Source organism: Pelobates fuscus, chromosome 5 (genome assembly GCF_036172605.1).
Source record: "Pelobates fuscus isolate aPelFus1 chromosome 5, aPelFus1.pri, whole genome shotgun sequence".
Lineage (NCBI taxonomy): Eukaryota > Metazoa > Chordata > Amphibia > Anura > Pelobatidae > Pelobates > Pelobates fuscus.
Window position 1 is genome coordinate 6,661,331 of NC_086321.1, and position 60,948 is coordinate 6,722,278.

Sequence of the window (60,948 nt, forward strand, 5' to 3'; positions counted from 1 at the left end):
GCAAGAGTCTCCCCACGTCCAAACTAAGGTGCTGCAGTGGCTGCCGCAGCTGCACTAGACGCCCACATCCGTTGCAATCTTGATACGCTGACATCACTGCTGTCAGCGCTCTTGCAGCCACACCATCTCTATGCTCCTTGCAGCCACCCGAATTCTGGCCAGCATCTCATCTACTGACCACACAGCCATCCTGAAAGACAAAGAAAAGCTTACCAGGCCCAATCAGTGTACAACAAGCGTGCACCAACTCTGCAAGGTAAGGAATTAGAATGAGAGATTAAAGATTGGGCGACCATATACATCGGCCAACTCCAAATCACTAACCCACCAATCCCACCAATCCCACTATTGCTCCCGCCCCTAGCCCATCTCCGAGCCCTGTCAGGGCCTTATTTCCTAAGTTGCGCTTTCTCCATGTGCTTCATGTCTATTGCTTTGCATTAAGCCATCAGGTCCTGGACGCCCTAACACAGACCTGCTTTTTGTGCAGTCAGAGATTACCATAATCACAAGTTGGAATCAGAACTCCCAAATAATATATTTCTTGGTTTATGGTGTGGAGCTGGTCATGCTGTCTCATTGGGTGAAGGGCTGAGTACCAAGAGGTAAATGGACAGAGACAAATTTCAGAAGAGGTCCAGCACTCCACCATCTTTAAACTTCACGGGGGCGCCACTAGCTTTTCAAACTCGTTACAGTGATTAACACAGACAGGAGTGTAGGCTACTGACACCAACAACAATATAGGTTCACAAGCTTTTATTAAACCCAAAATGGAACATGTCTAATTTGATGTAGTTAATATTGATTTTCTTAAAGACTAAAATGTCTAGTGGCACATACGTAAATCCCATTTAATGGTTGCATGCTTAGTAGTTCTTTTATTTTAATAGCACCACTTTAAGGATATTTCTAGACTTTACAACAGAGTGAGAAAGTGCTGCTTTTCAAACAACTAGAAACTTGCAAATTAAACTATAAAACAAAGCCAGGAAATGTACTATTGGTCTTGTACTATATTTCTGCTACAACAGACCTTCACAAAGATATACAGATTATAATAAAAATCCACTATAGTATGTATAAGGTTATACCAATTTCAGCCTAGATTTAGCCATTTCCAGTGATCTAGCCCCAAATCAGAAATCTTCAAAGTTCTCACAGGCGAACCTGGTTAATTACTGAAATGTGAAGTGGGTTTTTGATTTAGGATGAACGCTCAACCCCTCCCACCCCCCTTTTCTTAATTAAATAAGGCTCCAGTGTTTCTCAATTATAATTTAACTTTTACCTTTGATTCATCCCTAGTTTTCTCAAGCCATTTGGAGCACTTAAAGGGACACTATAATCACCAGAACAACTACAACTTATTGTACAGTATACAACTTATTGTATTTGTTCTGGTGAGTATAATCATTCCCTGTAGGCTTTTTTGCAGTAAACACTGTTTTTTTCAAAGGAAAAGCAGTGTTTAAATTACAGCCTAGGGAAAATTCCACTGGCCACTCATCAGATAACTGCTAGAGGAGCTTTTTGGGGCAGTGCTGCACAGTGCGACTGACATTCAGTGCCTCTGCATGGAGATACTGAACTTTCCTCACAGAGATGCATTCATTCAATGTATCTCTGTGAGAAGATGCTGATTGACCAGGACAGTGTTTCACCCCCACCCTGTCATTGGATTGGCTGAGATCATCAATTTTGATAATGTCAGCCAAAGAGGCTGATCTAAGGCGGAGCCAGTTTTTTAACCTTACCTAAGGGGAGGGGGAGAGGTTTTAATACTACAGAGGAGAATAATGGTTTCATTACTGGATATGTAAAGTAGAGGTTTGATTTGAGATGAATGCTTAGACCACAGATTATGTTTATTGTATGTTTTATTATAAAACAGGTGTCTCTATTCAGGTCCTGTGTAATATTTTCCCTGGTTTTGTCAATCTATTTGGGGCAGTTAATAATCGAAGCAAATGTTATTGTAGCGGAGTGGCAACATTGCGACTCTATATTGGAACCTTTCTGAATCATGGACAGTCCTAATGTTCCTGCTCCCTCCTGTAAAAGTCTGCTTTGGATTAGTAGTGTGAACCCAGACATCTTTTTCCTGTTGAATAGCTGGGAGCCACGAGGAATAGTCCTATTATATTGGCGTGTGCAGTCCTCCATTTAATGTTCCCATGTGGAGCAGTTAGACCGGGGTTCTCCCAGCACTGATACATTACACTACCACATTATCCAGTGAGATTAATTCCAACCTGACTGCAGGGAAAGGCTGAGAGTGCTGGGAATGGCCGTAGATTTAATCATTCATTCAACCACTAGAATGAGGTGTGGTGGTTATGGTGCTTATTGTGCCCTTTAATAGTATAACTCGTACTAACCATGCAGGGACCGGCTTATAATCACACTAAAAGCTGTAGACGGGGGCATGAGCCCAAACAATTCTATTTATGAGTTTTATGAAACAAATGTACCCATTAGATGATATGTAGTATATGTGTTAAACAAGCAAGTCGTCTATAATTTGCATGTTCACTGCTTATTGTATGTTAAAACCTGGACTCTGACCTCTGTCTGTTCATATAACATTTCAAATATCAATCACAAACCATATTTTAAACAATTACTAATAAATTGTGCGGCCAAAGTGGAACAGACTCACAGCCTGCATGAAAAAATGGTTTCATTTTCCAACAGCTGTTAACTTGATTTAACGATTTTTATCTCCTGCTCTGTTAATTGTACTTTAATCCCACACAGGAGGCTCGTGCAGGGTTTAGCAAGCTATTTACAGAGCAGGATATGAAAAATTCTACATTAAACAGACTGTGCAATAAAGGAAGTGTAAACATTAGATCTCACTTTACAGAAGGTGTTTAGGAAGGCTGTGTAAGTCACATGCAGGGAGGTGTGGCTATGGCTGTATAAACAAAACATATTTAACTCCTAAATGGCAGAGAATTTTATAACATGACATAACATGACAGGAGGCTTTGTATTTGCTTAAGTCTCTCTTTACTAGAACTCCATAGCAGCACAGAAAAACAACCAATCAGAAAAAAGTTAGGTACTATAAAACTCCCCTCCCCATACATCATTTCCTCTTTCTTTGCTGCTCCGCAGACAGTACAGGTCAGAGTACCACTGCCTCCTGCTATTAGTTGGTGGCTTTGGGATTTAATAGGATTTATTTAGAATATATATATTTATTTAATTTAGATGTTATACTTATATCTATATATTATATATTTTTTATGTATATATTTTTATGTTTATAGTATTTAGGTATATCTATATTATGTATATTGTATTTAGTCATAATTATTATTTTGATATCATATTATATTGATTATATATATATTGTTTGTATATATTTTATGCTATGATTTTTAGTTATAGCGTTTATCCTTTTCATATGTTTATTTTCAGATTATTTATATTATTTTTCGTTATTTATTTATTATTTTTGCTTCGGGATAATAAATTGGGGATGTTTGGGGATGTTTTTCCGGACATGTGGTGGTTTTCGGGGGTCCCTTGGGATTCCCTTCTGTTTGCTTACTCCCCCCCCCCCCCATACCAATACCTAACGCCCTTCTATTAGCCCCCCGCGGGCTACAGGCGCACATTCGGGTGTCAGGAGACAAGCCGTTTGGCTGCCTCCTCGGACTACCCGAGCTCCAGCGTGAGCCTGCCGGCGACCGGGGTTTCTCGCTTACGCACGTGGCCGCCTCGCCGCGGCCGGTTTTTTCAGCCACGTGCATCCGACCGGCTAGAGAAGGGGCACCTGCTCGCGGCCCCTCCTCCTTCCACGGTCGGCGTTTGTTGCCCTGCTGGGATTCCCCGCCGGATCTCAGCAGGTTTACCACGGTTTTCTACAAATATGACTATAGTTTTATATCAGTGTATATCTCACAGCTTGCTGTGAGCTTTATGGCATTTTTATATCAGATTTATTTTCATGTCAGACTTCTGAGTTTCTATGACAGTTTTTATTTAGCTTGCTGTGTGTTTTACTGTCAGTGTATATCACAGTTTGCTGACAGTGTATATCACAGTTTGCTGACAGTGTATGTCACAGTTTGCTGACAGTGTATGTCACAGTTTGCTGACAGTGTGTATCACAGTTTGCTGACAGTGTATATCACAGTTTGCTGACAGTGTATATCACAGTTTGCTATGAGTTTTACTGTCAGTGTATATCACAGATTGCTGTGAGTTTGCTGACAGTGTATATCACAGTTTGCTGACGGTGTATATCAAAGATTGCTGTGTGTTTTACTGACAGTGTATATCACAGATTGCTGTGAGTTTGCTGATGGTGTATATCACAGATTGCTGTGTGTTTTACTGTCAGTGTATATCACAGATTGCTGTGAGTTTGCTGACGGTGTATATCAAAGATTGCTGTGTGTTTTACTGACAGTGTATATCACAGATTGCTGTGAGTTTGCTGACGGTGTATATCGCAGATTGCTGTGTGTTTTACTGACATTGTATATCACAGATTGATGTGAGTTTGCTGACGGTGTATATCACAGATTGCTGTGTGTTTTACTGACAGTGTATATCACAGATTGCTATGAGTTTGCTGACGGTATATATCACAGATTGCTGTGTGTTTTACTGTCAGTGTATATCACAGATTGCTGTGAGTTTTACTGACAGGGTATATCACAGTTTGCTGTGAGTTTTACTGACAGTGTATATCACAGATTTCTATGAGTTTTACTGACAGTGTATATCACATGTATGTACGTAGTGGGGAATCGCGATGCAGCCTAGAACAAAATCTAACCCCATTCAACCCTCAGTAATGACAGACCACTTAGTATGGATGAAACAGGCCACAGCATTTATTATCACAAACTAAATTACTGCATAACACATCCATAACTTTATTTATTAAATCTCTTCTTTTCTGTAACCAAAACGTTAGACATAAATAAGCATTAATTAACATATATACATATATAACTCCACACATAGTGTTATACAGTAACCCAACCGTCCTTGTAACATGTCCAGATCGAAGAACACCCAAGTCCGAAACCGTCACCGACCCATGACATTCCACCCAGGGATGACAAAACCCCTGGTACCCCCATGAGGCGGGACAGCTGACCCCGTATGAGGAGGAGCCACACCCTCTGCACGTATCCGGTGCCAGACTACCGAACCCCCGCTCCCGAAGGTGGAAGATCCAACCACTCGCCCCTGCCCCCTGGCCCAAATTACACACGAAAATCCCACCCTCCCCAGTCCGGGGTGGGGGGGGACCGTAACCGCGGAGATAAATCCAGTCAGAGACCAGCAAGGCGAACCTAAGGAACTCACCACCCTGACTCCCACCATTCGAGCCCTCTGAACCATTGGCGCAGGCATGCCCAGCCTGGCAGTGTCCATAGCTGCCCCCAACCAAAATAAATGCCCCTTGAATTTCCCACCATCCTTATCCAGGATTTCGAGCCCCCAAGAGGAACACCCTAACTAAATGGACGCGGGGGTGAAAACCCATCTCTGAGAACCAAACAGGGTGAGGAGGCCGAATAATCCAGGGGACGGAACAGCACTCCCAATGAAAACAGGCAAATGACGGAACCCTGCACCGCCCCCAGTATATTTCAGACTATCCTGGAAACCCATTACAGCATGGTAGGAGCCCAACCATTACCCCGTGCATTCCACCTACCTCAGGAGGAAGCAGAAAGTCAAGCCCGCAACATCCAAGAATTGCACAGATTCTATCGACGAATCAGCCAACCGCAACCGACTTACCCTTCCCAACGTCAACAGCCGTCGAGCGTCGAAACCTGAAGGAAGTCCGTCCCCATGCTTACCCAACTCCAACAAAACACCCACCCACGTGCCGACGACCGTAACAGGAACGGGAAGCCGAACCCAGCTAATCGCAGAAATCACTCCCAACGCCCGTAATAGACGGAACCAAACATGTAGATGAGTAAATAACCCACAAGGAAACGTTCCCATCCGTCCCGATCACTCCCACCTTACTGGAGCAGGCCCACGCCGCCTCAGAGATCGACCCACGGACCAGCCTGATAAGACCGGTGGACCAAGCGACCACACCTCCACTGCCTTATAAATCGACCCCGCGACACCTCTGCCCGAAGTACGCCCTATAATGAACAAGACAGAGCATCGGCCAACACAATGGGAATAACCGGACAAAAACCCTGGACCAGCCGCCCTTAGACCCAAACCACGCCGATCCAGGTGCCGCAACCAGAGTACCATAGTACCACCGGGGTAGAGGTTACTGACACATGATAAAGACAGCCAGCACCACCCCACGATGGTCCCCAAGGAAAACCCACCCACTCGTTCGCGAGCTGGGTACCCCATGCCTACCATGCTACCAGGAAGGGGAAGCTCCGAGAACACCAGAGTCCACCAGAGCCAGCGCAATGGGCAAGAGTCAGCACACCACCGAGAGCCCAAATGGCCCAAAACCCCCAAACCTGCTGCAGCGGCAAACAGTTGGAAGCCAGCGGAAATGACTCAGAGGGCCAGGTTGCACAAAGCCACCAGAAAAGGAGGCCCCGAAGGAACCCCATACAGTCCCAAGGGCAACCCCAACCGGCAAAGCCCAGCGTACCCAGGAGAGCCCACGGGCAGCGCAACCGAAACCCACAATGCCCCTCAAAACCACCGACGCCTCCTACCTGATGTCCCAAACCGCAGTCAGGGGCAACGGACGTCCCCTTTGCAGGAATCGATCCCACTATCCAGGAGACTAAAGCACGTAACCCGACCCACGGATAAGGCCTGGGCCACGGAACTCCGAAACTCCAAAACACTACTCCAAGAAAACACTGCGGCAGCAGAGTGCAGAAACGCAACACTGATGGCAGAAGCGACGTCAAGAGCACTCACGCGGAACGCCTGGAAACAATAACCCGACGGGCGTACCGGCAGCAGCCGGAAAAACCGATCCCACAGCCGCCTTAATCAGCAAGGCCCCAGGGCCCCGCAGCCCCACCATCTCAAACCCAGCCCCTGGACGGAAACGACAACTGAGTAAATAATAATCTGGCGATATCTACCCCGCTCCCCCATGGGCACCATATCACAAAGGGGGGACCCGCAGAGCGGACTTCAGGGGCACACTAGACGATCGGGAAGTAAGCCTATCAAGTGTTCTCGGTAAACTGGCCCCACACCGCCTGATGGAGCTACAAATGGACTGAGGGTCTTGCACCGAGAGCCCACGTCCCCCACCCCGACAGATAGCAGAGATCAAAACGCACCGTGCTGAGGCGCCAGGTGAGCCCCAAGTAAAACCAGAGGCCGAAGCCCATCCGGTCCCAGGCCAAGAAGGGTCGCACTGCCAATCGTGGACGACAGTGCAAAACGTACCTCCACCAATCAAGCTCCTCCCAGGGAAGATATGCGTCCCAAGAGCATCCTGATCGCAGAACCACGCATCACATTTTTGGGGAGCCCCCTCCCCGACCATGCCAACCAGAACACGCGGTGCATCCGAATATGCGCCATGTGATGTACCCCACGACCCTCCCGGAGCCCCTAATGTCCCTCTTAGACAAGGGACCCCCGTGGCAGGAGGGAACATACCTGCAATAAAAAAAAAAACTTCCCCCATCTGCTCCCTATTATTGCGCGCAAGCCAAGCGGGCCATATTAGCCCAGCAACACCAAGAGTCACGTGAACCTGGGAGGCACCGCCGGCACCAACGGCTGCGCCAGACGCTGCAGGAAAGCGTACTTAAACATATGATACATACTGAAAATTAAAAAGGGGCGGGGGGAAGCGCCATCCATCTCCCAAATAATCTTTGTTTATAATCTTTCCTCTGGTTTTTTTTGTTTTTTTTTGTTTTTGTTTTTCTTTCTTGTTTTCTTTTTTTTTTTTGCTTTGAGTAGTCATCACCATGTACTCGACATAGTATTTACTTTAATTTTTATAATTTTTTTGAATTGATTATATTTTCTGTGCTAAGAGGACTAGACTGAATAAGGAAGGAACAACATAAGCACGTGAAGCGCTAAAAAAGAAGGGGGAAAAGTACTCACCGTTTGCAGCATGGCGATCCAAGCCCGGCACTGCGCTCACAGAAGGCTGAGGCAAAGAAACATCAGTACCAGCATCCACAGAAGACATCAGCTGTGATCCAGGCGCCACCTGCTGGACGGGTCCAGGAACTGCAGCAGAGTCCTGAGAAGAGAGCAGTGGAGAAGAGGAGAGCCCACGCCCCAGAGGAGACGGCCGAGGTAAGTGACCTTGAGGGGGGGGGGGGTTGAGGGGGTCCTAGCTAGGTAGAGGGGGGAGGGGGAGACATAGGGGTTCAGACAGAAAGGGATGGAAACCCGGGGGGGGGGAAGAAAAACAGGAGGGGGAAAGAGAAGGGGAGAGGGGGGCGGCCCACAGAGGGGGAGTCGGAGGGGGGGCAGAAACCAGGCAGGAGGAGGTGGGGACCAGGGGGCCCAGGAAAGGGAAAGCTGGGCCCCCAGGAAAGAAAAGGAAGAACAAACAGGGGATGGAGCGGGGACAGTAAGTATGGAGCCCTGGGAGCCTTCCTCACTGGCAGAGGAGGCTCCCGCCAGGCAAGGGACCCCACCAGAATCCCAATGGCGGTACCAAGGTACCCCACGCTGCCCGCGGGGGCCTACTTACCACCCTACCTCCCTGCCGGCCGCGGGGGCTACCTGGACTGAATAGCAGCATCCGCCGCCCCTGGCCTGCAATACACCGCTGGCGGCCGGGGCGGATGGTGATTCACGGGTAGGCCGCGTGGCAGCCACACCAGGAGGCCGCGCGGTGGTACCAGGCCGCATCCCTGGCCTGGGAGCAACCTGCCGCGTGGCTGTGGAACCAGCAGGCCGCGGTAGTAGGCCGGACCAGGCCGGGCGGCAAAGAAGGCGGCAGGCCGCGCGGCAGGCCTTGTGGCAGAAGGTCGTGCCACGCGCGCGGCCGCGGAAGGCCGCAAACCACGTCCACTAGTGGCAGGCTGCGTGTCTGGAGCCCCAGACATGAGGTCCTGAGGATGCCTCGGGCCCGGGCTCCCAGACCTCAACCGGGCCGAGGAGTAGGAGCTGGGAAGAGCCTGGAGCTAGGGGATAGGGGCCGCAGGGGATAGGGGCCGCAGGGGAGGCAGCAGGGAAGACCGCAGGGGGTGCTCCAGGGGGAGGTAGGCCGCGGGGGGGGGGACCACACCGGTAGCCATACCTCCCTTAATGCTTGCAGATTGCTCCCACAGGTGCCGGCCACCATCCACGCTGCTGCATTTGCGTTTTTACTCTTATCTACGTTATTGTTGTTTTTTTTTTGTTTTCGTGACTTCCTTTTCCTTTTGCTCGGGTCATTGAGAGGCCTGACTTGACCTCCTCCGACCTCCCGGGCGCTCGTGGATTGCGGAGAATGTCTCCAGCTTTCCTCAGACTACCAACGGTACGCCTGGACCCCGCGTGCGCGCACGGGATCCGGACGGTCAGTTGATAGTTTTTCTATCGTTATTCCGAAGATTGCCCTCAGCCTTATGCTGATACTAGTATTTGGTGTACTCTGCAGTTGGTCACCCTGAGTCTCTAGGGACTCTAGTTTGGATCACAGGAGGGTGCGGCCCTCCATCACTTCGATACGAGAATATTTTATCTTCAGGAACAGATAGCGAACCCCTCTCAGATATGGAACCGGACACTGATTTGTTATTAGAGGGCACAGCCCTCCCTCAACCTCAGCCAGAGACTGAGCTGGATACAGGGGACATGTTTGGAGGACACTTTCTCATAGAGAGGACCGGTCACAGATGTAGACTCTACTGTTTGGTTATTCACGGTTGCGGCCCGCTCAGGCTATCAGCCGGACGCTATCACGATATTCGATCACATTAGTAGAGAGCGTGGCTCTCTCATACACTCGACGTTCTACAGTGCCGACCATTTCTTCATCACACAGGCTTGTACCTGTGCAAGACATCGATGACTACATGGAGGGGCGTCCCTCCTGCATTCAATTAGATCTGACATCCGTGCTACTGATTTCGTTATAGAGGACTGCCTGGTCATTCAAGATATACATATTTAGACTGGATCCCTCTATTCTATCTCCTGTAATGGATCTACTGGATCCGGACCGCTCTAACACACGCGAGACATTCTCACAGAGGTATAACGGGGGAGACTCCCACTTATTTACACACACTCCTGGAGATGGTACGGCTAACGGATGGACCTCAGGTATTACGTGAGTGCAGGTTTTGGTATATTCTGCACCATATAAAACAGGGGATTGCTTTCTGTTTTTGGATATCCAGACCATTGCGAACAACTGCGCAGACATTTTCTCCTATATTTAGGTGACAGGAGATACAGAGACCTTCATGGAGCAAACGGGCACTGCCTTGCTCAAGTAACAAGATTAAGGAAGGCCTATTACCCGGTCTGAAGGTAAATCGTTCGCATGGATCACATGGTAAGACCGGTAACCCCGGTTGTATTGAGTTCCCCGGTCATTACGGTCTTGGGATAAGATGGCAGGACTGCCCCATCTCCTCGGAATGCATACCTGGTGAACAGGGTTCGGAGATGGGAGTCCTCCATCTATACTCTATTTATCCCTCACGGGAGCCGTTTTGTTCTGGATTCGCGCTAACCTACTTTTCAACTACCGTCATGGAGACCTACAAGACTTTGTGGGGGTACCTGGTGTGCCCCGACTCCTACGCAGACATCTTTCACTCTTAGACGAGGACATATCTGGATGGAAATCTGCACTCCGGTTGGCACTTCCCATCCCTTTGAATACTCCTGTGATTCGCTACTCCCAGAATAGTCGACCACCGTTCCTCCACACAAGTTCAGTTCGGAACCCTGAATGGACGTCCTTTTGGAGTCTTTCCTCTACCGCGTCCAAGGATTACACAGTTCACTTGGAATATTGGAATCACTTAGGATACGGCTAGTTTGACCACACTCTTGCCTGCATTATAAATGTATTCTCGGAGGAGACATCTCACCGGGTAGGCCAGGAGGGAACGAAAGATCCTTCTCGGTTCTATTGCGATTTGGTGGTGGACTTAGACGCATTCCTTGAGATTGAAGATCTGCCTGCAAGGCCACATTGCCGGGTGACCCTGGCACGATCGGTGGAGCAACCTTATACATCAAGAGTTCAGACATGGTGGCAGTGTCTTATCGCGGTCCTAAGTCCGCAAATGACCTTCGACATTTTATAACTGCAGGGAAATGGCTAATAGGTCAGTTTGCCAGCTCATGGACCAACTGGTAGGTAACAGGTCGCGACCACACGTACATTGGATCTATCAGCGGAGGATGTTTTTTCCGTTTTTGGGATACTTCATCAACTGGCATCTCAATCGGTCAGTGCATTGTCATCTATCGCAGTTGGAAAGTCCATTTAGGATTGCTCGGGTAGCTCCGAGAATAGGTACCAGCGAAACAAACAGCGTTGGATTTGTTGATTAAGCGTTAAAACAGCAAATACGAAGCCTCCTGTCATGTTATAAAATTATAGATTATGCTAGCTTTAGTGTACCTATAATCTTAATTGTATTAATAACAGGAGGCGAGTATTTCCCACCCATTCTTATCCCTCCCTTGTTTTATGTTAATAGTTTGGATTAATCAGGTACGTATGCAACTCTGCTTGTTGTCTCTGCTACCTGTCGCCTGTTCTTATGTCTATTTTTAGGGTTGGGATATCTGCATATTAGGTAATTTTGGTTGCTACATTGGGAGCACACATGTTTATTCAGAGTACTTTTCATTGGATAATCAACCTGTTCGATTCTGTTTTTTCTCTCGTTTCAGTTTACAGTCCATCAACGCTATCTGGTTTGACAGTTCTTCTCGGATGGTGGACATCGTTGTATTCATCGTATCTAGGACTTTGTTTCTTCCCCATTATGTTTTCCGCCTTTTGTTCTGTTTTGTCGCAGCTTGAAAGAGGAAATGATGCATGGGGAGGGGAGTTTTATAGTACCTAACTTTTTTCTGATTGGTTGTTTTTCTGTGCTGCTGTGGAGTTCTAGTAAATACTCGCCTCCTGTCATTAATAAAATTAAGATTATAGGTACACTAAAGCTAGCATAATCTACAATTAAGCAGTAAGACTGCAGGGGCATGATATATAAACCAAGGCTGCTTCATTAAGATAGAGTTGTTTTGGTGCTTAGAGTGTCTCCAGCAAAAATAAAAGCAAAGATCCTTTAGTGTAGTGACTAATGTCAGTCAATACAAAAGAAAACTTGTATGCAAGTCGGAAGCATTCTCCTATCACAGCCTCCCTTTTCAGTAATGTTTGGAGGTTTATTTTTACCAATATTTATAATGTGAATCATGTAAAGCTGTTACCGTAAATCACCGGCTTGTTTTATTATTGGTTCCATTCTATTCCATCACAGTGACATCACACATGATGCAGAGTTCCAGTTTAGAACACCACTAAAGGAGCTGCATGGAGAAACACCGGGGCCTCTGCCTAATGCCACAGCACGCGGTTATAATACCATTCTGCCAAGCTCCCAGTAAGATCTGCACTTAACATGAAGACTATCCTACCACATAATTATACACCATCTGTGAGCACTTATACAACTGCCTTCAGAAACCCTGCACTCCTTCTAAAGCCCAAGTTAAAGGATTTCACACACCTGGACAAACTCCGCAGGCAGGTGAATATAGATGTATTTCATTCCAATTCATACAATGCCGTGATGGATTGGTCACAGGATGCTTGATGGCTGTGGGATACAGGCTGCAATCACCTGCAGTATATTCATGGGATGTTTTGCCATCTCAGACCTCGATTACCTTTATAATGGGAGACGTCAAGTTCGCCTGTGGCTCTAGTGTGACTAAAATGATAGATTTTAAAAATATGTGGAATATAATAATTAGTTTAATGAGTTCCATTAATACATCTAAAACAATTATTCAAATGTTTACATGTTACTGTTTATATAAGATTTGATGTAAAATAGCAGATGACCGAAAACAAGTAAATAGGTCGAGTAAACAGATAGCAATAACAAACATAGGAGCAGTAATTTGTTATGTACAAAACATAGACAATCTGCTATATGACATCTATCAATGTTCCAGGGAGGTAGCGAGAAGGAGTAACTGAGGGTTTAGGAAGTCCCACTGGAATACAAACTAGGAGAGGTGTCCTATGTTAGAATTCTCCTGTAATTTTATGGGAGTTGGGTGGATCTTTTCCTTTTTTAGAAATTAACATTATCAGGGTAATTTACTAAACTTAGAATTGTCTGGAATTAAAAGTGAATTCATGTGAATTTTACATTCAAGCCCAAAGTAGTCAAAATGAAAGCATAGCTCGCTTTGCAAATTTTCCATTTTGCCTACTTTGACCATAACTTTCGCTACTAATGTCCATTTTTACAACTACCAGCTGTGTCCAGCCAACCTCTAGGCCCATAATTTGTACCTAACGTCTGTCCCTACAACTACCAGCTGTGTCTAACCAACCTCTAGGCCCATAGTTTGTACCCCATGTCTGTCCCTACAACTACCAGCTGTGTCTAACCAACCTCTAGGCCCATAGTTTGTACCTAACGTTTGTCCCTACAACTACCAGCTGTGTCTAACCAACCTCTAGGCCCATAGTTTGTACCCCATGTCTGTCCCTACAACTACCAGCTGTGTCTAAGCAACCTCTAGGCCCATAGTTTGTACCTAATATCTGTCCCTACAACTACCAGCTGTGTCTAACCAAACTCTAGGTCCATAGTTTGTGCCTAATATCTGTCCCTACAACTACCAGCTGTGTCTAACCAAACTCTAAGCCCATAGTTTGTACCTCATGTCTGTCCCTACAACTACCAGCTGTGTCTAACCAACCTCTAGGACCATAGTTTGTACCTAACGTCTGTCCCTACAACTACCAGCTGTGTCTAACCAACCTCTAGGCCCATAGTTTGTACCTCATGTCTGTCCCTAAAACTATCAGCTTTGTCATATGGGGCCTGTTTACTAAATGCTAATTGGCAAGCGAACGGCAGCCAAATGTAACTTAGTTTTCACAATTTGCTTGTTTTAACCATGTGATTATTACCAAAAAGCAAATTGTACAGAATTTGCATTATTTTTGCCTGCAGTTAGGTTGTTTCTTTGAAACCCGATGAATCTCCATATGACCTTGCCCATTCAAATATTCACAAAGTCGAATTGCAACTACAACTCGGACAGGGTTATTTAATACAGTTAGAATTGTACAGAATTCAAAGCGGAATTCAAATTTAGGGTCAGAGAAGCCAAAGTCGAAAAATTCTCAAAGTCAAACATGCTTCTATGTCCCTAACTTTGGCCTTAAATCTGAAATCCCTTTTGAATACACTTTGATGTCCTGACAATCCTCACTGTTTACTGATGTTTGCTCTGCTTTAATATGACATTTACATCACATGTATTCTTTCCCAATATTAGTCAGACAGCAGCAGCAAATCAGTTTTTATCAATATTTGGCAGATGATACGTGATTATTTATACCATGGTGCTTTGCCAGCCTCATGTGTGCTAAAGGATCATGGGTATTGTAGTTATGCAACAGCTGGGGTTCTAACTTTTTGCCAACCTTTGATTTGATGTTTATTACTAAAAACAAATAATACGACATTCAACCAATCACCCCTTCGGTTCACTTACATAATAATAACGTATTTGCAGATTTTTGAAAAATCTTTTGAACCTAAATGGAGGCTGTGGGTAATGTATGCATTGCAAAACTGCTAGAGAGCTTCCCCTTGTTCTATACAAAATGTCGGTTTTTTTTTAAAGCATATTATAGCACTGAATTGCAGTGTTTTTATGATACAAGTTGAAATAAACTATTACATTTTAATGCATTTCATACATTATCATTAACAAAGTGTGCATTGCCAAAATGTTTGCAAAAAGAAGAATTTGTCGCAATACAAACAATACACATTATCACAAAAGATCTTCAAGCCTAACATGTTGTGCACACTGTTCTGAAGGATTGAGGGCCTGCGCAGTGAGTTTACATGTTAGAGGGAGTGGGGTATAGTGACACAGTAACAGAGGGATTGAGGGCCCTGCTCAGTGAGGTTACATGTTAGAGGGAGTGCGGTATAGTGACACAGTAACAGAGGGATTGGGGGCCTGCTCAGTGAGTTTACATGTTAGAGGGAGTGGGGTATAGTGACACAGTAACAGAGGGATTGAGGGCCTGCTCAGTGAGTTTACATGTTAGAGGGAGTGGGGTATAGTGACACAGTAACAGAGGGATTGAGGGCCCTGCTCAGTGAGTTTACATGTTAGAGGGAGTGGGGTATAGTGACACAGTAACAGAGGGATTGAGGGCCCTGCTCAGTGAGTTTACATGTTAGAGGGAGTGGGGTATAGTGACACAGTAACAGAGGGATTGAGGGCCCTGCTCAGTGAGTTTACATGTTAGAGGGAGTGGGGTATAGTGACACAGTAACAGAGGGATTGAGGGCCCTGCTCAGTGAGTTTACATGTTAGAGGGAGTGGAGTATAGTGACAGTAACAGAGGGATTGAGGGCCCTGCTCAGTGAGTTTACATGTTAGAGGGAGTGGGGTATAGTGACACAGTAACAGAGGATTGAGGGCCCTGCTCAGTGAGTTTACATGTTAGAGGGAGTGCGGTATAGTGACACAGTAACAGAGGGATTGAGGGCCTGCTCAGTGAGTTTACATGTTAGAGGGAGTGGGGTATAGTGACACAGTAACAGAGGGATTGAGGGCCTGCTCAGTGAGTTTACATGTTAGAGGGAGTGCGGTATAGTGACACAGTAACAGAGGGATTGAGGCCCTGCTCAGTGAGTTTACATGTTAGAGGGAGTGGGGTATAGTGACACAGTAACAGAGGGATTGAGGGCCTGCTCAGTGAGTTTACATGTTAGAGGGAGTGGGGTATAGTGACACAGTAACAGAGGGATTGAAGCTCAATGAGTTTACATGCTAGAGGGAGTGGGGTATAGTGACACAGTAACAGAGGGATTGAAGCCCTGCTCAGTGAGTTTACATGCTAGAGGGAGTGGGGTATAGTGACAGTAACAGAGGGATTGAGGGCCCTGCTCAGTGAGTTTACATGTTAGAGGGAGTGGGGTATAGTGACAGTAACAGAGGGATTGAGGGCCCTGCTCAGTGAGTTTACATGTTAGAGGGAGTGGGGTATAGTGACACAGTAACAGAGGGATTGAGGGCCCTGCTCAGTGAGTTTACATGTTAGAGGGAGTGGGGTATAGTGACACAGTAACAGAGGATTGAGGGCCCTGCTCAGTGAGTTTACATGTTAGAGGGAGTGCGGTATAGTGACACAGTAACAGAGGGATTGAGGGCCTGCTCAGTGAGTTTACATGTTAGAGGGAGTGGGGTATAGTGACACAGTAACAGAGGGATTGAGGGCCTGCTCAGTGAGTTTACATGTTAGAGGGAGTGCGGTATAGTGACACAGTAACAGAGGGATTGAGGCCCTGCTCAGTGAGTTTACATGTTAGAGGGAGTGTGGTATAGTGACACAGTAACAGAGGGATTGAGGGCCCTGCTCAGTGAGTTTACATGTTAGAGGGAGTGGGGTATAGTGACACAGTAACAGAGGGATTGAGGGCCTGCTCAGTGAGTTTACATGTTAGAGGGAGTGGGGTATAGTGACACAGTAACAGAGGGATTGAGGGCCTGCTCAGTGAGTTTACATGTTAGAGGGAGTGGGGTATAGTGACACAGTAACAGAGGGATTGAAGCTCAATGAGTTTACATGCTAGATGGAGTGGGGTATAGTGACACAGTAACAGAGGGATTGAAGCCCTGCTCAGTGAGTTTACATGCTAGAGGGAGTGGGGTATAGTGACAGTAACAGAGGGATTGAGGGCCCTGCTCAGTGAGTTTACATGTTAGAGGGAGTGGGGTATAGTGACACAGTACCAGAGGGATTGAGGGCCTGCTCAGTGAGTTTACATGTCGGAGGGAGTGGGGTATAGTGACAAAGTAACAGAGGGATTGAGGGCCTGCTAAGTGAGTTTACATGTTAGAGGGAGTGGGGTATAGTGACACAGTAACAGAGGGATTGAAGCCCTGCTCAGTGAGTTTACATGCTAGAGGGAGTGGGGTATAGTGACACAGTAACAGAGGGATTGAAGCCCTGCTCAGTGAGTTTACATGCTAGAGGGAGTGGGGTATAGTCACAGTAACAGAGGGATTGAGGGCCCTGCTCAGTGAGTTTACATGTTAGAGGGAGTGGGGTATAGTGACAGTAACAGAGGGATTGAGGGCCCTGCTCAGTGAGTTTACATGTTAGAGGGAGTGGGGTATAGTGACACAGTAACAGAGGGATTGAGGGCCTGCTCAGTGTGTTTACATGTTAAAGGGAGTGGGGTATAGTGACAAAGTAACAGAGGGATTGAGGGCCTGCTCAGTGAGTTTACATGTTAGAGGGAGTGGGGTATAGTGACACGGTAACAGAGGGATTGAGGTCCCTGCTCAGTGAGTTTACATGTTAGAGGGAGTGGGGTATAGTGACACAGTAACAGAGGGATTTAGGGCCCTGCTCAGTGAGTTTACATGTTAGAGGGAGTGGGGTATAGTGACACAGTAACAGAGGGATTGAGGCCCTGCTCAGTGAGTTTACATGTTAGAGGGAGTGGGGCAAAGTGACACAGTAACAGAGGGATTGACGGCCCTGCTCCCTGAGTTTACATGTTAGAGGGAGTGGGGTATAGTGACACAGTAACAGAGGGATTGAGGGCCTGCTCAGTGAGTTTACATTCTAGAGGGAGTGGGGTATAGTGACACAGTAACAGAGGTATTGAGATCCCTGCTCAGTGAGTTTACATGTTAGAGGGAGTGGGGTATAGTGACACAGTAACAGAGGGATTGAGGCCCTGCTCAGTGAGTTTACATGCTAGAGGGAGTGGGGTATAGTGACACAATAACAGAGGGATTGAGGCCCTGCTCAGTGAGTTTACATGTTAAAGGGAGTGGGGTATAGTGACACAGTAACAGAGGGATTGAGGGCCTGCTCAGTGAGTTTACATATTAGAAGGAGGGGGGTATAGTGACACAGTAACAGAAGGATTGAGGCCCTGCTCAGTGAGTTTACATGCTAGAGGGAGTGGGGTATAGTGACACAGTAACAGAGGGATTGAGGGCCTGCTCAGTGAGCTTACATGTTAGAAGGAGTGGGGTATAGTGACACAGTAACAGAAGGTTTGAGGCCCTGCTCAGTTTACATGCTAGAGGGAGTGGGGTATAGTGACACAGTAACAGAGGGATTGAGGCCCTGCTCAGTGAGTTTACATGTTAGAGAGAGTGGGGTATAGTGACACAGTAACAGAGGGATTGAGGGCCTGCTCAGTGAGTTTACATATTAGAGGGAGTGGGGTATAGTGACACAGTAACAGAAGGATTGAGGGCCCTGCTCAGTGAGTTTACATGTTAGAGAGAGTGGGGTATAGTGACACAGTAACAGAGGGATTGAGGGCCCTGCTCAGTGAGTTTACATGTTAGAGGGAGTGGGGTATAGTGACACAGTAACAGAGGGATTGAGGGCCCTGCTCAGTGAGTTTACATGCTAGAGGGAGTGAGGTATAGTGACACAGTAACAGAGGGATTGAGGGCCTGCTCAGTGAGTTTACATGTTAGAGGGAGTGGGGTATAGTGACACAGTAACAGAGGGATTGAGGGCCCTGCTCAGTGAGTTTACATGCTAGAGGGAGTGAGGTATAGTGACACAGTAACAGAGGGATTGAGGGCCTGCTCAGTGAGTTTACATGTTAGAGGGAGTGGGGTATAGTGACACAGTAACAGAGGGATTGAGGGCCCTGCTCAGTTTACATGCTAGAGGGAGTGGGGTATAGTGACACAAAAGGTAAGGGTAGGGTAGAAAAGTAGGTTGCTAGAAAAATTTTCACTGAATTTATTTTTTGTTTGTTTTGTTTAAATGATGACAGTTGCAGGAGAGGAATCCGGGTACGGGGAGGGGAAGCAGTTTAACAGTTTAAATGATACACTTACTATTGAAATCTGCACTTTTTGTAAAATAGAAAATAGGACACACCCTTCACACATACAACATTTCAGAGAGATAAAGTGCTTTAGGGGTGTGGAGTGTTCCTTTAAGAAGTCACTTGGATGACACAATAGCAATGCATGGACACTATAAACCCTGATAACTGTGCATCTCCTGGCAGGAACAATTTATATCGAAGTACCCACCACTCATAAAGAGGGACATGTCATCACAGACTCTCAACGATCCATTCAAGAGAGATGAAACATCCCATCGAACTATCAGCGTTTCAACCAGCACCTTGCCACAAGGTAAAAGGAAGACAATGGGACCCATTGTTTAATTTCCCTTTGCTATTGTCATGATGTTAAGTTTTTATGTAAAGAACATGCAAAACAAACAATGCAATATCCGGGCTTTAACCCCTTCCCGATCGGTGACGGAATTTTTCCGTCAACCTTGTCCTTCAGTTAAGGACCGTTGACAGAAAATTTCCGTCATTTACTAAAGTTAACCCCAGATCGCCGGTGCTCCGGTCTGCCTCTGTATTAGAGGCAGACAGGGAGCACCCGATCGGGCTGCCCCAGCACCGGTGCTCGCTCTGTCAGAGCGAGCACATGTGCTCCAAATACTCACCTTCCGCCTCCCTGCACTTCCGGGTTCTGTGTGAAGTGCAGGGAGACAGATCAGTGCTGATCTGCTTCCCTGTGTAAAAAAAATTAAAATAAAGTTAAATCCCACCCCCCCACCCCTTTCCCCTGTTTTAATCAAATTAACCCTTTCCCTGCCAATTGATCACTGACTACAGTGATCAATTGGCAGGGTATACATTTTAATGTCATCTGATTTTTTTTTTAACCCCTGAGGGTTAATTATTATTATTTTTTTAACCCTCAGGGGTTAAATTTATTTTATTAATTATTTTAAATATTTAAAAATTATATATTTAGCTAGCTGGGATGGGTGGAAGTTAGTGGGGAATTGGGGAATTTGGTGTTAGACTAACTAGGGGTTAACGTTAATTTTTTTTTTTTAAATAAGCTTTAAAAAGGTAAAAAAAAATATGTCTCCACCTTTTTACACGTATTGCAGCAAATAGTTTTATTTCCAAAGCAGCATTGTTAGCGGATTCATCTATAAACATCTTCTCTTTTCATCTAGAGAGGCATACTGGGCTTTCTTACTACAGCCCGTCGTCTGGTCGCTGCTACCATTTTAGAAATCTAAAGGAGGAAGAGTTAAAAGCAAGAGGTCTTATGTACTACCATGAGGACAGAGAAAGGTAAGTGCGAATTGGCTTTCATCTAATGGGGGAATGGGGTCTCTTATCCTGTCTCTGCTGGACCTACCCCACAGCTTCTCATATCAAGAAAACATTCCATGTTTAATCTAGCTAGTAGACATATGCAATTAGTTTCGTTCCGAATGTGAATTCGGACATTTGGATGCTTCCAAATGTCCAAAGTGCCGGATTGCCGAAGTCCAAATTTCGGAACTGCCAAACCGAACTGTATTGCCGAATTACGTAAATGATCACATGAATTTTGACCAATATGCTAATTCCTGGCACTGGTAGCCCTATAGATGTGGTGGTTAGAGTTAGGGTTAGGTGTAGGGGTAGAGGTAGGGTTACGGGTAGGGTTAGCTGTGGGGTTAGGGTTAGGGGTTGGGTAGGAGTAGGGTTAGGAAGCCCTACAGATGTCGCGAATTACCGAAGTCCCGAACCGCCGAAGTTCCAAATTTCTTTACTTACCCGATTTTCCAAAACAAACACGATTTTTTTGCCCATGCAGATACCTGCTAGCTAGCTGTCTTAGATGTAACAGATATCACAATAAAAGGCTGTAGTTTTTCTACACCGGTGTAACGGACCGTTTTGCTCACCAGAGGTTAAAAAACGTTTAGGCGATAATCGCCTTCCAGATAGACCAGCAACTACTGTAAGCACCAATCTCCCGAACGGCAAACTGCATGAATTCACCAACTCCCGAACAAGAGAAACACGAATAGTGATGTCCCGAACGGTTCGCTGGCGAATATTTCCTGGCGAACATAGCATGTTCACGTCCGCCACCGCAGGCGAACACATGCGGTGTTCGGTCCGCCGCCTATTCTTTATGATTGAGTAAACTTTGACCCTGTACCTCACAGTCAGCAGACACATTCCAGCCAATCAACAGCACACCCTCCATAGCAGACGCTCCCACCTACTGGACAGCATCCATTTTAGATTCATTCAGAAGCTGCAACCATTTTATTTTATTTTTTCAATTTATTATTATTACTTTTTTTTTCAGTGCATATAAATGTTACAAGCAGATACTCCCCCCAGACACTCTGTAATACTGCAGATACTCCCCTCAGACACTCTGTGTTACTGCAGATACTCCCTCCAGACCCCCTGTGTTACTGCAGATACTCCCTCCAGACACCCTGTGTTACTGCAGATACTCCCTCCAGACACTCTGTATTACTACAGATACTCCCTCCAGACACCCTGTGTTACTGCAGATACTCCCTCCAGACACCCTGTGTTACTGCAGATACTCCCTCCAGACACCCTGTGTTACTGCAGATACTCCCTACAGACACCCTGTGTTACTGCAGATACTCCCTCCAGACACCCTGTGTTACTGCAGATACTCCCTCCAGACACCCTGTGTTACTGCAGATACTCCCTCCAGACACTCTGTATTACTGCAGATACTCCCCCTAGACACTGACACAGAGCAGAATAGGGACTGTTCCCCCTACATAGGGTCACTTGGCAGATATGGATTGACACCTATCCTAAGGATCCCTGATGCACACTGACACAGAGCAGAATAGGGACTGTTCCCCCTACATAGGGTCACTTGGCAGATATGGAGTGACACCTATCCTCAAAACCCCTGATACACACTGACACAGAGCAGAATAGGGACTGTTCCTCCTACATAGGGTCACTTGGCAGATATGGATTGACACCTGTCCTCAAAACCCCTGATACACACTGACACAGAGCAGAATAGGGACTGTTCCCCCTACATAGGGTCACTTTGCAGATATGGATTGACACCTGTCCTCAGGGACCCTGATACACACTGAGGGGGGACCTACTGTCCTCCCCCCGCCCCCACCCCTGCACGGTGCACTCTGTTAGGGCCGAATACGTTTTTTAAAGGGCCCAATCTCCCAGGGCCATAGTCCAAAGGCAGCAGGCAGGCAACCAGGCTTCTCCAGTTCATAATGGCGAGGTTGGTTTCGCCACAATTCACAATACAGACGGTTACAGTATAATCTCACAATAATTCAAAATATATTCGGTTATAGTATAAATTCCCAATAATTCACAATACAGCCGGTTATAGTATAAACTCACAATAATTCACAATACAGCCTGTTACAGTATAAACTCACAATAATTCACAATACAGCCGGTTACAGTATAAACTCACAATATTTCACAATACAGCCGGTTACAGTATAAATTCACAATAATTCACAATATAGCCGGTTATAGTATAATATATAATATTTTCAAATTGATAAATTCTTAAATGTATGCATTTCTTCCTCTTACCAAATCAAATATATCTAATATTGTAACCACAGTCGGTTCCCCTATTTACCACTGTAACGGATCGACGGGCACCCCGACTGGGTACCTCCATTGAAGGATGCTCCTAGCGCTTCCTGAGGACTCCAAGCACTACAGCAGACACCACAACCACCGAACTGGAGAAGCATACGAATGCTCTCAAGCAATGCTGTATACAGCTGAACAGTAAAAGCATACAAATCAGCTTACACTCCTGGCAATCAGCATACAATCCAATTCCCCCAATAACGAGAAGACACTTCATTTTGAGGTCAAACAGAACTGACTGTATTGGCACATATAGCCTCTTTTATTCCCAATCCACAAACATAGTACTGCCCACAGGGTTTTACAGAACAACCAATCAATCCGTACAATACACACAGACACTCCCACACAAAATCCTCCCCTCTGCCTGTGATATGATTACTGAACACAATGGGTAATATAATTATCACAGACAGAGAAATACAGTTTTATAAAACATATCACAGGGACCCCAAAACATGCAATAACCCCATATATCCTCAGAAACGGGGGATCTGGGTGAACCACATATCCAAAATTCACCCAGATCCGTTCAATAGTTTGGAAGATACAGTTTAATGCAGATTCCGCAGAACATATACAGGCTATATGAAAAATAATTACTGTATAATGTGTCCCCTGTTGTATAGTTTAAAACTACTGCACAATGTCTTTGTGCACCAAATACCGGCGAGATGGCAACGTGTAGAAAAGTCACAACAGTGTCTTTGAGTTAAAATGGCTGCCATCCATTGTTCTCACCATGTGCTTCATCTATTGTTCTCACCATGTGCCTCTGATACATGAAATGGTGGCCACCCAGTAACTCCACAGTATGTCCCCAGATGATTCTTAAAGGGCCAGTGGCAGCATAATAGAATACAACATGCCCAAATCAGTTCCTAGAAGGGCAATACATCCCAGGGCCATAGTCGCAGGGCAAAAGGCTGGCAAGCAGTCCTCTCCAGGCACAAGTGGCGGGGCTGGTTCCGCCACAACCCCTATAACAGCTTAAAGCATAGAACTTAGCAGGGCTAACCATACAGTCATCTTAACCATAATATTATATACTTAGTAAGAGATCCTCTATTTAAAATAAAAAAATAATTGAGAATACAATATAAAATAAGAATTGTCTTGGAAGCCAAAAAGATTTGTCTTTTTAGATATGTTATTAAATAAAAATACAAATATAGACATATAAAATCCATTACAATAATTTATAGCAGCGTTTATAAGATTAAACTATATGCTTGCAATATCATTAACCCCTTCAGGACGGAGTCAATAGTACATGTTCTGATCAAAACAAAATGTAAACAAAAACTGGAATTTGCGCTATATGTCTGTTCAACCGTAATTCACCTCTTTCATATTAAATGCACCCACACTTATTATATATCGTTTTGTCAGGAGAAATAGGGCTTTAATGAAATATTCATATATAAAACATAACTTATTATGAATAAAATAAGAAAAACTGTGAGAAATTAAGATTTAAAAAAAAATTGTAGTTCCGCCTGACATTTTGGCTATAAATGTCATGATACTGTTCTCTTTTACTGCAATAAAATACACATATTTGTATTCAGCAATGTCTCACGACTAAAACAGTACCCCCCATTAACAGATTTTACGGTGTTTTGGAAAGTTACAGGGTCAAATATAGCAGTTTCCATTTTTCTTTTTTTTCACATAAAAATTTGCCAGATTAGTAATGTTACCTTTGAGATCGTATGGTAGCCCAGGAATGAGAATTACCCCCATGATGGCATACCATTTGCAAAAGTACACAACACAAGGTATTGCAAGTGGGTTATGTCCAGTCTTTTTTAGTAGCCACTTAGTCACAAACACTGGCCCCTGGGGGCCTGATTTGCTGGAGGAGGGCTGCCTGGGCTGTGAGGCAGTCCTCCCGAAGCGGATCGCCGGGAAGGTGAGTAGCTGGAGGCTCCAGGGGGGTTAAGCCGTTACGGCATTCTATGCTGCCGCAATGGCTTTAAAGCCCATGATAATGGGGATGTCATAAAACGCCGTAACAACATTAAGGGGTTAAAATAGAATAACATACCCCCTTGAACATGTCAACATCTCTGTCATTATAATATGGAGCTGTATCTCTGTCTCCAAATCTCTCCTCTGTCTGCTAACATTAAAAAGGTACATATTCATTTCTTAGATGTTTATTTTAGTACCTCCCTTAACTTGGCAAAGAAAGGCCATAACTAAAATGTAAGGGTGTACACGATATGGGAAATTCCCTGACTTTGCAAGTACGTAAGTACGTAAGAGGTTATTGCTTAAAGAAACATGTATGAAAAACAATGTTTCATTTCTAACACCTTGTCAGTTTGCAATATCTTAAAGACAAAGTACACAGTTTAAAAAATACAACTTTGCATTCTAAAACTTGTAATATTTGCCTTTGTCCATAAAAATATTATACCGTTAAATCAATCTGTCTGTCTATTTAATTTTAGTTACACCATCTGAGTGTAATTAACTGTGTAATACAAAGTTATATTTAAGTTAGCTCTGAGTCTGTTTTCATTGCTCACTTAAATATGATTTCAGCGGGACCCAGAATCCATATGGATGTCCCGCTGGGTGGAGGCTGGATGCAACACTGGGTGGAGGCACTGCCGCTGTTATGTACCCCAACTCCCAAGTAGCAGAGATTCAGGAACGTGCGGCAGAGCGCAAGGAGGTAACTGGGGTAAAGGACCACAGGGGTATAGATGGAAATGCGCAAAAACCTGTTATATTTTAATTATTTTTTGTTGTCTGTTGGTGATATAGACTAGTTAATGAATTTATTCTAATAAATTAATTAATTTCACCCAGTGTTAGTTGGTTGGATGTATATATAATCTTTTTAATTGGTGTGGCTTAGTTATTTTTTCTACTTCTTAAAGGGATTCTATACTGCCATGAAAACAAAGAGTTTTCCTGGCACTCTAGGCTCCTGCAGTGCCCTACTCCCTTGCACCCTCCCCCCCCTCCCCCCCGTGGTGCTGAAGTGGTTAAAACTCGTTCAGTCACTTACCTGAATCCAGCACTGATGTCCCTCTGTGCTGGGTCATGCTCCAACCACGCTCCTGACACCGGGGGGGGGGGGGGGGAGACCTAATGCGCATGCATGGCAATGGCTGCGCTCGGATTAGGATTTCCCTATAGGAAAGCATTATTCAATGCTTTCCTACAGTGAAAATTCTGACGCGTGCAGAGTGTGAGGACATCTAGCATCAGAAAAATGGGCCAAAGGTCCATTTAGATTCCGGTAGTCCCTCTAGTGGCTGGAAGACAGCCACTAGAGGAGGCGTTAACCTTCAGTGGTAATTATTGCAGTTTCCCGATTTGCAATGAAATCAGTTCAGGAAGGGGGGTGCCTGCATCTTTAAATGCTGCTAAGAATTCCTCCCTGTTCACAGCAATCTCTGCTACAACTTGACATTTGCACTGTCGTTATTCGGCATGTGCTATACTTTGATCTTAAAATAATACACGGACACATTTAATACTGTTGGAGTATAACGTCCACAGCTTTATTAATATTCATAAATTAACATATTTAGGGTCATTGTCAAACTAACATTATTTACTATCCCCCCGTACAATACCCCTGACAATGACCCTACCACATGAACAATAATTAACATAAATTACCAATAAACTTGTAAACGACCGGCCTACCAACGAGGCCCCATATCATGATGATAACTGTAGGGGTGTACCCAGACACCCCTATACCCCCAGGTTCGTCGCCACCGAAGAGCTAGAACCTACCAACACATGACACCGTCTGGCCTACTCCAGCCTCGGCCCTGGCCTGTTCAGTTCTAATTCCCCGATAACTTCCAACTTAACCACGCCCTGTTCCCGCCGCTGTGACAAAACGGGAATATCAACTCAAAACAGGGAGGGTGGGTGGGACAATTAACAGGTAAGTGAAGCTCTGATTAAAATGGCCACTCTCTAAGATGGCCGCTATTTTAACCCCCTTAACCCCACCCCCAAGCTCCATTAGCTTAACCCCACCCCCAAACTGACTGCACTTGCCCACTCCTGGCTCTGTCAAGGCCCACTCCCCTTACTTCGTTGTTCCATGGGTTTCAGTTTAGTATCTTGAGCTGGTTATAGCTGCCTGCTGGAATGTTCTTTCAGGATGTTCCAGCACTCCTCTTAGTATAGAATCAGACCGTTCTCAATCCCAGGCCTCTCTCTCTGCTTAGCAGGGGTCTGCCAGGTCTAACTCTGAACACTCAAATGGAATCCTGAATATATATCCAGCCATGTCCCAAATCTCGCCATCTGCTGATAACTAAACTAAAACGGCAGGGTAGTCAATGACCACAGAAACAACTGTGATCTCAGCGGGGGGTTACAAAAATAAATAAACAAGCTTGCAACCTAGTGAATAACCCAGATGTGAAGTGGAAATGTAATATTCTTTATCTTGTATGTATGGCAATAATGTATTGATTATATTTTCAGTAGTTATGATGTGCATCCTGATTTTTGGGTTTATTCTATTGGTCATGACACTTAGGGGAGTGTCTACCTAGGTTTATACCCTGCTGGTGATATTTAAAGTAATAGGGTATACCCTCGTATGTGACATTGTTGTTGTATAAGAGTCACAATAGCTAACTAGCTTTTCCTTTCCCTTCGTCCATTTACTGGTCTGTGTCTTAAACATCACATTTTGTTGTTACAGAAACAAACATAACTCGAAGCTGATAGATGACAGACTATACATGGATCCACTGTTCTCTTCCAACAAGTACCCCTGTGCAGCCTTAAGGTATTAAATAATGATCATTCATTGGTGGAAGTGCGGTTACAAGGTAGATCCCCATCTGTCATACAACTCTGACTATGATAAGACAGCTGGGGATCTACCATTTGCCCATCCTGTCAGGGTTATATTTGTGAATAGTGTTTGAGTTTGAATGTAAGCATATTTTTATATGGAGTATATGTGTAGACATGTAGGGGTGTATTTGTGTATAGTGTTTGCATTTGAATGCAGTTGTGTATTTGTATACAGGGCCGCCATCAGGGGGTGACAACCATGACAGTTGTCACGGGCCAGGCGGCACTGGGGGTCCCGGACTGCTCTAGCAGTCCTGGGCCTCACTTTCCCTTTCTGCACACATAGATAGCGAATATCGCTATCTATGTGTGCAGCCGCGGGCCCCCGGCTCCCTGTTACCACAGAGGGGGCCCAGCACACGGCCTCTTCTCCTCTCTTCTCTCTTCTAATAACGCTCGCGAGACCCGGTTGCCATGGCAACGCTCCGCGGGTCTCGCGAGAGTTATTGGAAGAGAGAAGAGAGGAGAACAGGCCGTGTGCTGGGCCCCCTCTGTCGTAACAGGGAGCCAGGGGGGCCCCCCACCGGACCACCAGGGATGGAATCTCCCCCTCCCTGGACCAGGTAAGCAGGGAGGGGGCAATAACATTTAATTAAATTAATTGTATTTTTTTTATTTATGTGAAAATGCCCCTTTCTCCCCCTCCCCCCCCAGATAGCACATTTACACACACACACTACATACACTGACACGACACACACACTACATACACCAACACAACACACACTCTGCATACACCAACACAACACACACTGCATACACTAACAACACACACTCTGCATACACTGACACAACACACACTGCATACACTAACACAACACACACTGCATACACTGACACAACACACACTGCATACACTAACACAACACACACTGCATACACTGACACAACACACACACACTGCATACACTAACACAACACACACTCTGCATACACTAACAACACACACTCTGCATACACTGACACAGCACACACTGCATACACTAACACAACACACACTGCATACACTAACACAACACACACTCTGCATACACTGACACAACACACACTGCATACACTAACACAAGACACACTGCATACACTAACACAACACACACTCTGCATACACTGACACAACACACACTGCATACACTAACACAACACACACTGCATACACTGACACAACACGCACTGCATACACCAACACAACACACACTGCATACACTAACACAACACACACTCTGCATACACTGACACAACACACACTGCATACACTAACACAACACACACTGCATACACTGATACAACACGCACTGCATACACTAACACAACACACACTGCATACACTAACACAACACACACTCTGAATACACTGACACAACACACAATTAGTGTTGTCGCGAACCCGAAATTTTCTGACTTCAATGGGCAGGCTGTTACGGTTACCCTTAGGCTAGCTGAGAGCTGGACCGTTTAGTTGTCTGGATTCCTAGTTGCTGAAGAGGGGAGAGCCGAGTTCCATAGTATTCCATACGAGTCCTGTAAGTGTGGAATCATCCCACTAGCTATAGCATAGCTAGGATACCTTTTCTACCCACAAAACGAGTCAAAGCAGCGATTTGAGGGTCAAGTAAGAACTGAGGACTGGGTTGACCAGCCTGCTTTTTATTGTGGTTACATGTAAACAGGATACTCCCAGGGGGAGGCATAAAATCACCAATCACATATTGGGTACCTCCCACACATCTCCTCCCCTCAGATAAACAGTTAACCCAATTATACAGTACATATTTTCAACCAAGTTCTGGATGTACCCCGAAACCAGGGGGTACCCCTTTAAATCCTACACCGCTGTACAGGTCTTGTTCAGGGGAGCAACATATCCGAAAACCAACCCGTTCGGATGAACGGTTCAGGAGTTAGGGGTTTTCAAAGTTTTGACCGACCGCACCGACTTTCTGGCCGAAAATAGTTCCACACGTTTAGGCCTTGCGGTCGGTCTCCGTTCGTACGGGAAAACTCCACGAACCCATGGTCATCCATAGTTATCCTGGAGGTCGCTGTACTCCCCATGCGGAGAGTAATCGTCCTACCGAACGGTGGGCTGTTCGGTAGGTCCAGCACGAAGTTATGCTATCCTGGAGGTCTCAGCGGTGTTCGCCTGGGTGCGTTTCCGTTTTTAGTTCCAGACGATTGCTGGCAAACACCGCTGTTCGTACGTAAGATGGCCGCGAACACGTGCAAAGTCCCGAAATGGCGGCCACCTATACGCTTACACAAAGGATTCGTGCTGAACCATACCAACGACTGCACATAAGTCAGAAAGGCGAAAATAGCATTTAAAGGTACACAGTGCAATAAGGTTTTTGTAACAGTTTTTGTAACAGTGCTCCCTTTTTGTGGAACACTCTGGCAGACACCGTCTGACCCCTTTTCGGGGCAGACTAAGGCTGTCCAGACCGCTGGTTATGCTGGGCTGAGGTCCGTTTGTCTGGACAACCCGTCCGCATTGCCATTCTGTTTCCCGGGTCGGTAGGAAATGGTGAAATTGAAGGGTTGTAATGATAAGCTCCAACGTAATAACCTGCCGTTATCTCCAGAGACCCGGTTTAGCCACACCAACGGGTTATGGTCGGTGACCAGAGTGAACTCTTGTCCATATAAATAGGGAGTCAATTTCTTTAATGCCCACACCAAGGCCAAACACTCCTTTTCAATCGCTGCATAGCTGACTTCGCGGGGCAGGAGCTTCCGGCTGATGTAGGCCACTGGGTGCTCCCCTCCATCTTCACCTACTTGGCTAAGGACGGCTCCCAGCCCGAACATGGAAGCGTCTGTATGGACGATAAAACGTTTGTTAAGGGCTGGGGCCGCCAAGACAGGAGCATTAACCAAAGCATTTTTGAGGGCCTGAAAAGCCGTTTCACAGTGGGGAGACCACAGGACCTGTCGAGGTAAGTTTTTCTTGGTCAAGTCAGTCAAGGGTTTGGCAAGTGTGCTGTAGTCGGGTACAAATCGTCTATAGTACCCTGCTGTGCCCAGAAAGGCTAAAACCTGGGTTTTTGTGATGGGGGTGGGCCAGTTGGCAACAGCTTCTATCTTGGCCGGCTCTGGTCGCTGTTTTCCGCACCCCACCCGATGACCCAGGTACTGTACCTCGGCCATCCCAAAGTGACATTTTTCTGGTTTCAGAGTCAGGCCAGCCGCCCGGATCTGATCCAGAACCATTCCTACGTGAGCTAAGTGGTCCTCCCAGGACTCACTGTGAATCGCTATGTCGTCCAGGTATGCACAGGCAAAACCCTGGAAGCCATCCAGGAGTCTATCCACCAAGCGCTGGAATGTAGCGGGGGCGTTCTTCATCCCAAACGGCATTACCTTAAACTGGTATAGGCCGAAGGGGGTGACGAAGGCCGACTTGGGGATAGCCTCCGGGGCCAGGGGAATCTGCCAGTAACCCTTACAGAGGTCGATAGTGGTCAGGTAATTTCCCCTGGCTATGCGATCAAGTAGCTCGTCTACCCTGGGCATAGGGTAGGCGTCTGTTACTGTTTTTTCATTGAGTCTCCTATAGTCTACACAGAACCGGGTTGTCCCATCTTTCTTGGGTACCAGGACAACCGGGGAGGCCCAGGGACTATCGGAGGGCTCAATCACCCTGAGTTGGAGCATCTCATCTATCTCCTTCTTCATTCCGGCTCTAACTGCCTCGGGGATGCGATACGGGGGTTGGCGTAAGGGTGTTTGTCCGGGGGTATCGACCTGGTGGGTAGTTAAGGTGGTGTACCCTGGTTTCTGGGAGAACGTGAGGTGCTTGGCCTGGAGGAGTGTATTGAGCTGCTCCCTTTCAGTGGGGCTAAGTCGGTCTCCTATCTGAACCTGGGTCACTACCCCTGTGGGTGGACTCTTTTCCAGTAAGTCGGGAATGGGTAGACTGTCGGGGTCTTCCTGGGGAGGACAACATACGGCGGTCACATTCTCGGGTCGCTCCAAGTATTCCTTGAGCATGTTTACATGGAATGTCTTCCTGAGGTTGTTGTCGTGACAACTGGCTATAACATAAGTGGTGTCACCCCTTTTTTCTACGATCTGGTATGGGCCCTGCCATGATGCTTGTAACTTGTCGGTCTTTACCGGCTTAAGTACTAACACCTTTTGTCCTACGGTGAAGATTCTCCTTCGGGCCCCCCTATCGTACCATACCTTCTGTCTTTTCTGGGCCGACTGGAGGTTAGCCTGCACTGATTTGGCTAGCTGCTCCATGCGGTCCCTGAGTTCCAATACGTATGGCACAATAGGGACACCGTCCGTTTCCGTCTCTCCTTCCCAGTGTTCTCGGATCAGGTTTAGGGGGCCCCGTACCTTTCGTCCGTAGAGCAACTCAAAGGGAGAGAACCCTGTCGTTTCCTGGGGCACCTCCCGATACGCAAATAGGAGATGCGGCAGAAAGCGTTCCCAATCTCGGTACTCCTGTGTGAACGTTTTGAGCATTTGCTTGAGGGTTCCGTTAAACCTCTCACAAAGTCCGTTCGTTTGGGGGTGATAGGGTGAACTCAGGAGGGATTTAATTTTGCACACCTGCCAGAGTTGTTGGGTCAATTCTGCTGTGAATTGGGTGCCCCGGTCGGATAGAATTTCTTTTGGAAATCCTACCCGGGAGAACACTTGTACCAGGGCAGTCGCTACCGTATCCGCTTGGATGTTGGACAGGGCGACTGCTTCGGGGTACCGGGTAGCGTAGTCTACTACGGTAAGGATGTAGCGCTTACCGGAGGGACTAGGGGTGGCCAGTGGTCCTACTAGGTCAATAGCAACCCTGCTAAAGGGTTCCTCTACAATGGGCATATTGACTAGATGCGCTTTAGGGTGATCGCCTCGCCTTCCCACTCGTTGACATACATCGCAAGTATTACAGTAATTCTTAACGTCAGCGTGTACTCCTGGCCAAAAGAATGTGTGGGTAATGCGGTGTAGCGTACGTGTTATAGCTAAGTGACCTGCCAAGGGGATGTCGTGTCCTATTTTGAGGATTTCCCGACGGTATTTGTGGGGTACTACCAGCTGTCGCCTACGTTGTCCCTTTTTCTCGGTCAAGCGGTATAGTTTCCCTTTTTCCCATAGAAAAGTTTCGTTATCTGCCCCGCTCCCCCCTGTCTCTGCTCGTTCCCGGTATTTTTGTAAGGTCGGGTCAGTCCTAGACTCGGTCTCAAAGGTAACTGGGGTGTCCCAGGGTATGGGGTCTAACAGGTCAAGAGAAGTCGGGGTTGGTCTTACCTGGGTCTCCCGCACTGGTGAGGGTTCTCGGTCCGTCCGGGCTTGTGCTCGTGTAGTCACTGGGTTCGCTTCATTGTTATATACTGGTGCATAGGCAGAAGTCATGGGGCCCAAATCGTTGCCCAGTAGTACTTCAGCAGGTAAATGGTCCATTATACCCACGTTCACAGCTCCTTTCCCCGCTCCCCAATCAAGATGTACTTTAGCGGTCGGGACTTTGTACACATCCCCTCCCGCCACTCTAATGGCTACGGTCTGCCCTGACCGCTTGTGTTCTGGCACCAAATGACTTTGTACCAGTGTTATGGTAGCCCCTGTGTCTCTCAACCCCTCTGTAGATCGCCCTTCGAGCCATACCTTCTGCCGATGGTGCTGTCGGTTATCCGAAGCCGCATATACCGGGTCTGCCTCGTGAAGCGGCCCCAAATATTCCTCCATAGGGGTCTCCTGGTTAACACAGAGGGCTCGGGCAGGACGGTAGGGCCCAGAGGGGTAATTGTAATTCCTGGGCGTCTGGTGTGTGCCAAGCGGGCAGTTGGCCATGAAATGTCCTGGTTGCTTGCATCGGTGGCAAGTGGGCCTAGGACGATCAAAATTGTTATTGGATGACCCTGAGTGTCTGGGGGGTCCGGCGGGTACTGGGGCCCGGAACTCCGTACGAGGAGGTGCACGGTAAACCTCTCTGGGCTCAACCCGTGCTGGAGCCCGGTAGTTTGTGGACTCGTGAAGACGTGAATCATAATGTTCATCAGCTAATTTGGCCGCTTCTTCTAGAGTGGAAGGTCGCCTGTCTCGCAGCCACTCCTTCCCTTTTTGTTCCATGCCATCGTAAAAATGTTCTAAGAGGAATAATTGTAAAATTTCCTCACCAGTCACAGCTTTACTTCCGCTCATCCAGTGATTTACCGCTCTCCGCATTCGGTGCGCCCATTCCATATGTGTATCGTTAGGCTTCTTTTTCGTGCCCCGAAACTGCCGGCGATACGTGTCTGGAGTCACCGCGTATCTTTTTAGCAGAGTCTCTTTAACTCGTTCATACTGTGTCACTTCCTCAGCACCCAAGGTACGAAAAGCTTCCAGGGCTCGCCCGGATAGCTTCCCAGACAAGATCGTGGGCCACTCTCTGGTGGGAATCTGGTGTAGGGCGCATTGCCTTTCGAAGTCTGCCAAGTACTCATCAATTCCTGTCTCGCTCTCCAGGAAGGATCGGAATGCCGCAAAGGGTATTTTAGGCTTCCCAGCAGTTTCAACAGGAAAGATTACTTGTGGGGCTTCAGCAGTGCGTTGTGCGTTGGCCATTTCAACGTTGTAGGCTCGGGTCTTTTGTAAATCCGCGTCTGCCTCCACCATCAATTGTTGTATCAGTTCTATAGATGGGTTTGGCCCGTATAAGGGAAGCCTCCCCCGAACAATTCTTGCCTTTGCATCATCATCCGTGATTGGGTTTCCGCCATTGTGGAGCTTTGATCCAGTTCTGTCAATTCTGCGATCAGTTCCCTCTTTGGCCGGTTGCTGGCGTGCCTTCCTCTGCTTTCCAATAAATCTTTCAGGGTTGTACGTTTCAATTTTGCGTAGGTGCTCTCCATCCGTTCCGTGCCTCTCCTAGGATATCCAGAATCATCCCACCGCTGCCACCAAATGTTACGGTTACCCTTAGGCTAGCTGAGAGCTGGACCGTTTAGTTGTCTGGATTCCTAGTTGCTGAAGAGGGGAGAGCCGAGTTCCATAGTATTCCATACGAGTCCTGTAAGTGTGGAATCATCCCACTAGCTATAGCATAGCTAGGATACCTTTTCTACCCACAAAACGAGTCAAAGCAGCGATTTGAGGGTCAAGTAAGAACTGAGGACTGGGTTGACCAGCCTGCTTTTTATTGTGGTTACATGTAAACAGGATACTCCCAGGGGGAGGCATAAAATCACCAATCACATATTGGGTACCTCCCACACATCTCCTCCCCTCAGATAAACAGTTAACCCAATTATACAGTACATATTTTCAACCAAGTTCTGGATGTACCCCGAAACCAGGGGGTACCCCTTTAAATCCTACACCGCTGTACAGGTCTTGTTCAGGGGAGCAACATATCCGAAAACCAACCCGTTCGGATGAACGGTTCAGGAGTTAGGGGTTTTCAAAGTTTTGACCGACCGCACCGACTTTCTGGCCGGAAATAGTTCCACACGTTTAGGCCTTGCGGTCGGTCTCCGTTCGTACGGGAAAACTCCACGAACCCATGGTCATCCATAGTTATCCTGGAGGTCGCTGTACTCCCCATGCGGAGAGTAATCGTCCTACCGAACGGTGGGCTGTTCGGTAGGTCCAGCACGAAGTTATGCTATCCTGGAGGTCTCAGCGGTGTTCGCCTGGGTGCGTTTCCGTTTTTAGTTCCAGACGATTGCTGGCAAACACCGCTGTTCGTACGTAAGATGGCCGCGAACACGTGCAAAGTCCCGAAATGGCGGCCACCTATACGCTTACACAAAGGATTCGTGCTGAACCATACCAACGACTGCACATAAGTCAGAAAGGCGAAAATAGCATTTAAAGGTACACAGTGCAATAAGGTTTTTGTAACAGTTTTTGTAACACAGGCGAATTTTAAAACCAACAGGGACTCTTTCTGGCCACAAAAGTGATGGAAAAGTTGTTTCAAGGGGACTAACACCTGGACTGTGGCATGCCGGAGGGGGATCCATGGCAAAACTCCCATGGAAAATTGCACAGTTGATGCAGAGTCTGCTTTTAATCCATAAAGGGCAGAAATCACCTAACATTGACACCTGTCTTCAAAGCCCCTGATACACACTGACACAGAGCAGAAAAGAGACTGTTCCCCCTCCTCAGAGACCATGATACACACTGACACAGAGCAGAATAGAGACTGTTACCCCTACATAGGGTCACTTGGCAGATATGGCGGGGTCGTGGGAGGGGGAGGATGACTTTCACCTCTTCCCCTGTTACATTCCCGTTGTGCTGTGACATCACCCTTATACGCTGTGTAAAGCATACTATTTAATTTGATCAGCATGGCCACTTGAGTTTTTATAGTTTTCACGCTGCTTGTAGTTTATATATGGTTCACAAAAATCAAACAAACGATAAAGTAAACATGTAAGGATTCAGAATATTCTTTCAAACCCTTACACATTGTGTGTACGTATTTTTTGTCTTAAGTTTTTGGCTTTAAAGAGGTTTACGTTGTTTCTATGATGTGCATAACATGTTCTTGTAAATGTTTGTTACATTTTTCCTGGAATTGTAATTTTTGAATCTGAATAAAGATAGTCAAATCCCTGATACACACTGACACAGAGCAGAATAGGGACTGTTCCCCCTACATAGGGTCACTTGGCAGATGGATTGACACCTATCCTAATGATCCCTGATACACACTGACACAGAGCAGAATAGAGACTGTTCCCCCTACATAGGGTCACTTGGCAGATATGGATTGACACCTGTCCTCAAAACCCCTGATACACACTGACACAGAGCAGAATAGGGACTGTTCCTCCTACATAGGGTCACTTGGCAGATATGGATTGACACCTGTCCTCAAAACCCCTGATACACACTGACACAGAGCAGAATAGGGACTGTTCCCCCTACATAGGGTCACTTGGCAGATATGGATTGACACCTGTCCTCAAAACCCCTGATACACACTGACACAGAGCAGAATAGAGACTGTTCCCTGTCCACAGAGACCATGATACACACTGACACAGAGCAGAATAGAGACTGCCCCCCCCTACATAGGGTCACTTGGCAGGTATGGATTGAGACCTGTCCTCAAAGCCCCTGATACACACTGACACAGAGCAGAATAGAGACTGTTCCCTGTCCACAGAGACCATGATACACACTGACACAGAGCAGAATAGAGACTGTTCACCGTCCACAGAGACCATGATACACACTGACACAGAGCAGAATAGAGACTGTCCCCCCTACATAGGGTCACTTGGCAGGTATGGATTGACACCTGTCCTCAAAGCCCCTGATACACACTGACACAGAGCAGAATAGAGACTGTTCCCTGTCCACAGAGACCATGATACACACTGACACAGAGCAGAATAGAGACCGTTCACCGTCCACAGAGACCATGATACACACTGACACAGAGCAGAATAGAGACTGTTCCCCGTCCACAGAGACCATGATACACACTGACACAGAGCAGAATAGGGACTGTTCCCCCTACATAGGGTCACTTGGCAGGTATGGATTGACACCTGTCCTCAAAGCCCCTGATACACACTGACACAGAGCAGAATAGAGACTGTTCCCTGTCCACAGAGTCCATGATACACACTGACACAGAGCAGAATAGAGACTGTTCCCCGTCCACAGAGACCATGATACACACTGACACAGAGCAGAATAGAGACTGTTCCCTGTCCACATAGTCCATGATACACACTGACACAGAGCAGAATAGAGACTGTTCCCCGTCCACAGAGACCATGATACACACTGACACAGAGCAGAATAGAGACTGTTCCCCGTCCACAGAGACCATGATACACACTGACACAGAGCAGAATAGAGACTGTTCCCTGTCCACAGAGTCCATGATACACACTGACACAGAGCAGAATAGAGACTGTTCCCCGTCCACAGAGACCATGATACACACTGACACAGAGCAGAATAGGGACTGTTACCCCTACATAGGGTCACTTGGCAGGTATGGATTGACACCTGTCCTCAAAGCCCATGATACACACTGGGGGGAGCTACTGTCCTCCCCAACCCCTGCGCTTCTATGGATATGGCATTTCCCGGTGGGGGCCATAAATCACAATGGGGGGGCCTACTTTCCTCCTCCCCGGCCCCCATCCCTGCGCGGTGGGTGGGGGGCATAAATCACAATGGGACGGACCTACTGATAGGAGTGGAGTATTGTTCATATCAGTTTAATACCTTCCGCGTCTCCTATCAGTGGACGTGTATATGGCAGCCATTTTAGGAACCGCACACCTGGGACCCGAGCAAGGTCACCTCGTTCAAGCTGCTCTGGTTCCTTGATGAGCCAGCTGCCCGTGAGTTAACATGTCCCGTGGAGAAGCACTCTGTCCTGTAAAGCCTCACCACAAAAAAATTAAATAAATAACAGCACTCGGAGTGGTGAGTTTAGTAAATGTTCATATCAGTTTAATACCTTCCGCGTCTCCTATCAGTGGACGTGTATATGGCAGCCATTTTAGGAACCGCACACCTGGGACCCGAGCAAGGTCACCTCTTTCAACAGGCGACATGATTTGGCCTTGTAAAACTATCCTGGATATTCTCTACAATTTCTATGGATATGTCATTGATTTATGTAACAGGGAGATGGAAGAAGATGCTTGGTCGGTCCTCTTACTTGAAATTTGGGGCACTGCGCGGGCAAGCTAATGTGCCACCAGATAGGAGTGGTGAGTTTAGTATTGTTCATATCAGTTTAATACCTTCCACGTCTCCTATCAGTGGACGTGTAAATGGCAGAGATTTTTAATTGTTGAATCACCTCCCCTTTTTAGGCCAAGGTGGGAAGATGCTTAGACCACTGGTATATTGGTGCCATCTTGGAGGATTTGTTTTTGGTTTGGTTTTTGAAGCCACAGTGCTGCACCAGTGGGCCTAAAAATTAGGCATGTACACATGCCTGAAAAATTTGGTATTGTTGCAGCCGCTGCTGTAGCGGTGGCCAGAAAAATTGATGTTTGTTTCACAGGCAGAAAGTGCCCTAAAACATGGCGGCTTGAACCCTAGTTGGTGGCGGATAAGTCACGCAAGTCAAACGTCATTCAGAGCTAAAATACAGCAGCGTGTGGACCATTTTTAGCCCAAGGCAGCTCATCTCCTCAGGCCTTTTTTAATCGAATGTATCGCCCAGTGTCAGTCCCTTCGGGATCCATCCCTCATTCATCTTAATAAAGGTGAGGTAATCTAGACTTTTCTAGGCGACTTCTCTTCTCAGTGACAATACCTCCTGCTGCACTGAAGGTCCTTTCTGACAGGACACTTGAAGCGGGGCAGGCCAGAAGTTCTATCGCAAATTGGGATATCTCAGGCCACAGGTCAAGCCTGCACACCCAGTAGTCAAGGGGTTCATCGCTCCTCAGAGTGTCGATATCTGCAGTTAAGGCGAGGTAGTCTGCTACCTGTCGGTCGAGTCGCTCTCTGAGGGTGGATCCCGAAGGGCTGTGGCGATGCATAGGACTTAAAAAGGTCCGCATGTCCTCCATCAACAACACGTCTTTAAAGCGTCCTGTCCTTGCCGGCGTGGTCGTGGGAGGAGGAGGAGGAGGATGACTTCCACCTCTCCCCCTGTTAGATTCCCGTTGTGCTGTGACATCACTCTTATACGCTGTGTAAAGCATACTTTTTAATTTATTTTGCAAATGCTGCATCCTTTCCGACTTGTTGTAATTCGGTAACATTTCCGCCACTTTCTGCTTATACCGGGGGTCTAGTAGCGTGGACACCCAGTACAGGTCATTCTCCTTCAGCCTTTTTATATGAGGGTCCCTCAACAGGCAGGACAGCATGAAAGACCCCATTTGCACAAGGTTGGATAACGAGCTACTCATTTCCCGTTCCTCCTCCTCACTGATGTCATTGAAGGTATGTTCTTCCCCCCAGCCACGTACAACACCACGGGTACCAGATAGGTGACAACGAGCACCCTGGGATGCCTGTTGTGTTTGGTCTTGCTCCTCCTCCTCCTCCTCAAAGCTACAATCCTCCTCTGACTCCTCTTCCTCACAATCCTCTTCCAGCGTTGCCGCAGGTCCAGCAAGCGATGCTGATAAGGCTGTTTCTGGTGGTGATGGTGACCACAACTCTTCCTCTTCCTCTTCACGCTCATCTACAGCCTGATCCAGCACTCTTCGCAGGGCACGCTCCAGGAAGAAAACAAATGGTATGATGTCGCTGATGGTGCCTTCGTTGCGACTGACTAGGTTTGTCACCTCCTCAAAAGGACGCATGAGCCTACAGGCATTGCGCATGAGCGTCCAGTAATGTGGCAAAAAAAATTCCAGCTCCCCAGAGGCTGTCCTAGCACCCCGGTCATACAAATATTCATTAACAGCTTTTTCTTGTTGGAGCAGGCGGTCGAACATTAGGAGTGTTGAATTCCAACGTGTAGGGCTGTCGCAAATCAAGCGCCTCACTGGCATGTTGTTTCGCCGCTGGATATCGGCAAAGTGAGCCATGGCCGTGTAGGAACGCCTGAAATGGCCACACACCTTCCTGGCCTGCTTCAGGACGTCCTGTAAGCCTGTGTACTTATGCACAAAGCGTTGTACGATCAGATTACACACATGTACCATGCACGGCACATGTGTCAATTTGCCCAACTTCAATGCCACTATCAAATTTTTTCCGTTGTCACACACCACTTTGCCGATATCCAGAGTCAGCCACTTTTCCACCTGTGCGTTCAGGGCGGACAGGAGTGCTTGTCCGGTGTGACTCTCTGCTTTCAAGCAAATCAAACCCAAGACGGCGTGACACTGCCGTATCCGGGATGTGGAATAGTACCTGGGGAGCTGGGGGGGTGCCGTTGATGTGGAGCAAGACGCAGCAGCACAAGAGGACTCAGCCGAGGAGGTTATGGAAGAGGATGGAGTAGGAGAAGTAGAGGAGGTAGCAGCAGGACTGCCTGCAATTCGTGGCGGTGTCACCAACTCCTCTGCAATGCCACGCATTCCTTGCTTGTCAGCCGTCAGCAGGTTTACCCAATGCGCAGTGTAGGTGATATACCTGCCCTGACCATGCTTTGCAGACCAGGTATCAGTGGTCAGATGGACCCTTGCCCCAACACTGTGTGCCAGACATGCCATGACTTCCTTTTGCACAATCAAGTACAAGTTGGGGATTGCCTTTTGTGAAAAGAAATTCCGGCCGGGTACCTTCCACTGCGGTGTCCCAATAGCTACAAATTTTTTGAACGCCTCAGACTCAACCAGATTGTATGGTAAAAGCTGGCGGGCTAATAGTTCGGACAAGCCAGCTGTCAGACGCTGGGCAAGGGGGTGACTTGGTGACATTGGCTTCTTACGCTCAAACATGTCCTTGACAGACACATGACTGTGGGCAGATGAGCAGGAACTGCTCAAGGCGGGAGACGGAGTGGCGGATGGTTGGGAGGGGGCAAGAAGGACAGCAGTGGTTGACGTGGCTGAAGATGCTAGACCAGGAGTAGGCGTGCTGCTTGTACTCATGTGTTGATCCCATAGGCGTTTGTGATGTGAGATCATGTGCCTACGCAAAGCAGTTGTACCTAGGTGGGTGTTGGACCTCCCACGACTCAGTTTCCTTTGGCACAGGTTGCAAATTGCATCGCTGTTGTCCGAGGCAGACACACAAAAAAAATGCCACACTGCTGAGCTCTGCAATGACGGCATTCTGGTGGTGGACACAGCATGCGTTGATTGGCGTGCTGTCGGGCTGACCCCGGGTGCCAATGCATGCTGTCTGGTTGTGCCACTAGCTCCTTGCGACGACCCCCCCCTGCTTCCAACTCGTCTCCTCCTCCTCTCTGTCTCCCCATCTGAACTTTCGCCCTGTTCTTCTTCTTGCCGAGCGGGCACCCACGTGACATCCATGGACGCATCGTCATCATCAACCGCTTCGCTTGTATCTGACAACTCAGCAAAGGAAGCAGCAGCGGGTACAACATCATCATCATCACACCGTACCTCCATGTGTTTAATGCTGCCTGCCTGAGACATATCCCTGTTATCTACATCCTCTAGCAATAATGGTTGCGCATCACTCATTTCTTCAAACGGGTGTGTGAATAACTCCTTTGACATACCAAGTAAAGCGGCTGTGGTGCTAGTTTTGGTGGTGGCGGCAGGCGGGTGAGTGGTATCTTGAGAGGTGCCTGAAGCTAAGCTGGAGGAGGATGGTGCGTCAAGGTTCCGAGCGGAGGCTGTACAAGATTGGGTGTCCTGTGTTAGCCAGTCAACTATGTCTTCAGAACTTTTCAAGTTCAGGGTACGTGGCTTCTGAAAACTGGGCATTATTCTAGGGCAAAAGGGAATCACAGCACCACGACCACGACGGCCCCTGCGGGGTGGCCTGCCTCTGCCTGTCATTTTTTTGGGGATTAGTGGTACTATGCGTGCAAGCTACTGTGAGACCAGATATGATTGGCAATGTGAACTGTAACAGTTCTGCAGAGCACACACTGTAGGCCTGACACACCCGCTTGAAGACAAGTAACTGCTATTCAATCTATAACAGTGAAAAACAAATTTTCTTTGTAAAAGCACGCTATAGAGACACCAGATATGATTGGCAATGTGCACTTGAACAGTTCTGCAGAGCACACACTGTAGGCCTGACACACCCGCTTGAAGACAAGTAACTGCTATTCAATCTATAACAGTGAAAAAAAAATTTTGGTTTTAAAAGCACGCTATAGAGACACCAGATATGATTGGCAATGTGCACTGGAACAGTTCTGGAGAGCACACGCTGAAGGAAGGACTGACAGAGCCGCTTGAAGGACACTGACTGGCTGCTATTAGCTTACACTAGAAACCTTTTTTCTTTGTAAATGCACGCTATAGAGACACCAGATATGATTGGCAACTGTCAAAGCACGCTGGCACAGGTCTGCAGAGCACACGCTGAAGGAAGGACTGACAGAGCCGCTTGAAGGACACTGACTGGCTGCTATTAGCTTACACTAGAAACCTTTTTTCTTTGTAAAAGCACGCTATAGAGACACCAGATATGATTGGCAACTGTCAAAGCACGCTGGCACAGGTCTGCAGAGCACACACTGACGGAAGGCCTGACAGAGCCGCTTGAAGGACACTGACTGGCTGCTATTAGCTTACACTGGAAACCTTTTTTCTTTGTAAAAGCACGCTAAAGAGACACCAGATATGATTGGCAACTGTCAAAGCACGCTGGCACAGGTCTGCAGAGCACATGCTGAAGTAGGCCTGACACCCAGACGCTTGCAGACAACTAACTGCTCTCCTATTACAGTGAAAAAAATATATTTCTTTTAAATCTAAAGTTTAACCTATTGTAAAAACAGATATGAGTGGTGGCACTGACTGTGCAAATGGGCAAGGCATCCAACCTGACACAGAAGCTGGCAGGCAGGCAACTGCTCTTCTATTACAGTGAAAATGTTTTATTTCTTTTAAATCTAAAGCTTAACCAATTGTTAAAACAGATATGAGTGGTGGCACTGGGCAAGTAGGCACAGTATCTAATGTGAACCTCACACAGAAGCTGGCAGGCAGGCACCTGCAATTACATTACACAGGAAAAAAAAAAAAAAAAAGCAGCCTGATGTTATAGCCCTAAAAAGGGCTTTTTGGGGTGCTGTCCTTACAGCAGAGATCAGATGAGTCCTTCAGGATTGTAGTGGACACTGAATACCCTAGCCTAGCTATCAATTTCCCTATCTAATCAGCAGCAGCTAAACTTTCCCTCCTCTCACTAAGCATGCAGCTTCAGAATGAATCGAAAATGGATGCTGGGATGGAGGTTGGAGGGTGTGGAAGGGAGGGAGTGCTGCTGATTGGCTGGAATGTGTCTGCTGACCGAGAGGCACAGGGTCAAAGTTTGCCCAATGATGACGAATAGGGGGCGGATCGAACTGCGCATGTGTCCGCCCGCCGCGGCGAACGCGAACACGCTAAGTTCGCCGGGAACTGTTCGCCGGCGGACAGTTCGGTACATCACTACACACAATGAATAGACACCAACACAATACACACTCTGCATACACTGACACAACACACACACACTGCATACACTAACACAACACGCACTGCATACACTAACACAACACACACTCTGCATACACTAACACAACACACACTGCATACACTAACACAACACACACTCTGCATACACTAACACAACACACTCTGCATACACCAACACAACATACACTGCATACACTAACACACACACTGCATACACGAATACACTAATACAATACACACACTGCATTCACTAATAACACATGCACTCTGCATACACTACACACTAACACACTCACTGCATCCACTATACTGACATTCGCTACACATTAACACACTCTGCATTCACTACACTAACACACACACTCTGCATCCGCTACACACTAACACACTCTCTGCATTCACTACACATTAACACACTCTGCATTCACTACACGAACACACTCTCTGCATTCACTACACATTAACACACACCCTGCATTCACTACAAATTTACACACACACTACATTCATTACACTGACACACTCTGCATTCACTACACCCTAACACACACTCTTTATTTATTACACACTAACACACACTCTGCATTCACTAAACTATGCACACACTCTGGATTCACTATACTGACACACACACTCTTCATTCACTACACTAACATACACTCTGCATTAACTGTACACACAGCATCCACTACACAAACATCCTGTATTCACAGTACATACACTACATCCACCACAATTGAAACACTCTGCATTCACTATACACAGACACTGCGTCTAATACACACACTACATACACTACAGACACTACATCCGCTAAACACATTTCATCTAGTGCATACAAACACTACATCCACTACACAAACACACACTACATCACTGTACATACACTACATCCACTACTCAAACACTCTCTGCATTCACTACACATTAGCACTCTGCATTCACTACACTAACACACACTCTGAATCCGCTACACACTAACACACTCTCTGCATTCACTACACATTAACACACACTCTGCATTTACTACACATTTACACACACTCTGCATTCACTGCACTAACACACACACTACATTCATTACACTGACACACTCTGCATTCACTACACACTAACACACACTCTGCATTCATTACACACTAACACACATTCTGCATTCACTAAACTATGCACACACTCTGGATTCACTATACTGACACACACTCTGCATTAACTGTACACACAGCATCCACTACACAAACATCCTGTATTCACAGTACACACACTACATCCACCACAAATTGAAGCACTCTGCATTCACTATACACAGACACTGTGTCTAATACACACACTACAGACACTGCATCCACTATACACATTTCATCTAGTACATACAAACACTACATCCACTACACAAACACACACTACATCACTGTGCACACACTACATCCACTACTCAAACACACTCTGCGTTCACTATACACACTGCATCCGCTACACAAACACACACTCTGCATTCACTGCACAAACAGTATCTAATACACACAAACACTACATCCATTACACACATTCTAATTCACTTCCACTATACACACCACATTCAGTCCTGCATCATTGTCAGCGGACTAGGTAGGGCGTGGGCGGACCCGGAAAGGAAGCGGGCGGGGGTGGGGGGGGGCAGACTTTGTGCTATGTCAGGGGCACCGAAATTTCTGGTGGCAGCCCTGTTTGTATATACTGTTGATGTAAGCATTGGTGTACTTGTGTGTAGTAAATGGGCTTGTATGTAGAGTTGGCATTTGATTGAAGGCATGTGTTTGTATTTTTTTCCATGTAGGGGTGTGTTTGAATGAAGCATATGTGTCAGAATGCTGAGATGTATTCACATATGCACATAAACTACCAAGCACGCATACACATTGAAACACACAAAGATACATACATGCACACACACAGACACATATACACACAGAGTTACATGTAACTACACACACTGACACAAACACACACAGATACACACATAAGTACACACACTCCACTGACACATACAAACCTATACACACACATATTTACACTGACACAAACACAGAAACACATATACACACACTGACTCATAGAGACAGACATTCACATATATACACACACAGACACTCAGATCACAATTTATATATTTTTAGATATACCCTGCTTCCAGGGACGTATTAGCCGCAAGGCAAACAAGGCATTTGCCTTGGGCGGCATTTTCCATGGGGCGGCAAAAAAAGCCACCCCCAAATGCCCAGGGCATATGTCTTGTTAGCCTAACGGCTAACTAAAAATCCAGTCGGGCGGTGCTAACGAGGGAGCACTTTCCCCTGAGCACTTTCCCCTGAGCGCGCCGCAGAGTGATGCCGGGAGCCGGAATATGACGTCATATTCCGGCTCCCGGCATCACTCTGTGGCGCGCGAGGGAGCTGAGCAGAGAGCTCAGAGGACAGTGCTCCCTCGCCAGCGCCACCCAGCAGCCCCACTGGACCCCAGTGAAAGGGACAACCCCCCTGAGCATTCCCAAAGGTAAGGAGGCTAGGGGGATTGAATAAAAAAAGAAAAAAGTGAGTGTGTTAATGTGAGTGTGTTAATGTGAGTGTATTAATGTGAGTGAGTGTGTTAGTGTGTGTGTCTGTTAGTGTGTTAGTGTGTGTGTGTGTGTCAGTGTGTGTGTCTGTTAGTGTGTTAGTGTGTGTGTCTGTTAGTGTGTGTGTGTGTAAAGGTGTGTGTATGTGTGTTGGTGTGTGTATCTGTTAGTGAGTGTGTGTGTCTTTTAGCGAGTGTGTGTCTGTTAGTGTGTGTGTGTGTGTCTGTTAGTGAGTGTGTGTCTGTTAGTGAGTGAGTGTGCATGTCTGTTAGTGTGTGTGTGTGTGTGTGTGTGTCTGTTAGTGAGTAAGTGTGTGTGTCTGTTAGTGAGTAAGTGTGTGTGTCGGTTAGTGTGTGTGTGTGTGTTAGTGTGTGTGTGTCTGTTAGTGAGTGTGTGTCTGTTAGGGAGTGTGTTACTATGTGTGTGTCTGTTAGTGAGAGTGTATGCATGTCTGTTGGTAAATGTGTGTGTCTGCTAGTCACTGTATGTGTCTGTTAGTGAGTGTGTATGTCTGTTAGCTAGTGTATGTGTGTCTGTCAGTGAATGTGTGTCTGTGTGTGTATTTAGAAGGCGGGGCAGGGGGAAGGGTGGGGTGGCGCGCGGGGGGTAATGGGGGAGGACGCCTGAGTTTTGTCATGCCTAGGGCAGCACAAAACCAGGATACACTACTGCCTGCTTCCATATATTTTGGGGACAGGAGGGTGGCTCCACTGTGGTCCAGTAGCATCTGGCTGAGTCTGGGCTAGGCTCCCTCCCTGTCTGTTAGTGAGTGTGTGTCTGTTCGTGAGTGAGTGTGCGTGTCTGTTAGTGTGTGTGTGTGTGTGTCTGTTAGTGAGTAAGTGTGTGTGTCTGTTAGTGAGTAAGTGTGTGTGTGTCTTTTAGTGTGTGTGTGTGTGTTTTAGTGTGTGTGGGTGTGTGTCTGTTAGTGAGTGTGTGTATGCCAGGGAGTGTGTCTGTTAGGGAGTGTGTTACTATGTGTTTGTCTGTTAGTGAGAGTGTATGCGTGTCTGTTGGTGAATGTGTGTGTCTGCTAGTCACTGTATGTGTCTGTTAGTGAGTGTGTATGTCTGTTAGCTAGTGTATGCGTGTCTGTCAGTGAATGTGTGTCTGTGTGTGTATTTAGAAGGCGGGGCAGGAGGGAAGGCTGGGGTGGCGTGCGGGGGGTAATGGGGGAGGACGCCTGAGTTTTGTCATGCCTAGGGCAGCACAAAACCAGGATACACCACTGCCTGCTTCCATATATTTTGTGTACAGGAGGGTGGCTTCACTGCGGTCCAGTAGCAAATGGCTGAGTCTGGGCTAGGCTCCCTCCCTGTCTGTTAGTGAGTGTGTGTCTGTTCGTGAGTGAGTGTGCGTGTCTGTTAGTGTGTGTGTGTGTGTCTGCTAGTGAGTAAGTGTGTGTGTCTGTTAGTGAGTAAGTGTGTGTGTCTATTAGTGTGTGTGTGTGTGTGTGTGTGTTAGTGTGTGTGTGTCTGTTAGTGAGTGTGTGTATGTCAGGGAGTGTGTCTGTTAGGGAGTGTGTTACTATGTGTGTGTCTGTTAGTGATAGTGCATGCTTGTCTGTTGGTGAATGTGTGTGTCTGCTAGTCACTGTATGTGTCTGTTAGTGAGTGTGTATGTCTGTTAGCTAGTGTATGCGTGTCTGTCAGTGAATGTGTGTCTGTGTGTGTATTTAGAAGGCGGGGCAGGGGGGAAGGGTGGGGTGGCGCGCGGGGGGTAATGGGGGAGGACGCCTGAGTTTTGTCATGCCTAGGGCAACACAAAGCCTGCTTCCATATATTTTGTGTACAGGAGGGTGGCTTCACTGTTGTCCAGTAGCATCTGGCTGAGTCTGGGCTAGGCTCCCTCCATCCTCACTGGTCCTCTCCATGCAGATCATTGGTTAGGAAGGAAGTGACTGTTACTCAATTTCCTCCAGCACCGTGGCTTCACTTTGACTCTATGTGCCTGGGCCAACTGATGGGACCCCTCAGCTGATGGACCCCTCAGCTGATGGACCCCAGGCATTAGTTCTGCCCACTGTGCTCATCTGCACTTGGTTTTAGCAATGAATGTTACAACTGTCCACTTCTTATTGAAGAAACCTGTCTAGTAACGTGGGTGCAATCAAGCAATATTGTTCACAATCTAAATATTTCTTCCGATATCTTAATTCTTCGTGTATTGCGCTTATCCCCAGTATATTAACGGTGGTAAATGTTCGGTAATGAAAAACTTGATAATTGTTGGTTTGTAACCGTCTTGTGGTTTATTTCACTCTGTATCCGTGTGTTTGTTTAACAGGTGGGAGAACAGTCATTTTCACCTCAAGAGATTTACTCCTAAAACATCCTATGTCATCCACCCGGACTTCACTTCTGAGTCTACTAAAATAAACACGTTAGTTGGACATAACTTTCAATCATTTTAGCCAGATTTGTGTACTTATTAATGGATGCAATATCCTGAATTATACCAGGTTTGCTCTACGTCCAATGGACATACTAGCTGTAAAATAAAACACAGTAATAGAAATCTTTGCAGATCTTTAGAGTCGAAATGCCAGCACGGTAAAAAAGTAACTCATTGTCTGGAAGCTTCAGAATGCTGGTATAACTGGCGCATGTCCTGAAAAAATGCAAATATAAATGTATACAACAAAGTAGCAAAATATGGCATTGCCCAAGGGTAAGAGTGTGAGCTCCTTGTGTAATTACATGGCATTGTCTGGTTTTACTTTTAGCCAGTTAGACGCCTTGGAGAGAAATGAACAGCCATTTTTCTCATCGTCTAACATTACTGTAACGGACCGTTTCAGCAGACAAGGGGTTGAAATCCGTTTAGGCGATATGCCCCTTTCTGAGAGACAGGCACAGCTACTGCAGAACACCAAACTCCAGAACTGGATACAAAATAGCACTCCAAACTGGAACCTCACGAATAGCTGCTAACAGACGAACAGGAAAAGCAGACATCCGCTTACACTCCTAGCAATCGATCTCCAACAGCATACAGTGAATCCCCCCAAGAACGAGACAAGGCTCCGTGTTGAGGGTCAAGCAGTGGTGCTGGGGCACCCAGCCTGGTTTTTATTACATGAGTACACATACAGGCCACACCCAGGGGGAGGCATAAAATAACCAATAGTATCACGGGTGCAACCCACACATCCCCTCCCCTTAGTGTGACACATAATCCCATTATACATACAGTAAAAATACAGTTTCCACACATACTCTGTAACTTTAAAACCATACATCACATGCACATAAAAATACATATCCTCAATCAATCCATTCAGGGGAACAACATATTAAAAAATGACATGAATCAGACCAGGGGTTCAAAAGTTAGTAAAAGTATCTTTTGTTCCCCCTGGCTGGCAGAAAAAACATCCCCACAATGCATCCTGGTTTCCTCCCTTCTGCCCTGGAGATAATTGGAGAAGTAATCCAATTATCCAGGACTAGAGGCAGACTCCATTAACCACATGGTTGCAAAACGACATAAAACACTTTGAAATACATAAAGTCACATTTTACACATACCACACAGACATTTCACATATCCCCAGATAGCTCAGGTCTGAGTGCACATTATTAGGTGAATGGCACTCAGACCAACCGAATACAGTTTAATCGCCATAGAGCCAAAGTCTTTAATCACACGAATAGGCTCCATGGCATAGCTATCTGGGTTACCACAGCTCACACAGGGCAAGTACCAAATGACCCCACTGTATTTAAAGGGCCAGAATGAGTGACATACACTCTGGTATGGCCGAATACTGTTTTTAAAGGGCCCAATCTCCCAGGGCCATAGTCCAAAGGCAGCAGGCGGGCAGCCAGGCTTCTCCAATGCAATGTGGCGAGATTGCTCTCGTCACAATTACAAATTATTTTCTTTAATCTCTTCATATTTTAAGCTTCTTCTGCATAAAAAATACATCTCATATACTCCGTGCTGCTTCTAGCAATGTGACTAATGAGCGCTCTGATGCCTGGCATATGTATTAATTAAAGTGACAGTACATGATTTCCATTCCTGATCTTTACATGTGTAGCCACAATGGTTAACCAGCCTTTCCTTTCCCATTGTCCATTTACTGGTCTATGTTTCAAATATCATTTTTTTTTGTTACAGAAACAATCATGACTCGAGTCTGATAGATGACATGGATCCAGTGTTCTCTTCCAGCACGTACCCCAGTGAAGCCTTAAGGTAATAAATAACGGTCATTCATTGGTGGAACTACTGTAGAAAGAGCCCTGGTGTAAAATTGTTTTGGCCCACCCCCCAGCACAAGTGTGGCCGTAGGTAGATCCCCATCTGATGTACAACTCACATTATGCAATGCCAGTTGGGGATCTAACATTTGCCCATCCTCGCAAGGCTGTGTTTGTGAGCAGTGTTTGTGTTTGAATGTAAGCATGTCTTTATATGGAGTATGTGTGTATGCCTGTAGGGGTGTATTAGTGTGTAGTGTTGACATTTGAATGTAGTTGTGTGTTTGTATGTAAGGATGCTATTTCAATGCAGTAGGTTACTTAGTGTAGTGTATGTGTTTCAGTGTTCTTGTGTATTAAGTTGTTGTTTGATTGAAGGCATGTGTTTGTATCTTAATATAGGGGTATGTTGCAGTGATGTATGCCCATATGCAGAGACACTGCTATGCACACATACTCACTGAAACACTCCCAGATACACACAGTTAATTGTTGGTTTGTAACTGTTTTGTGGTTCATTTCGCTCTGTACCTGTGTTTTTGTTTTTTTTTAACAGGTGGGATAACAGTAATTTTTACCTCTTGAGATTTCTTCCTAAAAAGTCCTATATCATCCACCCGGACTTCACTTCTGAGTCTCAACAAGGATTCTTCTAGTGGTGTGACTTCTTTAAGCACACTAATTACCTTAATGATAATCAATTAAAATCGTGACTTGCATCTCTCAAAGTACAGTGTGTAGAAAAGGCAATGTATCATGTCAATCGTCTTATAATGTCTCTTAATTTCTTTATATTTTTCCTCTCTCCCCTCCATCATATGTTCTTTCATCTTTTCCTGTTGACTCTCAGGTTTAAATTGATGCTCAGGGGAATATGTCCCAATTTAGGTCATATTTGAGTAAATGTCCACGTCTAATGAATCATTGAGTTGTGGATCCAAGAATATATAGGGGGGGAGAATGACCAAAGAATAAAAATCAACAGCCTGGAGACATTATAGTTCTTTACAAGATTAAGATTTTATTTTTTGGGTATCAAATAATTTGTTCTCACTGATATATTATGCCCCTCTAGTTGCTATATACAGGGAGTGCAGAATTATTAGGCAAGTTGTATTTTTGAGGATTAATTTTATTATTGAACAACAACCATGTTCTCAATGAACCCAAAAAACTCATTAATATCAAAGCTGAATATTTTTGGAAGTAGTTTTTAGTTTGTTTTTAGTTATAGCTATTTTAGGGGGATATCTGTGTGTGCAGGTGACTATTACTGTGCATAATTATTAGGCAACTTAACAAAAAACAAATATATACCCATTTCAATTATTTATTTTTACCAGTGAAACCAATATAACATCTCAACATTCACAAATATACATTTCTTACATTCAAAAACATAACAAAAACAAATCAGTGACCAATATAGCCACCTTTCTTTGCAAGGACACTCAAAAGCCTGCCATCCATGGATTCTGTCAGTGTTTTGATCTGTTCACCATCAACATTGCGTGCAGCAGCAACCACAGCCTCCCAGACACTGTTCAGAGAGGTGTACTGTTTTCCCTCCTTGTAAATCTCACATTTGATGATGGACCACAGGTTCTCAATGGGGTTCAGATCAGGTGAACAAGGAGGCCATGTCATTAGATTTTCTTCTTTTATACCCTTTCTTGCCAGCCACGCTGTGGAGTACTTGGACGCGTGTGATGGAGCATTGTCCTGCATGAAAATCATGTTTTTCTTGAAGGATGCAGACTTCTTCCTGTACCACTGCTTGAAGAAGGTGTCTTCCAGAAACTGGGAGTTGAGCTTGACTCCATCCTCAACCCGAAAAGGCCCCACAAGCTCATCTTTGATGATACCAGCCCAAACCAGTACTCCACCTCCACCTTGCTGGCGTCTGAGTTGGACTGGAGCTCTCTGCCCTTTACCAATCCATCCATCTGGCCCATCAAGACTCACTCTCATTTCATCAGTCCATAAAACCTTAGAAAAATCAGTCTTGAGATATTTCTTGGCCCAGTCTTGACGTTTCAGCTTGTGTGTCTTGTTCAGTGGTGGTCGTCTTTCAGCCTTTCTTACCTTGGCCATGTCTCTGAGTATTGCACACCTTGTGCTTTTGGGCACTCCAGTGATGTTGCAGCTCTGAAATATGGGCAAACTGGTGGCAAGTGGCATCTTGGCAGCTGCACGCTTGACTTTTCTCAGTTCATGGGCAGTTATTTTGCGCCTTGGTTTCTCCACACGCTTCTTGCGACCCTGTTGACTATTTTGAATGAAACGCTTGATTGTTCGATGATCACGCTTCAGAAGCTTTGCAATTTTAAGAGTGCTGCATCCCTCTGCAAGATATCTCACTATTTTTGACTTTTCTGAGCCTGTCAAGTCCTTCTTTTGACCCATTTTGCCAAAGGAAAGGAAGTTGCCTAATAATTATGCACACCTGATATAGGGTGTTGATGTCATTAGACCACACCCCTTCTCATTACAGAGATGCTCATCACCTAATATGCTTAATTGGTAGTAGGCTTTCGAGCCTATACAGCTTGGAGTAAGACAACATGCATAAAGAGGATGATGTGGTCAAAATACTCATTTGCCTAATAATTCTGCACACAGTGTATGGGGGGTCTAAAGAGTCAATAATGATAAAAGTAGCAAAATAAAGATGGAAACTCTAAACCCAAATCCAACTATTATTTGAATTATGTTAAGCCCTTCTAGCGACCAATCCTCACTACCTGTATAATAAAGTAGCAGGTATTAGTTGAATATGAAGTTGTATTCAACTTATTGTATAGTACTAAAAAATATCCTTAAAATGTTTCTTCTCTACAGCCACAAAGTGGCCGTCTCTTTACAAAATCAGCTGGTAATAACATCAGTCGCCATGCAGTAGGAGATTGAATTTGAATTAAAGCAAGTAGCAGTAACCAATTAATGTACAGCATGTATTCAAGGTCTGGGTGCAAAGGGTATAAAAACCACCCCCTCTAGTGGTACAATAGTAATCGCATATTAAATAAATACCTGTACCCCTATTCTCAATAAAAAACTAATTGTATTACATGATCAATAGTATAACATTATTTAAATTAATCGATATAAACCCACAGAGAGGTAATACAATAACCAGACGTCAGTATTCAATTAATTCATGATTTCCGCATAACATTATGTATATTTCATGTTTATATAGTACAAAAATGAAAAGGTTAGTAATGAACCAAAACTGATACAAACAAACCAACAATATATAGATTGCTGTACACAATATGTACCTAATCAGTGGACAGAATGGACACCCAACGTTTCGGCACTGGAGGCCTTTATCAAGGGTGAATTGTAGTCACTAAACACTAGGTATATAAAGAAACCCACCTTTTTTGGGGGGAGGGGGTGTGTGTGTGGGGGGGGGGGGGTTATTTATTTAATAAAGTAGGAGATTGTATTCCTGAAACTAATGTTTTATGATGACATTTATTTTTAAATTTATAGTTATGGGGGTTTTTTTTAAAGCAAAAACATGTTTGGGACTACTGTAACATCACTCACAGATATTCTGTTCATGGTTTGAAATATCTGAATGCGTGGAATCCTGTAATTGGGTGGTCAGTTTCACTCAGTTAAACAATATATTTTATCAGTAAACTGGTGAAAAAATCCAGAAAAACATATGTCAAAAAAGTTATAAATTGATATGCATGTCATATCTAAATATGAGCAGCTTTCTACAGATTTGTTACAAAAGACACAGACCTTTCTGAAGTATTTTGGAGATTATCACAGATTATCAGATGGAAGAATTGTTTTTGAAGTACGTAGTTATTCTTTGATAATCCCCTGCCAAACCATTCTTCTGTTTGCAAGTCGTCATGTACTATTTATCGTCAATAGACAAGGATAAAGAGGTCGGACGCACATCTCAATTTAGTATCATCAAATCTCTCCAATACTGGGTAATGCAATTCTCCTCCTGCTCACATCTACCTTCGCATAGTAACTCTGGAGGACCCTTGGAATGTCATCATGCAGCTTCAGTCACCATATGTTTCTCCTGTTTCAAGCCGGGTACTAAAACTCTTTCCAGGGAACAATTTGAACTTTTCTTCAGTTCTTATAATCTTATTGCAGCAGAATATTTTTAGATATTCAGTCAGTAATAATTCAGACTTAAATCCTGCCCTTGCTTTCTGCACCATTAAATGTGGGAAATTAGCTGCTGTCACACCAGAGCTCCAATAATCAAATCAGATTGGCTTGCTGCCAAAAAAGTATATTTTTTCAAACATACAGCACCCAAAAATAACACAAATTCTTTGCACACATCTGGACCAATACAGCAATGTGTACGCACTGCAATATAATATCCATTTTTTAGGTTGGAAACATTGGTGGTGAATATCTAATTGCGAAAGCTTTTCTATGTCTAAGAATTCAGTTAATTACGAGGTGTACACATAAGGTTATCTGATTCTTTAAAATATGTAAAAAGGCTTGTAACTTAGTAACCATTCTGTCCAATCCATGATTAAAGTGATGCATTATACAAATGGTTATACTTAGGGGGTAAAATATAATTTACAAAAAGGACTTTACTATATACATGATTAAATGAATGCCTTCAGAAATGGGACCCTTCTTAATACACATGGGAGTATGACTTGCAATGCTGGGCTAAAGGTTAATAATGTTAGATATATGGGGCTGCTCAGTTCCTGTGTCTGAAAGAAGTCTAAAATTATATTAATTGCAACTAATCCTACAATACATGATATTTTAAAGATCATTAAATATTTTTCAACTTTTCTCAACTTCAGGTTAATGAAGCCGTTTGGGGGGATAGGTCCTGCCCCTGATACCTCACTGCTCAATTCTCTGCTATTTTGGAGTTTGTTTCTGTTTAAATGATTCTAGCCACACCTCCTCTGGCTGTGACTGACACAGCCTGCATGAAAATAATTGTTTTATTTTAAATCAGATGTGCTCACAGTATAACCGAGCTAAGGTCTGGCCCACATTTACGGAGGACATTGAGAGGTGGTGTGGTCTTGAAATGTCATGGTTAGGTAGATTTGATTTGGTTAAAATTACTACCAAAATGTTATACTTCCTTAGAGTGATTCCCCTCACTACACCTTTTTTAGGAAGGTTCCTTCTGCCCTTCTGACATTTTTATGGAATAGGCAGCCTTGCAGAATTCAAATGGCCATCTTACAAAAGCTCAGAGTTAGTGGAGGTATGGGTTTGACAAACTTTATTCATTATTATTTTGTGACCAATGGGGCTAATGCTCTTAAATTTAACCCCTTCAGGACGGAGTCAATAGTGCACGTTCTGATCAAAACAAAACGTAAACAAAACCTGGAATTTGCGCTATATGTCTGTTCACCCGTAGTTCCCCTCTTTCATATTAAATGCACCCACACTTATTATATATCGTTTTGTTCAGGAGAAACAGGGCTTTAATCTATCATTAACTATTCATATATGGAACATAATTTATTATGAATAAAATTTAAAAAAATGTGAGAAAATACGATTTTTTTTTAAATTTGTATTTCCGTCTGCCATTTTAGCTGTGAATGTCATAATACTGTTAGGTTTTACTGCAAAAAAATGCACATATTTGTAATCAGCGATGTCTCACGAGTACAGCAGTACCCCCCATTAACAGGTTTTATGGTGTTTTGGAAAGTTACAGGGTCAAATATAGAACGTCCCATTTTCAAATAGAAATTTGCCAGATTAGTAATGTTACCTTTGAGACGGTGTGGTAGCCCAGGAAAGAGAATTACCCCCATAATGGCATACCATTTGAAAAAGTATACAAGCCAAGGTATTGAAAGTGGGGTATGTTTAGTCTTTTTAGTAGCCACTTAGTCACAAACACTGGCCGAAGTTAGCGTTCATATTTGTTTTTGTGTGAAAAAAGCAAAACACTAATATTTGGCCAGTGTTTGTGACTAAGTGGCTACTAAGAAAGACTGGACATACCCCACTTGCAATACCTCGGGTTGTCTACTTTTGCAAATGGTATGCCATCATGGGGGCAATTCTCATTCCTGGGCTACCATACACTCTCAAAGGCAACATAACTAATCTGGCAAATTTCAATGTGAAAAAAATTAAATGCAAGCCTTATATGTGACGCTCTAACTTTCCAAAACATCATAAAACCTGTACATGGGGGGTACTGTTATTCTCGGGAGACTTCACTAAACACAATTATTAGTGATTTAAAACAGTAAAACATATTACAACAATAATATAGTCCATAAAAGTGCCTTTCGTTTGTAAAAAAATGCAAAAAACTTAACTTTTACTTAAAATATCATCGTTGTAATACAATTTACCAGTTTGAAACTGGTGGATTTCAAACCAACTAATCAGAGTGCTGTGACAGGTAAATGTAGAGACTTACCTGTCAGTCTCTTCATTTACCTGTCAGAGCATTCTGATTGGATGGCTTAAACCCACCAATCAGAGTGCTCTGAGCCTAATTGCAGGGCGGGGCTAGGCTTTTTTTTTGCGCTCGTTTTTTTTATTTTTTTTTTTTTTATTGCGTCGGTTATTATGGATATTTATTTGGCCTTTTTTGGGGCTGAAAAAATAAGATTTTTAGAAGAAAGAAAACATCGAATGGTAAGTTATTTTTTTTTTTACAGGTTCTTAGTTAAATGTCCCCCCCTCATATTTTTTAGGGTGAGGGGGTAGATAGGGGGATCATTTTTTTTTGGGGGGGGGGGATGACTAGGGGTTTGGGGACCCCTAGTCACCTGGGGGGACATTTTATTTAGGGCCCCCACCCGCCGCTCAGGGGTGGGGGCCGGGTGGGAGGACAATAGGACCACAAAAAAAATGCAGCTTCAGAATAAAGGGACACTATAGTCACCTGAGCAACTTTAGCTTAATAAAGCAGTTTTGGTGTACAGAACATGCCCCTGCAGCCTCACTGCTCAATCCTCGGCCATTTTATTTTATTTATTTATTATTGCCATTTATATAGCGCCAACAGATTCCGTAGCGCTTTACAATATTATGAGAGGGGATTTAACTATAAATAGGACAATTACAAATAAACTTACAGGAACAATAGGTTGAAGAGGACCCTGCTCAAACGAGCTTACATTCTATAGGAGGTGGGGTGTAAAACACATTAGGACAGGAATTTACAATCAAATAAGGTGGGCTGCCCTTTAGGAGAGGGCAAGAGACAGGTATGTGAGGTAAGGGTTAGTCTTGGAGGCCATAAGCTTTCCTAAAGAGATGGGTTTTAAGGCACTTCTTAAAAGATGCAAGACTAGGGGAGAGTCTGATGGCGGTAGGCAGGCTATTCCATAGGAAGGGAGCCGCCCGCGAGAAGTCCTGCAAGCGCGAGTTGGCCGTATGAGTGCGGACAACGGACAGGAGGTGGTCACGGGCAGAACGGAGAGACCGAGAAGGGACATACCTATGGATCTGTGAGGAGATATAAGAGGGGCTAGAGTTGTTCAGTGCTTTATAGGTGTGAGTTAGTACCTTGAATTGACTCCTATAGCATACAGGAAGCCAATGTAAGGACTGGCAGAGGGGTGAGGTGTGAGAGAAACGACTAGAGAGGAAAATCAATCTAGCAGCAGCATTCATTACGGACTGTAAGGGTGCAGTACGGCTATTGGGGAGACCAATCAGGAGAGGGTTACAATAATCCATGCGGGAAATTACTAGAGCATGGACAAGCTCCTTGGTAGTATCTGGTGCAAGAAAGGGGCGGATGCGGGCTATGTTTTTAAGATGGAATCTACAGGATTTGGCAACATGCTGGATGTGAGGCTCAAAGGTGAGACCAGAGTCAAGTATGACGCCAAGACAGCGCGCTTGCAAGGATGGACTGATGTTGGTACCACAAACTTGGAGGGAGAGCCAGAGAGGAGGATCAGTATTAGGAGGAGGAAAGACAAGGAGCTCAGTTTTTGAGAGATTGAGTTTCAGAAAGCGGGAGGACATCCAGTCAGAGATGGAAGAAAGGCAAGCAGTGACACGTTGCAGGACGGCAGGGGAGAGGTCCGGGGAGGAGAGATATAGCTGGGTGTCATCAGCGTACAGGTGGTAGTGAAATCCAAAAGAGGTAATAAGTTTGCCAAGAGAGGCAGTATAAAGAGAAAATAGAAGGGGACCAAGGACGGAGCCTTGGGGAACTCCAACCGAGACAGGGCAAGGGGAGGAGGTATCATTAGAAAAGGAGACACTGAATGAGCGTTGGGAGAGATAAGAGGAAAACCATGAGAGGACAGAGTCACAGAGACCAAGCGATTGAAGAGTTTGAAGAAGGAGAGCATGATCAACGGTGTCAAAGGCCGCTGAGAGGTCAAGAAGAATTAGTATGGAGTAGTGGCCTTTGGATTTAGCTGCGATTAGGTCGTTAGTAACTTTGATAAGGGCAGTCTCTGTAGAGTGGAGAGGGCGGAAGCCAGATTGAAGAGGGTCAAGGAGAGAGTTGGAATTGAGGAAATGAGACACACGGGTAAAGACAAGTCTTTCCAGAAGCTTTGAGGAAAAAGGGAGCAGGGATATGGGACGGTAGTTAGAGGGGGTGGATGGGTCGAGGGATGGTTTTTTTAGTATAGGTACTACAGTGGCATGTTTAAGGTCAGCAGGGACGATGCCAGAGGAGAGCGAGCAGTTGAAGATGTGTGTTAGAGAAGGCACGAGACAAGTGGAGAGAGATCTAATAAGGTGAGATGGGACAGGATCGAGCGGGCAAGTGGTGGGGCGAGAGGAGCAAAGAAGAGCAGCCACCTCTTGGTCAGTAGCTGGGGAGAATGTCTGAAGGGTAGGAAAGGCATGATCTATGTGTGATTGAGAAACAGAAAGGCAAGGAGGGGAGAATTCTTTCCTTAGCTGTTCAATCTTGTCAGTGAAGTAACATGCGAAGTTATCAGCAGTAAGGTTAGTTTTGGGGGTGGCCACAGCAGGGCGAAGAAGAGAATTAAAGGTGTGAAAGAGACGCCTGGGGTTGCGGGAACATGAACTAATGAGAGTGGAAAAATAGGACTGTTTGGCAAGGGCAAGGGCTGCACTGTATGAACACAATATGAATCTATAATGGAGAAAGTCTGATTGTGTACGAGACTTCCTCCAGGAGCGTTCAGCACAACGGGAGCATCTTTGCAAGTAGTGCGGTGGTGGGGAGGGGAGGGGAGGGGAGGGGAGGGGAGGGGAGGGGTGGGGTGGGGTGGGGAGGGGAGGGGAGGGGAGGGGTGGGGTGGGGAGGGGAGGGGAGGGGTGGGGTGGGGTGGGGTGGGGTGGGGTGGGGAGGGGTGGGGAGGGGTGGGGTGGGGTGGGGTGGGGTGGGGTGGGTGGGCAATCTTCCAGAGATGATACCTCTGCTCTGAAGATTCAGCAGGACTTGGTTGCTTGGGAGTGCTGGGTGTTAATGCTGTTTTAAGGGGCCCAGTCTCTGCTCTGAAGATTCAGCAGGACTTGGTTGCTTGGGAGTGCTGGGTGTTAATGCTGTTTTAAGGGGCCCAGTCTCTGCTCTGAAGATTCAGCAGGACTTGGTTGCTTGGGAGTGCTGGGTGTTAATGCTGTTTTAAGGGGCCCAGTCTCTGCTCTGAAGATTCAGCAGGACTTGGTTGCTTGGGAGTGCTGGGTGTTAATGCTGTTTTAAGGGGCCCAGTCTCTGCTCTGAAGATTCAGCAGGACTTGGTTGCTTGGGAGTGCTGGGTGTTAATGCTGTTTTAAGGGGCCCAGTCTCTGCTCTGAAGATTCAGCAGGACTTGGTTGCTTGGGAGTGCTGGGTGTTAATGCTGTTTTAAGGGGCCCAGTCTCTGCTCTGAAGATTCAGCAGGACTTGGTTGCTTGGGAGTGCTGGGTGTTAATGCTGTTTTAAGGGGCCCAGTCTCTGCTCTGAAGATTCAGCAGGACTTGGTTGCTTGGGAGTGCTGGGTGTTAATGCTGTTTTAAGGGGCCCAGTCTCTGCTCTGAAGATTCAGCAGGACTTGGTTGCTTGGGAGTGCTGGGTGTTAATGCTGTTTTAAGGGGCCCAGTCTCTGCTCTGAAGATTCAGCAGGACTTGGTTGCTTGGGAGTGCTGGGTGTTAATGCTGTTTTAAGGGGCCCAGTCTCTGCTCTGAAGATTCAGCAGGACTTGGTTGCTTGGGAGTGCTGGGTGTTAATGCTGTTTTAAGGGGCCCAGTCTCTGCTCTGAAGATTCAGCAGGACTTGGTTGCTTGGGAGTGCTGGGTGTTAATGCTGTTTTAAGGGGCCCAGTCTCTGCTCTGAAGATTCAGCAGGACTTGGTTGCTTGGGAGTGCTGGGTGTTAATGCTGTTTTAAGGGGCCCAGTCTCTGCTCTGAAGATTCAGCAGGACTTGGTTGCTTGGGAGTGCTGGGTGTTAATGCTGTTTTAAGGGGCCCAGTCTCTGCTCTGAAGATTCAGCAGGACTTGGTTGCTTGGGAGTGCTGGGTGTTAATGCTGTTTTAAGGGGCCCAGTCTCTGCTCTGAAGATTCAGCAGGACTTGGTTGCTTGGGAGTGCTGGGTGTTAATGCTGTTTTAAGGGGCCCAGTCTCTGCTCTGAAGATTCAGCAGGACTTGGTTGCTTGGGAGTGCTGGGTGTTAATGCTGTTTTAAGGGGCCCAGTCTCTGCTCTGAAGATTCAGCAGGACTTGGTTGCT

General features: G+C 45.8%; 1 protein-coding gene across 1 annotated transcript; it reads left to right on the forward strand.

Moving 5' to 3' along the window:
* Window positions 1–12,437: 12,437 nt before the first annotated feature.
* Window positions 12,438–50,998, forward strand: LOC134612360 (uncharacterized). Its single transcript, XM_063456695.1, has 7 exons — window positions 12,438–12,674; window positions 19,194–19,323; window positions 20,174–20,294; window positions 27,337–27,423; window positions 48,366–48,461; window positions 50,205–50,282; window positions 50,844–50,998. The coding sequence occupies exons 1-7, from the start codon at window positions 12,546–12,548 to the stop codon at window positions 50,941–50,943; spliced, it is 741 nt and encodes a 246-aa protein (XP_063312765.1). The 5' UTR covers window positions 12,438–12,545; the 3' UTR covers window positions 50,944–50,998.
* Window positions 50,999–60,948: the final 9,950 nt, after the last annotated feature.

What these genes read in the sequence shown, in the direction of transcription:
- LOC134612360 (XM_063456695.1), top strand. Translation starts at nt 12,546, where the DNA reads ATGAAGACTATCCTACCACATAATTATACACCATCTGTGAGCACTTAT. An exon ending in TGGACAAACTCCGCAGGCAG is followed by an intron (nt 12,675 to 19,193) that starts GTGAATATAGAT and finishes ATCTCCTGGCAG; the next exon opens with GAACAATTTATATCGAAGTA. An exon ending in AACCAGCACCTTGCCACAAG is followed by an intron (nt 19,324 to 20,173) that starts GTAAAAGGAAGA and finishes CTTTTCATCTAG; the next exon opens with AGAGGCATACTGGGCTTTCT.